The following is a 72,089-nucleotide window of genomic DNA, read 5'->3' as shown; positions in this document are numbered from 1 at the left end:
ATGGACTTTTTAAAGCAAGGATCAGACGTTTCAGAGCACTAGTGTTACTACTATAACCACTATATCAGTTTTCCCAGAGAAGTCGGGTTCAAATAGCCACCAGAATTTATTGCAAATTTTGCAAAGCTTTTGACCTGTATCATCTTATTAAACTTTTATGAAAAATCAATGGAGTTCAATCACGTTATGGGCTGTTCCTCACACATGTGCCAGTGGTAAATGGAGAAGTCTATTTATCTCAAAGTCTGAGCGAAGGAACATTTCCAATTATAAAGGGGCTGCCTGTGAGTATATATTTTGTTATTTTTATGAACTTAAATTTTTAGGGAAATCAAATCAAATAATCAAGAGGAAAGGCTGGGGTAGAGAATAAACCAAACGCTTAGAACAAATCATGTAATAATACAACCCCATTGGCTTTATGGCCAAATACATGGGTATAGGACAGCATTTTAAAATTATTCACTCTGGATTATTTTCTAGCTATTTGGAATACTTACCGAATGCAAGAACTTTATTGTAAAAAGAAGTTCCTGAATGAGTAAGCATATTTCTTGTTCCCTTACAAAACAACCTGGTTGTTGAACTAATGCACATTTAGAAAGCACTCTACATATTGAAATATATAAATGCACAGCATTTCTTAAGAAATAGATTTTAGTCAAACATTTTTTTTAAATGGAAAAATGCATTTATATCAATCACAAGCCATTGAAAATGCAAGAAACATTAATGGATTTTATGGTCAAATTTAAAAAATAAATTCAATTGAAAACATAAGAATTTAAAGCATTACACTATGTTGTATATTATCTTAATGTTATCAATGACTATATTTTTTATCAAACCCCCATCCCACAACCCTTTAAAACCTCTGACCATAATGAATCAACAATCATTAATGATAGTGATAGATGACTTTAAAAGGTCTCCGAGATTGGAACTGAAGCCAGTCTAAAAGTAAAATTTAACACTATGGCTATGATGAAAGAAGTAAGACATTGCGGAGAAGAACCTTGAAATAATACAAGGTTTATTCCTAGTCATATATAGGAACAACAGTAGGTTGCCACAAGGGTTACAGCTTCATCCTGCAAGAGGCAGTGGTGGGATTCAAAAAAATTTACTACCAGTTCTGTGGATGTGGCTTGGTGGGTGTGGCTTGGTGGGCATGGCAGGGGAAGGATACTGCAAAATCTCCATTCCCTCCCAATTCCTGGGGGGAGGTTATTGCAAAATCCCATTCCTTCCCCACCCCACTAACCTGCTTTCCATCTCCTTTCTCCTGTGCAGGGCAATAAAAGAAGACCCAGCCGATCAGCTGGGACTTGGGAGGCAGAGAATAGATGGGGCGGGGCCAGTCAGAGGTGGTTCTCCAAACTACTCAAAATTTCCACTACCGGTTCTCCAGAACTGGTCAGAACCTGTGGAACACCACCTCTGGCAAGAGGGATATTTGGTGGGATACTCTTGAGAAGTACCAGACAGAGAATGGGTTCAGCTTTTATTATTTGGCAGTATTAATGTTTCTTGTTTCTCTCATCTAACCTGGTTCCAAACTACTAGCAGGAAAGGGAAATAAACAGGAAGACTTCGTTTTTCTGGATCACCAAATAAAATATATTCTTATCCCCACTCCATTTGTGACCAGAGATTCGGCAGCACACAACCTGAATTTTCCTGACATTGTCCATCAACTTGCTCATTCAACGATAAAAATGGAAATCAGATTTGTCCCAGCATCCTTTTCTGTTCTACCATTGTTGAAAGAAGAAAGCTTTGAAACTCATAACAAATTGTTCATCTGCCTGCCAAACTTGGTAGATGTGCTTGTTTTCATTCCAGCCACTTTTAAAAAGACCTTACATGTTTTTATTATAAAATAAATAGAAGCATTGTGACAAATGGCCTGAAGATCAAAGGGGTACTTGTGATCAGCACTCATTATTAAGAGAATATCCAGCCCAGCCTTCCCGAACTGAAATTCTCCCAACAAGTTACATATACTCATCCAGAATTCCCACCCAACACATTGGTTGCCCATGCTGGCTGCGAATTTTGGGCCTTGAACTCCCAGTATATCTGCAAGGCATTAGATGTAAGAAATCTACTCTAGACTTTAAAACAATAACCTAAAAAAAAGTTGTTTTTTTAAAACACACTATTTTCAGGAAAAAAATAATAAAGATGCAAGCAGATTTATACGTCATAATAATATAGTCAATGAAGCCCCAATGATGCTTTTTCAAAAAGGCAACTGGACTTTCTTTGTTTTTCCTTGAAGACTTTTCACTTCTCACCAAAGAAGCTTCTTGAATGAAAAGTGAAACATCTTCAAGGAAAAAACAAAGAAAGTTCAGATGCCTTTTGAAAAAGCACCTTTGGGATAATCATGGCCTTGATGACTGAGAATCTCCATAGACAATCTATGGAGCCATTATTTCATTTTTTTTACAAGCTGTCTAGAACATATCATATCCTTGCTAGTGTTGATGGGTTCAATTAATCTGACTTATTTAAAGTAGTGAGAATTAAACATATGAATACCAGAGATGGGATTCAAAAAAAATTACTACTGGTTCTGTGGGTGTGGCTTGGTGGGTGTGGCTTGGTGGGCATGGCAGGGGAAGGATACTGTAAAATCTCCATTCCCACGCCACTCCATACTGCAAAATCCCCATTCCTTCCCCACTCCTGGGATAAGGTTACTGCAAAATCCCATTCCCTCCCCACCCCACTAACCTGCTTTCCAGCTCCATTCCCCTGTGCAGGCCAACAAAAGAAGAGCCAGATGAGACTCGGGAGGCAGAGAATAGATGGGGGCGAGGCCAAATCAGAGGTGGTATTGGCCAGTTCTCCAAACTACTCAAAATTTCTGCTACTGGTTCTCCAGAACTGTTCAGAACCTGCTGAATACCACTTCTGATGAATATTCAATAGAATATATAACACAATGTGCCTGCATTCTGAACAGCCTTGAAAAGTTGAGTCCAGTAGTTGCTGTCTACATTTAGACCATAGCACATCAGAGTTGGAAGGGATCTTGGAGATCTCCTACTCCAACACCCTGCTCAATAAGAGACTCTATAACATTTCAGACAAATGGCTGCCCAGTCTCTTCTTAAAAACTTTTGAAGGCAAGCTGTTCCACTAATTGATCGCTCTCACTGTCAGGAAATTACTCCTTAGTTCTAGATTGCTTCTCTCTTTGATTACTTTTCATTCATTGCTTTGTGTTCTTCCTTCTGGTGCTTTGGAAAACAACTTGACCTTCTCTTCTTTGTGGCAGCCGTCAAATATTGGAACATGGCTGTAATGTCACCCCAAATCCTTCTTTTTATCAGACTAGATATACCCTATTCCTGTAACTGTTCTTCATATGTTTTAGCCTCTAGCCCCTAATCATTTTTTGTTGCTCTTCTCTGCACTCTTTCCAGAGTCTCAACATCTTTTTTATATTGTGGTGACCAAAACTGGATTCCAAGTGTGGTCTTAGCAAGAAGACCTTCACATGTTCTTGATTCTATTGCTCTGTTAATGCAGCCTAGGGTTGCATGGGCTTTTTTGGCAGCTGCAGCATATTGCTGGCTCATATGTAAGTGATTGTCTACTTCGGACTGCAAGGTCCCGCCTGCAGTTACTGCTATTGAGCCAAGTCTCACCTAATCTGTACATTTGGTTTTTCAAATATGACAATTGAAGAAGTTTGCAGAAATACGAATATATAAATGATGTCTCTGTCCATGGCTGATTGGAGCTGTGGTAGAGAAGAAGAAAAAAATCAAATAATAACCTATGGCATCCCCCGTCCTTTCTCCCTGCCACTGGGGCACCCCCTTTCTTTTGACCAAGAATGGTGTGTGCTGACACAGGGTCTTGTTATCATGTTATCTTTCAATACCATGACATATTTTTTGGTGTTTCTAATTCTCATAGTAAATTTGTCATGATTTTTAATGCCAACGGTTACAGTTGCTCCGTTCTGCTTTATCGGGACTGCATTTCAATGACAAGGTTTGGAAGCACCTGGAAACTTTTATTTAATTGAAGTAGAAGATTCTTTCAAACATGACATATTACTCTTTCAAACAGCTAAATATGAAATCTGGGGTCACAATTTATGAAGGAAGGAAGAGGTGTGCGGGGTTTTTTTTCAATCTCTATGTGCCCACCTTACCTTGCCCTTTTTATTACATAGTCTCTGGGCAGATACCAGGTGTCAATTATATTTGTGGAATACTGCTGTTCAACTAATAAAATCCTTCAAACTTTAATCTTCTCTTTTTATAAATCAAAATGCCATCTCAGAGAGATTTCAACCTTAATTGTAGCAGTCCAAGAAAAGTTATAGTTATCTCTTAAAGAAATTAATCCCATATGTCTAGAATCATCTAATTTTCTTTTGGATTAATGAGAAGATGTATCATTACTTGATTTATTAATGAGAACACATCTTTAACCAGGGTGGATGAGAACTAAAGTTATACTGATTTTGTTGCTTAGCTTTTAGATTGTTTGGGAGCTGGAAAGTAAAAGAAAAAAGAAAACATTAAAAATAATCTCATTTTTTTTTCTATTTATGTAGTTCTCAAATTCTCAAAAGGAAACTTTCTTTGTATATTATCTTTTCCTGTAACTGACAAATTTAGAGTACATGATGGTTTTCCTATGTAAGAAAGACGCACCTACCCCTTGATAAGTGAATTTTTAATGCAAAATAAGTCATGATTGTACTAAAATGTATTCTATGTCTGAACAAGAAGATAGTTAACATATATTTTCAAAAGCATTGCTGTATTTTTCTTATAAGTAATCCTTAACTAAGGCTCACAACTGAGCCCAAAATTTCATTTTGCTAAGTGAAACAGTTGTTAGGTGAGTTGACCTGTCTTGACACTGTTGTTAAATGAATCATTGCAGTTGTTAGGTTAGTAACAGTTATTAAGTGAAACTGGCTTCCCCATTGGTTAGGGTTGTCAGAAGTTTGCAAAAAGTTATCACATAACCCCAGACACTACAACCATCATAAATATGAGTCAGTTGCCAAGCATCTGAATTTTGATTACATGACCATGGGAATGCTGCAAAAATCGTAAGCATAAAAAATGGTCATAAATACTCCTTTTTCAGTGCCTTTGTGACTTCAAACAGTCACAAATGAATTGTTGTATGTTGAGGGTTTACCTATACATACACACATACACACAGAGTATATGAAGAAGTCTTAGGCTCAAAGATGCAGCCATGTTACATATTTTCAAAAGAATCTTTATGGTATTCCCTCCATCCCCCAAATTAAAAGGGATGCTGAGATACTTGACAAAGTGCATTCTAGGACTGAGATATGCAACATGATTTTCAGACAATGGGTCACACCTTTGAAGGATGTGTCAGGAATTATGCTCCCAAAAATTGATTGGACCTGGATAAGAATTAAATTTCACCTTGTTTCAGTGAAATTGAAATATTATTTAACTAGGTCTATACCCGTGCTTCGCTAGGAAATTATGTGATTAGTCTTAGTTTTCAGGGAGGAAAATAAGGTGAAAAAAATGTGCCTCTGCATCCATCGGTATCCATCTGTCTAGCATCCTGTCAGTGTGTGAAACAGTTGAGGGCTGTTTGGAAACTGAAACATGGAAACTGAAACAGTATTTGCTGGGTGAGCAAGGAGACAGCAAGGAACCTGGGTGTGTCTTAGCTCAACTGTTCTGTACTAAAGCTGATTGCTGCTGTGAAACTAAAACTGAAACAGAAACTCCTCTCCTCTGCTTGTGTTTTGCATTTGGAAGAGATTTCTTTTCAGGTGGGGAGGGGGAGTAGGACTCCTTAGCATCAAAGTGTGTTAATAATAATATATGAATTACAAATGCTCTGATGATCATTTTGAAAAATCCCTTCTTAGTGAGCACCTAGAAGCCAAGAGGAACATATGTGCCAAATTTCAAGTTTGTAGACTTTATGGTTCTGGAGATTTTGTGATGATGCATGAGTGGTATTTCACTTTATATATATATAGATGTGTGTGTTTGTGTGTGTGCATGCGCGTGCATATGCATATGTATATAATATTAAGTTTAATTAAATACATTTAATATTATTATTCCCTATATATTTAATTTCTTTTGTCATTTTAGAACTGTATATCAATAATAGTTTTTGGAATGATGCTGTACACAACTAAGACTGCCTGTGGTCCTCTGGCCTTAGGTTGTAGGGGCCTCTTAACAAACTTCAACTCCTGGAAGTTATGAGTAAATCAATGAGTTCTTTATAGAGTAGAGTCTACATACCTTAATCAAGACACTATTAAGGAGACAAACAATCAGGCAGATAAACAATAATCAAAGAAAAACCACACCACAACCATTGGCAGGGCAAGGTATTGTATATAAACAGGAAGCAACTACCCTACTCAGACTGATGATGTTAACCTAGTTGGGTATTGAAACGTCTTCAGGCAACAACCAAATGGAGCACCAAGGACTTCACACTTCAACCCTGAGCTTCAGATATTCTCTTCTAGAGTCCACATGGTTTGCCCCTATCATTATCTGGAAGTAGGAATTTCTTTTAGCACTTAGCTGAAAACTTTGATGTCAACATATAGGATGGGATATGCTAACTGGACAATCCACCCAGTTCCAAACCAAGGTAATTAAAATAATCAGTGCCAGCAAAACGTAAGGTTGAAACAGTAAGGATTGCATAATCAATCTTTTAAAGTATCCTGCCATTTATTAAACTATCAATAGTCTTTATTTATATCCAAAGCTTCACTGCACCCAAACTCTACTATCAGGAAGTATCACTTAGAAGTAATAGATTTCAAATTAAAAAATAACATCTTTTTAAACATCTTTTCTGATAATCTAAGTAGTTGACTTATCCTTTTTTTGTAGTGCAATATAGTTTGAATTAATTCAATAATTAATGCGCACAGTAAAACAGGATTCAGCAAACTTCCAGCAACTTACTTAAGTGATAAGAAACCATTAGAAGAAAGGCATCTCCTAGGGAGTATGGAAAAACTGCAGCTGAAGACAAGCAAGTCCGGATATGTAATTCAGCAGCAGCATAAACAGGAAGTAGAGCCGCTTGCATTTGGTTTGACAATTTGGCTCCAAGGGCTCATTGAAAGGCCCAAGCTTTGACCTCTGTCAAGTAAGAATATATGGAGGTTATGCCAGGATCTGATAAGCTGACACCTTGAAGATACAGGCCAAATAGAAAACACACCCCAGGAAGAAAAGTGGACAGCTCTACACCCAACTACTATACTCAGAAGAGCTCAGCTGATGAAGAAAAAACAAAGTCACACCTTCTATCATGCATCAAGACCGTTCTGTTCATTTTAATTTGATCCCAGTTGAAGACTTTCCTACATTCCTATTCTGATTTTTTTTAAAATATATATGTATTTTGTGAAATAAAACCCATCCGTGTCCTCTGGATTTCAACTAAACTGCAAATATTTCTGGGATTAAAGAATAGATTATGTTTATAATAAAAGAAAATTGACAGATGGGTATAAATAGTGAACAGCTGCAACAGCAAACATAAAATCAAGCATCTAGTGAATATTAACTTTTCCTGGACTGGTGCTTTCATGAATTTCTGTGTAAAATTTTCAGAAGACCTAACCAACTGGCAATATTGGGTGAAAGTTCTGGGAGAGGTACCTGGAAGGCAACACAGATCATCCAACCATTAATGACCCCTGGGTATTAGATGGAGTATTTTATCTGGTATGAACCCAGTCCTTCTGCATTCAAACCATATATTCCGCTACTTGAATTGTAGCCTTTTCCTCAGAGAAATCAATTAGATCAGTGTTTTTCAACCTTGGGAACTTTAAGTTATGTGGACTTCAATTCCCAGAATTCCCCAGCCAGCATAATTCTGGGAATTGAAGTCCATATATCTTAAAGGTTGAGACTCTGGATTAGATTACAGATAGGAAGAGAAGCCACAGATAATTATTCATAGCCAAAAAAGTCAGAAAAAGAATAATATCTGCCTATCTATATCTGATAAGGATATAGATAAGGATGAAACCACAACTACATATTGCCTCCTAGTGGCCAATGTAACTGAAAATCCCACTCCCGCCCTTCCCATCCTTTAATTAGGCTGTGTGTAGGATTTTATTTAAGCGTTTATCTTTGTAGTTTTTATTTTTTATGATTGTAAGCTGCCCAGAGTTACCCAGAAGTAAGATGGGCAGCCAATAAATTAAATAAAATAAATAAACACAACACAATACCACACAGGTATTTTTACAGTGCAAAAAACAGAGACATTCCATCTCCTCTAAGAGTATAAATTATGCAAAGCTCCATACAGGGGACATTACATAATATAACATGTATATCTCTCTGGTCTAAGAGCTTAAGAAAAAGTGGACTGCATGCACCATTCTGAAAGAACTTCTCTATATGCCTTCCTGGGACTACTAGGAACTGTGGGTGGTGCTGCAGTTAGAATGCAGCATTGCAGATAAATTCCAGCAAACAGCCTGGAGTTCGATCCTGATGGATCTCAGGGTTGACTCAGCCTTCCATCCTTTCAAAGTTGGTAAAATGAGGACCCTAATTGTTGGGGGCGATATGCTGATATTGTAAACCACCTAGAGAGTGCTGTAAAGCACTATGAAGCCATATATAAGTCTAAGTGCTTTTGCTACAAAGCCCAGGACCTAAATGAGTCTTATATGTAACATCATCAGAAGTGAAAACATATATAAGTTCAATTCCTGGAAGAGGTCTTGAACCCCATAAAAATAACATCTGGTCAGTTATGGTGGTGCAATGGTTAGAATGCAGTAGTGCAGGCTAACTCTGCCGACTGCCAGCAGTTCAATCCTGACCAGTTCAAGAGTGACTCAGTCTTCCATCCTTCCAAGGTCAGTAAAATGAGGACCCAGGTTGTTGGAGGCAATATGCAGACTCTGTAAACCACTTAGAGAGGGCTGTCAAGCACTGTGAAGTGGAATATAAGTCTAAATGCTATTGCTATGTCTAAAGAATCCCAGTAAAGATTAATCATCATGGGATGCTTCTTGATAGTCAATGTAATGTACTTTTCACCATAGACTTTAAGTAACTGTCTTCAGTCCAATTCTCTAGCTCCCAAATCTGGCTTGGATAAGAATATGAATTAAGACTGTGATTGTCTCAGTTTGACTTTATAGTTTCTGCTTGACATGTATTGGCTGACCTGGGAAAGTGAAACCCTAGAAAAGCCGAGCCACACAACACACTCCAGGAAACCTTCTGATCATATCCTTTTGGTGGTTCCCCACAAAAGACAATAATACAATTCCTTGATGACTCATTCACTCCAAACCCAGCTTCAAAATAATAATTGGGGGGGGGGGAGGGGTGGAATGGGAAAGCACTAACAGGAATTTGAAACCATGCCCTTAAAATTAACACATCATAATGTTCTTGAAGCTTCTCAATTTCATTATTAACATTGCTTTGATTTTTCCTTTTGTTTTATCCCAGTCTTTGTCATTGCTTGGCCTTATATCTCAGCTGAGTAATCCTAGCTTATGCTTTACAAGGGGATTTCATGCAGGAGAAGGCTATCAATGACTATGTTATCACCAATGAGACCTCTTAATAATAGTTGCTAGGAATCTCAAGTGCTGATGTGTTCATCTATTCATATCCTGCTTGTAGATTTCCCATTGGCTACCATGGAAATACAATAGAATAGTTTTTGGGTCTGATTTAACCTATATTCCTTATTGCCTTAAGATAAAACCATAAGAGAAGTCTGTTCCATCTTGGTGCTTGCAAGTTTGGAAAGGGATGAAATGGGAGACTTGTTTGCAAAAGTATCAATTCAGTGGAAATGGAAGAAAAAGCTCTCTGAGCATATTCAAAAGTGAGCCATTAGCATACAATGCCCCATTTCCTGATGTTTTTAATGCGGCTGAGCACGTAGAGCTGAAGCTTTTTCATGCCGCTATTTTAACACATAAGCAACAATAGTTTACAAAAGTGATCCACAAGGAAAGGATGGGGCTGAGAGAGGTGACACAATATAAACTTTACCACATGAAATACTGGAAGTTGATGTAAACAGCTTTTAATAGAACTGAACATTTGTTCACTTTGTTTAGCCCATCTGGATGTTCCATTGTGTGCAGTTCAACACCGACTGCTGTGGGATGGCGGTTGATGTAGGTTAAGTACAAGCAAAACACCACAGCCCATTTCAAGGGCCCTGGGGAGAACTGTTTTGTGAAGTATTCTGTCAGGCTGCTCCTGGGTCGCCTGCATCCTTAATGGGCCCCTGCCAAAGTCCTACGGCTTTGTTATTATTTTGAATCAGAGGTGTTATTATTTTGAATCAAAGGCAAAGCACACAATAGCTTTTACTGTTTGTAAGGTTAGGCCAGTGCTGCCAAAATTATTTCAAGCAACTCTGAAACTATCAACCGAAGGAAATAGTTTCCACTAAGGGCTCAACAGGTAATGCAAGAGAGTTAGTTACTCCTTCTGAGAGGCTTCGGCCTTTACAGCATATGTTCAGTTACTGTAATGAGAGAAGATAGGAAAGAGACATGTTAGATCAGTAGTGGCTAACCTTTTGGGGCTCCTGTGCTGATAATTGTGTGCGCACTTCTATGTGTGCGCTTGCGCACCAGCACCCAGAAGGCAATGTGCACCCCTGAGCATGTGTGTGTGAGACCCCCCACATATGCCATGCGTCTTTGCGCATGCATGTGCATCTCCCACACACACCCACTGTTAAGTTCGGGAAATGAGAGGCTGAACCAGGGCATGGATGCAACAAATACTTTATTAGAATGATCAATGACTGACCGTGCTTGCCAAGCCTGGAACTGGCTCGCAGCGATCAGCAACTGGTTGGACCCCGCAGCCTGCTTTTATAGCTGGCTGCTGGGGAGAACCAACCAATGGGAGAGAGGGCAACCGCCCCCGTATCACGAACGGACCTGGGTGGGAACTTCTTTAAGTTCCAGGGACATAACACCCCTTCCCCCCAGATGCGAACACGCATAGTCTTTAAGGTACGCGGGAGGCTTGTGCTGGCGCCCAGAACGGCGCAACTCTGGGGAATTGTCTGGTAGATCGGAGTCTGCAACTGAAGGTTGGACCGGTGTGGTGTCACGAGCGCGTTCCTCGGTCAGTGTCGGATCGGGGCTTGTAGGGCTGATCGTTGAGGAAGTGTTTCCGTTGGCTGGTTCGGACTGGTCAGCCATCAGGTGGTCACGGGTCGTATTCGGGGTCCCCGACTCGGCTGCAGGCATGAGCTGGTCCCTGGAATTGGTGCTGATGTGGGGTTGATGCTGTAGCCCTGCACCGGTCTGCCACCATGAGTCACTGCTAACGTGCGTGTCTTGGCGCTTCCGCAGCTGATCCAGGTGCCTTCTCCAGATCCGGCCATCCTCCAGTCTGACTCTATACGACCTGGGTCCGGTGATGGCCACGACCTCGCCCGGGATCCACAGAGGGTCTCCAGCGAAGTTCCTCGCGAACACGGGTTCCTGTAAGACAAAATGCCTAACCCCCGATGTGGAAGCGAGGGGAGCGTCAGGGCAGTAATGTGGGTGCAGCCTGTCCAATACAGTCCGCAGGCGCCTACCCATCAGGAGTTCAGCCGGGGACTTATTAGTGACTGTGTACGGGGTTGAGTGCTGGCTCAGCAAGAAACGGGAGAGTTTGTGGTGCCAGTCATCCTTGCTGAACCTATCCAGAGCCTCTTTAGTGGTCCTAACGGCTCTTTCTGCCAACCTGTTACTGGCAGGATGAAAGGGGGCCGTGAAGATGTGGCGGATGCCCAGATTGGCAGCGAAGCGACTGAACTCAGCCGATGCGAACTGGGGGCCATTGTCGGAAACAATGGAGTCAGGTAGCCCATGCGTTACGAATAGGCGAGTTAATACCTTGGTGACCGCTTGCGTGGTGGTTGTGGACAGTTGTGCCACGTCAATCCATTTAGAGTAAGAGTCCACGACCACCAGGAACATTTTGCCGTGTGTCGGGCCTGCTAGGTCGATGTGAATCCTGGACCAGGGTGCGCTGGCGCTTTCCCACTTGGTGGGGGTGGCAATTGGAGGGGATGGACGGGATTCCTGGCAGGGATGGCAGGAGCTTACCCATCTGCTGATGTCATCGTCGAGGCCGGGCCACCATACGTAGCTGCATGCTAATGCCTTCATTCTGACGATGCCAGGGTGGCCCTCGTGCAACGCCTCCAAAACTCTGGTACGCAGCGAGGTCAGGATGACCACTCGTGTGCCCCACAGCAAACAGCCCTGCAAACTGGATAACTCCTGTAGGTGGGTCTTAAAAGGCATGAATTTGGTTTCAACATCACTGCCCGGCCACCCCCTCCTCACCCAGTCCAGTACCTGGGCGATCGTCTTGTCTGCCTTGGATTTGGCTGCAATGTCAAGGGCAGTGATGGGGAGGTCCATTTGGGTGACCTCAAAGATAGCGTGGACCGGGGCCGGGTCCTCAGCTGGAGCAGGTAGGGGGCAGCGGCTGAGGGCGTCTGCGTGAGACAATGTTTTACCTGGACGGTGTATGAGTCTATACGAGTATGCTGCTAGGAAAAGAGTCCACCTCGTCATTCTAGGCGACAGGACTTGAGGGGTCTGTTTGTCACCTGCTAGTAGGCCCAGGAGAGGCTTATGACCAGCTCGAAAAAGTGGCCAAAAAGAAACTCATGGAATTTCTTCACAGCTGCGACAGCTGCTAAAGCTTCCTTATCGATTTGACTATAGTTGCGCTCTGTTGCAGAGAGCGTCCTGGAAAAAAAAGCGATGGGGGCCTCGGAGCCATTGGGGAGCCTGTGGCTTAACACTGCCCCAATTCCAAAAGGGGATGCATCCGCTGCTAGCACTAATGGAAGGTTGGGGTCAAACTGAATAAGGACCGCCTCTGACGTGAGTAGTGATTTGACTGCGCAAAAAGCGGAGTCTTCCTTGTGACCCCAATGCCAAGCCGATTTTTATCCAAAAGTCTGTGCAGGGGTTCCGCCACAGATGCTTTATGGGGCAGGAACGATGCGTAAAAATTCAAGAGCCCCAAGAAGGCCTGTAGTTCCACTTTGGAGGTTGGAGTGGGTGCCTCGTGAATTGCCTTAACCTTGGACTCCAGGGGGTGAATGCCTGAGGCGTCAATTTTATAACCCAGAAAGTCCACCTGTCTAGTGGCAATGGCGCATTTTTCTTTTTTTAATTTGAGGCCATGCTGTCTGAACCTCTCTAACACTGCTCGAACTCTCTGGAAGAGTTGGGGTCTGTCCCTGGCCGAGACTAAGATGTCGTCGAAGTAGGGTACTACACCAGGGAGGCCCTGCAAAATCCGCTCCATGAGGGATTGAAAAATGCCCAGGGCAACACTTACGCCAAATTGGAGACGCTTGCACCGGAAAGCACCCCTGTGGGTGACGATGGTCTGGAGTTCCGCTGTTTGGTTGTCAACAGGGAACTGTTGATACGCTTGAGACATGTCCAATTTGGCAAAAATGCTGCCAGGTTCAAAAGTGTGTAATAAGTGCTGAATGACGGGCACTGGGTAAGCGCTAACTTGTAGAAATTTATTAATTGTGGTTTTGTAGTCCGAGCAAATTCTCAGGCTACCATCTTTTTTGAGGGGTGTGACAATGGGCGTCTCCCATTTGGCGAAATCTGTTGGCTCAATGACCCCTTGTTTTAATAATTTATCCAGTTCCGCATCTAATTTAGGCCGAATAGCGAATGGGACTCTACGAGGTTTTAGCCTGATTGGGACTGCTTGGGGGTCGACTGAGAATGAGATAGGGGTACCGTTATAACACCCCATTCATTGCTGAATACGTCTGAGTAGTCAGCGAATAAGGAGTCAGTGTCTGAGGTTGAGACAGCATGGACTCCTGTTAACCCTAGGCCGAGATGGGGGAACCAATCAAGCCCCAAGAGTGTGGGTAGGTTGCCGTTAACTACCACTAGAGGTAGGTGGCCTTTGAAAGTTTTAAAATTGACAAGAAACTTGCCTCTGCCGATTACAGGAATGTCCTTCCCCTGGTAGTCCTTCAGGCTAAACTGGCACTTCTGGAGCCGGGTTCTGGATAGATTGGGCTGTAGTCTCTTGATGGTGCTCCAAGAGATAATTGAGAGCGCTGACCCCGTGTCAACCTCCATGCGACAAGGTCTACCTTCTAACAAAACGGAGAGAGAAATTTTACTAATGGCATGGCAAGCGTGCTTAGCATGGTGGTGAGTGCGACAGTTCAATACTTGCCTTTGGGGTCCCGAATGTGAAAAGGAGGGGTGCCTTTGTGCCGAGTTGTGAGCGGCCTGGCAGATTCTAGCGATGTGCCCCTTTTTGTGGCAAATGTTGCAAGTGGCTCCCTTGAATTTGCAGGTGGTCCTCAGGTGAGATCCACCACATGATAGGCACAGGGTGATGTGCTTGGGTGGACTGACGCTTTCTTGCTTGGCTCCTACCTGCGGGGGTCTGGCGTGGGCTAGGCGGTGGATGTCGGCTGCATCGCTGGGGTCCTCTTCGATGACCACCTCTTCAGAGTGGACTGAAACTGCACTTTGCTTGGAAGCAGGACCTTGGATTTCGGTGGCTGAGTGTGCTGCCAGCTCTGCTGCCAGGGCTTCCTCGACAGCTTGCGCGAGGTTGAGATCCTTCTTAGCGAGTAGGCGCCTTTGGAGGTGAAGGTCCTTGACTCCACAGACTAGCTGGTCGAGGAGCATGTCCTCCAGGTAGGTCCCAAACCCACAATGGAGAGCTGCAGTTCTGAGGGCAGCCATGTACTGGTTGATGGTTTCTTTGTCTGATTGCTTCCTCATTCGGAAAGTGAACCGCCTGGCAATCTGTGAGGGTCTAGGAGAATAGTGGTTAGTAAGAATTTCTAACAGTTCAGTCCAGGGAACGTTTTTTAACTCACGTTGAGCCACGAGCGCTGTGGCAGTATCAAAGACAATGGCTCCACAGTAGATCAGGAAATATGATTTTTTCCGGTGCTCCCCTGCATCAGCCAACCCAATTGCATCGATGTAATGGTTAAAGCGATTCTTGTATGACTCCCACTTCTCCTCATCCGGCTTGAACGCTGGGAAAACCGGGTTGGAGTTCATGATGAAAAAAAATCAGGTTGGAATAATCTGTTGAGAAAATCTCTCTGGGGCAGCAGCAGGAAGGATTTTGTGCCTGTGGCAGGCAAGTGACTTCAGCTCTGGAGAGGCTTTTCACAACTCTCTCTCTCTCTCTGGGTTAACACGAGGTTAGGCTGCAACGGTCATTGGCAGCGTTTTGAAATTCGCGCCTGCGTGGGCGTCAGTGACTTGTAATACAGCACCGCGCTGTACTTCTAGGGCGGAAATTCAAATGACAGCCGTTTGAATTTCGCGCCTAAAGAAACGAGCGGCTGCGGCTCGCAGCGCTTCACTTTCCCTGTAGCTTGGCTAACAAGCGGCTACAGACGCTTCTCACTCTCGCTGCTTGCTGACCGCTTTTTCTGGCTGCGGATCAGCATTTGCTCTCGTTGCCTGCTGACCGCTCTCTCTGGCTGCGGATCAGCGTTTGCTCTTATCGCCTGCTGATCGTTCTCTCTGGCTACGGATCAGCGGCTAGTGATTCAGCGGTTGCATTGTGCCTCTGGTAGCCATCCCATCCTCGTCGCCAGTGTTAAGTTCGGGAAATGAGAGGCTGAACCAGGGCATGGATGCAACAAATACTTTATTAGAATGATCAATGACTGACCGTGCTTGCCAAGCTTGGAACTGGCTCGCAGCGATCAGCAACTGGTTGGACCCCGCAGCCTGCTTTTATAGCTGGCTGCTGCGGAGAACCAACCAATGGGAGAGAGGGCAACCGCCCCCGTATCACGAACGGACCTGGATGGGAACTTCTTTAAGTTCCAGGGACATAACACCCACATCCCGCGCATGCATGCCAGATACCCAACAATCAGCTGTTGAGCAGGCGGCGTGCATGCATGCGCAGTAGACCTGCTTTGGGTGAGGGCTCGCATGCCGACAGTAATGGCTCTGTGTGCCACTTCCAGCACACATACCATAGGTTCGCCATCATGGTGTTAGACTATGCAATCTAGTCCTTCCCAGATCTCTTGAGGCTGCCAGTCACATTATTGCCATGGTTTTGGCAATATAGGTAGTCCTCAACTTATGACCACAATTGAGCCTCAAATGTTTATTGCTAAGTGAGATAGTTGTTAAGTGAATTTTGGCCCATTTTAGGACCTTTCTTGCCATAGTTGGTAGGTGAATCACAGCAGTTGTTGTTATAGGTTAATATCATGGTTGTTAAGTGAATCTGGCTTATCAGAAGGTCGCAAAAGATGTTCACAGGACCCCGGGACACTACAACCATCATAAATATGAGTTAGTTGCAGACATTTTGAATTTTGATAACGTGACCATGGGTATGCTGCAACAATTCTAAGTGTGAAAAATGGGCACAAGTCACTTTCTTCAGTGCCGTTGTAACTTTAAATGGTCACTAAATGAACTGTTTTAAGTCGAGGACTATCTGCATTGGCTGGGAATTCAGCAATTCATAATCCCAAGATAGCTGAATGGGACCAAGTTGGGGAGGCTCTTCCAATAACATAAAACAATAATTTGTACTTCATGACAATGGCCATCTATACTACATGTGTCTGGATTCCCGCAGTTACTCCAATTAAACCATGAGCCTCGAGCCGCACTCCCAAAATTAAAAAAGATTTATCTGAAGTTAACATTCTATGTCTGGCATTAACCTGGGCGTAGCCAACTCTGAGATATGCAATTCACTGTCACCCTTGACCCTGCTTTCCCCCCCACCTCTCTGGGTGTATCATCCAATGAAAAACGTCCATAACTAAGAGTCGTCAATCATGCTCTCCAATTAGATTTTTGTGTTGCAGAAGCTTCAGTCATCAAATCAGTCTTTGAAGAAAATATGAATGGAACGTACTTTCAATTCCACACTGCTGCCTGCTCTTTGAAAGTCCCCCCCCCCGACTCTTCCTGTTGTCAACTATAAAATGTGTACACAAAATGTTTTATGAGTTGACAATATGGAGCACCCAGAATTAATTTATATGGATGGGGCTACTTCAGTCTTTTTTAATCATCATTGTCTTTAATCAAATGGGGGAAAGATAGCTTTGCATTATTTCTTCGAATGGTATGTAGAAAAGTTATTTAGACAAACCTATGTCACGATGAAGTTTTTTCTCTCTCTCTGAACCACTCTATGAGCTACTGTAGGCTAAAGCTTACCTATCACCACCAATGACCATGGTGAAGAGAAGATAACCGTGTGGTCTTCTTGGTCCAAATTCAATATCATATTCACATTAAAACAGATTAATAATACAGTGTTGTTCTACCGGTTCATCCTGGTTCTGCCGAGCCGGTAGCGCCAATGAGCAGCGAAGACTGAACCGGTTCTCTCCACCGCTCTGCTGTTGGGCCCACCTGCCCACCCAGTCTCCCATACTCACCTTTATCCTCTGCTTTTGAAGCGCAGCTGCTTTGCAGTGGCACAGCAGAGTGGCATGTGGCAGCTGCTGAAGTGACCAGGAGACTGCAGGCTTGCAAGAGGTGAGTTGGAACGCCTCTGCACCTGTGCAAATGCCTCTGCGCCTGCGCAAAGTGTGTGTTTAGCGCGCATGCACACAAAGTGTGTGCATGGGCACAAAGCGCTCCCTTCAAGCCACGCCCATCAAACCGGTGGTAAAACTTTTTGAATCCCACCATTGGGTGCTCAGCACAATCCATGTTATAATCATAACCCTATCTTATATTCAGATTTATTTCCCCACACACACACCTCTTTTTTGGTTTAGTTTCTCACAAAGGTTTGCCAAATTAATATATTAGTTAAAACCTTAACAAGTGCATATTGTAAGAAAATGCATGCTGTTCTATGTAAAACTAAAGTATATCACACTGCAGTTGTGAAACTACAATCTTGGCATTTTAACAAAACTCAAATACCATGGCTAATTCAATCACCTTTATTTATTTGTAGTGACTGTATTTAAAAAGGTATCTCCCACACCTCTCTTAGTCATTTTAAGGTGAAATTTCCAACATCAATTCTAAATGTTCCTACTAAGACAAATATACCATAAAGGGATTTCATGCTTCTTTGTTTAGTATCTGGACTGCTCATAGTGTAAATTAGGGCTTTGTTTAAAAAAGCAAACAATTACCAATTATCTATTGAAATCTTGTATAGGATGAAGTAAAGACTATCACAGTGGATTTTAGTTACTGCTGACTAAACTTCACCAATCAAATTAATGAAACCTGAAGCTTTCCATTTATTTACAAGGCAGATATTTTGTAAACAGATGTTTTTAACGTTTCAATTACTCCAAAATTCAATTCAGTGCCTGAAATTCTGCAGCCTCGTTTCACTTTTTATACTTTTTCTTCCATTTCATTTTGTCTGAATGCCAACACCTCTCTCTGTTTATCCTTTCATTACTAATGCCTGAATTCCAAATATTAGATGTTTAATGTCAAAAAGCCATTTTTTAACAAAAAACAAACATAAACACATGCCATCTGAGAGTAATCCTTCACTGAATTTAGGAATAAAATCAGGCTGTATGTAGAAAGAAAACAACTATGGGGGGGGTCATATATATAACCCCACCATAGTTGTTCTCTTAAGTCTTATTGAATAAGACTTAATCGAAACGTCACCTAGATACTTCCAATTTTACGCGGGAGAAAATCCGAATAACCAAAGAGATAGATAGATAGATAGATAGATGTAGATGTAGATGTAGATATAGATATAGATATAGATATAGATATAGATATAGATATATAAAAGCCAACCATCATAATTACAGATGATAAACTAAATGATAGGAATCAAACAGTCAGGCAGACCAATTTTTTTGTGACACAAGTACCAAAACATACAATTAAGCAACCCAGAGAAAGGAAATTGGTAAGATACCTGTCAAAATATTTCTGCTGGCAAAAAAAAATAACTGTACTGTATTTTTGCATAAATTAAAGTATTTGATTAATGGTTTTATTAAAGCTAAGTTTGTCTGCCACCAATCTCTTCCCTTTCTAGCATGCTGTAATAGGTTCATGGTTTTAAAATAAAAAGGACTCCGTCTTGCCCTTTGAAACAAATTACTATTATACAAGAGGAAGTGAATTTGGTGACACTGAATGTCTCCAGCAGCTGATAGATGTCAGGGCTGTAAAAACTGAATGCCACCTACTTGTGGGGACTGGTGGGGGCAGGGAGGGTTGAAGGAAGATGCTAATTCTGCTGATTAAGATATTGTTTTACCCCTCTTGTGCCCTATTCATTATGCAAGGCTGCAGAATATGAAGTGTGGTGTGTGATCCGGGCAATCTAATGATCTCCCACACCTGCTCATCTGGTACAATTTTAATTAACACTCCAAGGAGGTTTGTCAAGAGTAATCAAAAACATTGTCGCTTATAAAGCTGTGGCAGGAAATCAATAGTTTTCATCAGAAAAAGGTAAGGTCTAGCATAACTGAACCATTTAATTGCTTCATTCCAATAAACAAACAAAAAAAAAACCCAGCACATTTTAATGACTTGATTCGGGAGATCAATATCAAACTGCATATTGCATTAAACAGCAACATGTGGTGGGATGTTCACCGTCATTTCCATTCAGAAGGCAGCATTCTTCTTTTTTATTTTCATCCCGAATGGCAATGGTTGCTGAGCCTATGCAGGGCTATGATTTATATCAAACGCCTGACCTCTAGGGCTGTAAGACTCCAACGGGTGACTAGTTCTCAATGGTTAGCTACTGGCACTTGACAAAGTGCCTGGAGCAGAATGAATTTACTTCTCTTTTCCTCAATCATCAACAGGCTCTGCCCTGACCCCCGTCCTGACTTCTATAACAAGATCCCCTGTCTGGGGCTGAGAAATTTACTGCCCGTCTCCTTCTTATGGAGCTCAAGTGAGTACTTCTGTCACCTTCAGTGAACTGAGCCTGTAAAAGATTTAACTAAACACCAGTCGCACTTTAAAAACGAAATGAGTGCATCTCTCATATCACAAAGATAACCTCTGAGCACATCACTTCTCCAAAGGCACTTTGTAGCCACGAGTTGTTTTTAATATCAGATCTCATTTGGACACTACACGGGCATAAATAACCCAGGAGTAATTATTTACTATACCTTTAATTGTTTAGCAGGGAATGGGGGCCAATCCAGAATAAGAGGTTTTATAACAGCCCCTGTATCACTGCATTAAAATGGTACAGGTGCTATACTGTAATAATAATAATAATAAAAAATCAGTTAAGATCTCAATGCTAAGACAAGGATAAGGTTTATTTAAAGTCTTTTATTCACAGAGACTCTGTAGGAGTTCTTACCGTTTTAACCTTCAGAATAGAAATCTAATGCTGAATATTTTACCATCAGTTTTGAAAACGTGCATACAAGTCTAGCAAATTCAAAAACTCATGACTTGTCTCTTAAATAAACTGTAATTACATAACCAATGTAAAAACTTTTCTAACAAATAAGTCAGGCAACCATTTAAATATACATAGAATATATTCTGAACAAACAGTATACCTGAGGATGCTCAAATCTATGCACAGAAAGAGAAAATACCTTTTATGAACTTCAAATTAACGTATGAGGTAACTCCTAAAACGGTTACCTAACATTTCCTGCTACTTCAACAATTAATGGAAAGAATTTAAAATAGATACTGTACAGTGTGTGTGTGTGGTGAGAGAGAGAGATCTGACCTAGCACAAACATAATATGTGCTATTTAATCATTTTAACTGGGCTGTTTAAAGTCATAAAAATTAAAATTTCACATTCCCCCCCACCCCTCATATCAACAATAAGACAATTAAATAAGTGACATTTGATGTTTTATTCCAGCCTCTCCAAAAAGCCTTACACCAAATTTTCACTCCCTCTTTAATTTTCAATTCTTCTGCCCTCACTGCTTCATAGCTCCTAGCTATTGGCTTTTACAATCTGTCCCTAGAGAGCTAGGAGTTATTACCCCTGTCGATGGAAGAGAAAGGGATGTTATTCCCTTGTCACCCTCTCTGGTTCCAGCAGATTCCTAGCTCTGATCTATAGCCTTCATTGAAGAAAAGCGTCTGACACGCTGTTAGTTCTCAGCCCTGTCAGATCCATCTACCTGTGCTGCTGGTATTACTGATTGAAACTGGAATGACACTCGAGACTTCCTGCAGTCAACCAGAGGATTTTCAGGCACAAAACCGCATACAGGCGGCTGGTAGGATGTCACTTCTGCAACAAATCAGCAATGCAAATCACATACATTATAGATAAACAAATCTCATTTTTGGAAATTCAGTTTTGAACAGCTCAGAATCTATCTGAGAAGTTATTTTTTAGAGTCATAAACATTCCAGGGTCCATAGTGTTTCTTCCCCCAGCTCAGGACAGTTCACAAGAGTTTTTAAAAAATCTTACATTTTTTTTTCTTTTAAGAGTACTCTGGATGTGATGAAATAAACATGAAGATTTTGAAGAATGGCAATATTTGCCTATGAATATGGCAATCCCTATTGAATTTCATGAAGCCAAAGAGACAGAGGAAGATTCTCCAAGTTTGTAAACCTATATAGGTTAGGGTTTCAGACACTCGCAAAATTCAAAGGACATGGTCGATATTCCAAACTAAAAGGAGGCACCCAATATGGACTCTGGCTGTAACTTTTATAATACAAAGGTTTATAGAATACTTCATGGGAATATAATTCACCAACCGTAGTGGAGCTTATTACTGAGCAATCATGCATAGGGCTGAATTGTTGTTTTATTTACCTGTTTATTACTGTCTTAGTGTGGCTAATATCCAAAGTAATCTGAATAATATGCAAGTAAATTAAAATCAAGGCATGAAACATAACATTATGCAACAAAAACTAAAGACCACAAAGTGAAACACACTGACAACTCCTCAATAAAGCAAATTGTCTAGAGACTTAAAACGTTTTTACATTTAATTAACATTGTAGATTGTTAAATAATTCCTGACTATTTGCTTAATGCTACTAACTAAAACCCAGTTAGGAAGGCTTGTGACCCTTCTGGAGAACACAGAAGATACTTGCTCTTAGATAGGGTCTCTTGGAAAGATATTTCACTAACAGGAGTAAATACCAAGCAGGTCTTCCAATATTCTACACTTTCATGTGGCAGAATAGTTCTCTTGGCTGAATAGTCCTCTTACTCTTCATATTCTAAACTGCTCACTTCATTTTGCTTGTCAGACACAGGGAGAGAGGGCAATTGGAAGTGTCAAAAGAAGCTTCAAGATATAGAGTGAGGAAGAGCACTTGGATAAGGTTCTGCACTTCAGTTCCAATTGTATCAATTCTACACTTCAGCAATGCCAAATGCATTGCCTCCATGCTACAGAAAGCTGATTGACAGGAAGAAAGACCATCACCAATGCTCCAAAAGCCTATTGTAGAGTTGGCAAAAAAAAAGGATAATTAAGCAACTTAGTTGATTAGAAAAATCCATCTATAAGTAAAGAATATAGCAGGATTGGAAAATCTGCTTTGACTAGCGACACATTTAGGGTTTTGAAAGCCAGTAGTAGATGTGCTCATTGAGTAGTTTCCATGGGGGACTTCATTTTATTCCAGAATTCAATGAATAATCAATGTGAATTATAAGATTATATAAGATATAATGATTATTTACCAAAAGGTGAATTTCACCACCCTATCAAAGCTATATGTGGCCTTTTAATAGTATACTGGTGGAGGGTTCATCCAAACAATTATTTATTTATTTATTTATCAATTATTTAGGGTTGTAGCTACATTTTGAATTATTGTCATCAACCATGAGATGATAAACTATACTATCAATGTTTGGCAATCAAACCACCCAAATTTGGCATTTTTAGATAAGATTCCAAGCTTCAAAAAGTAGAGAATTCTATTCTATTCTAGAGTTGGGAATTGCAGAGATTGCCAACCCCTGGCACACAACTTATTATTAATTTCATAAATTGCTTCTTTTTCATTTTGGAATTTTTATCTCTTAGTTTTTTATTTGTCTAATTATAAAGACCATTTACCGTGCAAATATTATGGCTGCTATAATCCCTTTTGTTCTTTTTTTCATACACATGGAATAATATTTTTAAGAATGAATAACAAATGTTATCATTTTTAGATGTTTCCAGATCGTTCTCAAGTCTGGATAGTGAGGGATGCTTATTCCTATATTATGACACACAGCGGAGCTCAGAACGTAGTAGGAAGGTCTAAGTATAAAATGCACATATTAAAATTGTAAGAAGGACAATATGAGAAGGGCATATATTAAAGTTGTAGGAAGGGCATACATTGAAGTTGTAGGAAGGACAATGTGAGAAGGGCATACATTAAAAAGCAGTCTAACACAAAAGTCAAAACAGAAATTCTATTTCCAAATTAATCTACACTGACTAATTACAGCTAGCTGAAAATCAGTTGAAGGTAATACTTAAATACACCAACCATGTCTTGGGAACCCCCAGCAATAACCCACTAATCCCCAGCTGTGGAACGTTGTGCCCAACCAAAGCAATGTTTTTACTTTAGTACAGTCCTGTTTCTAATGATCAGTTACTTACAGGCAATCCAGCACCTCTGATAGAAAGTTGACAAAGAGATGAAGTCAGATGCTGGAATTAGTTTGTTGTTTTATGATTCCAGAAGGAATCAGGCTTTAAAAGTCAATACATATTATTAAAAATAAACAGCTTTCAGTTATAACAAAAAATCTATTTCTGGAAATGGTTTGCAGAAATAAAATATTCATTCCCTGGGGTAGTATTAAAAACTGTAATGATAAGTGGCAATTGTTCCTAAAGAGATAAATCATGAAATGCATCAGAAAAGACATGCAGAGCAGACTTCATTATTGGGTAAGGAACTACAACAGCTTTCTCCCATCTGCTACCCGTTAGATGAGCTGAAAGTAAAGCCATCAGAATTCTCTATTTGATGGGCTCCCTGGCAACTTTGGATCTGCATTCCTGACTTCACCAAAGGGCACCAGGTTAGTAAAGACTAGACTAGGATATTATGCCTTCCACAGACATTTCCCTATTTTAATTACCAAAAATGAATAAGCCTTCCAGTTTTCTCTAAAATAAATATCAGACAGTAACAGAAGTAGAAACACAGGTGACTGACTCTCTTTCCCAGCTTAGACTGATTTTTCATGCAGCACAGGATTACCATGACTTCAAGAGAGTATTAAACCCATATTTTAAAAGAGCCTAACACCTGTGAAGCATTGTAGAAGTGCTATAGAAAGCATCAATCATGTATTACCTGTGCAGACAAATCATTCTCTCACAGGAAGAGCTTGGGAGTGTAAAACTTGGGAGGACTTGGAAGTCAGTTTGGTGTAGATTTTTATGACATTGCAATTAGCTCCAAATTCCTTTGATTCATCCTATTTTTTATCAAAGTCATCCAAAGGAAACTCTCCCTTTCCTTGTCCCTGTACCAGAACTACCATATTTGTTATGATGCTGGCCAGCAATTGTCTCATGATCAAAATGGGAGATATAAAGAACACAGAAATAACTCTTTGCAAGTGCAAACATTTAGTACCTTCCACGTCATGAGCTTTTGATTTTCATACTTTATTTCAAGTCCTACTCCTTACTATTATTTCCACATAAAAATTGGAGGTGGGGTGGACTGTGAGAGGTGTTTGTCAGCCTTACTGTCAAGAAAGTCAAAGGGAGATATGTAGAAGAAAGATTATCATGTTAGACACAAGAAAAGAAAAATTAACTTATGAGAACTACGAAAGCAGAAAAATCAGTCAACCATAAGAGTCTGGGTCAGAGGTGGTATTCAGTTCTGGAGAACCAGTAGTGGAAATTTTGAGTAGTTCAGAGAACCAGCAAATCCCACCTCTGACTGGAGATTTTACAGTATCCTTCCCCTGCCATGCCCACTGAACCACACCCACAGAACCAGTAGTAAAAAAATTTGAATCCCACCATTGGTCTGGGTGGCTCTGGGAAATTGGTTATGAGTTAGGAAAGCTTTTTGACTCTGCATCATTGGTTCTTAGCCATCATAGTTTAGCTGTGAATGAACACTATTAGCATTTGATGGACTCCAGATGCCCTCTTTAAAAATGGTGATTTCAATCCAGGTTACTGCAGAACTTTGTTAGAAGCAGAATTCAGTTAATGTAAAATAGTACACAGAATCAGCTAGACCATTTTTGATATCCCATTTTTTCCCTGCCACATGTGTTAATCATTCATTTATCATGGAGATACGTAATGCTTATGTGTGGTTTTAAACTTTATTTTAATGTACATGGTTAGGGGTAGAGATTATAAGGAGGCATTTGATCCTACAGAATCCTAAAGAATACAAAGTCAAAATATATGCCTAAAGACCAAAACAGTCAAACTTTAAATATATATCACTATCTCTATTTACATCATCTCTATCATCTCTATCTCTATTATCTCTATCATCTCTATCTCTATCAACTCTATCTCTGTCACTATCTATCTATCTATCTATCTATCTATCTATCTATCTATCTATCTATCTATCCATCCATCCATATACTGTCTCTATCTATATCTATCATCTCTTCAAGGAACTTCTTTGTTAAAGACTTATGCACACACACAACTAAATGCCTCTTTATGTTTTCCAGTATTAAAACCATAAAGCTCTTTCTACAGAGTCACCAAAACACCAACACAATATCTAGCATCATTAATTAATATAAAAAATGACTATGGAGACTTTTATAACTTTGAACGGGCTGAAGGATTATCTCTTTTATTGACAACTAAAAGGAAAGCTGGGGAAATGAAGATTTTGTATATGATTTAAATCTGACTCCTACTAAACTCAAATATATCATAATTTCTGACAACGTCAGTGGCAATGTGAACGGTGCCCTCATTTCCAATATTATTTAAAGTATGCATTGTTAACCATTCAAAAGAATCACTTCATTAAATTTATCAATATACCTATTAATCTGCATGAAATATCAAGGGCAGTATATATGTTCCATTTACAAAGTAAAGACTCCCTTGAGTCTTGGTCAGTTCCTTGTGACTTTATAAGCTGGTCTGTGAATTCTTCCTGACAAAATGAAAATGATTTGCCTTCTTCTGGAAGAGATGTATGTTTTGACTTCTCAGTGCAGACACCACTATCCGTCATCCAAATACTGTTCCAAAGAGGGAGGGAGGGAGGGAGGGAGGGAGGGAGGGAGGGAGGGAAGGAAGGAAGGAAGGAAGGAAGGAAGGAAGGAAGGAAGGGAGGGAGGGTTGCAAAAGACTATGAATGGCATTAATGGCTAGAAGGTATTTGTGAATTTTGAGGATGTCTCAAGTTATGCTTAGATTCCTTCTCTAGCACAAAATAATACCCGCCTTATATATGACTCCTGCAATAAAATTCAATGAATTGCGGCTTTTCATATTATTCACTATGCATTATCTACACTTTACATTTATAAAAATCAGAGATGGATTACAGTTGCTGTTACATTTCATTTAGTCCTCATTCATCCTTCTGGTGTTCTTTGCACATACAGAAGTGAACCTAATTCTGGACAAGTATCAATAATGTTTTATCCATAACAGTGAAATTATAGCATTCAGTGGAATTACAGTGATAGGAATGGTTCTTGGTTCAAACTGAAGAGCTACTGCCATACAGCATTGATTGCATGGATCATACAGTGCATTATCATCTTCTGCCAAAGCAAGCAAAGCAATTGCGGGGGAGGAACCGCTATACAGTAGTTGCAGTGTTCCAGTTTGGATTACAAAGGAATATCAGTCACTGACAATGTACTGTAATTCTTTTAGGAGTGCCACGTTTATTTAAAATGTGAGTGATGCCACATCTGTCATATGCCTCTTTATAAGTAGCATTATTTGTCTTTCTATCCTCTAATCTAGCCAACTCAGCTCAGTCATTTACCATGAAAGTTATTCCTTCCAAAGATAATCCACTCACAAACATTTCATTTGAAAAAAAATAAATAAAGCAGCCATTATAATTAATTCTATGATGTGCCCTTCCTTCCTTTCTTCCTTCCTTGAATTTTCTATTCAAAGGTCCAGGGAGAAATACAGAGAATATTTTTGCTTTTCTGGGACCCTTCATAAAACACCCAAAGCTGTTCGTTGTTGTTGTTTTTGCTTTTGTTGTTGTATCAACAAAAGAGATCTTCCCACATGGTAAATCATAAATTATTTGTGCACTTTTACACATTCTTCTGCATTTATACACCCCTTATACATGATATTCCTTTGGCTTCCACAATGTAAAAATATGTTGAGACTCCAGAAAGAGTGCAGAGAAGAACAAAGATGTTTAGGAAACTGGAGGCTAAAACATATAAAGAGCATATAAAGAAGCAACCTGGAACTAAGGAGATATTTCCTGACAGAACAATTAATAAGTGGAACAATTTGCCTCAAGAAGTCATAAAACACTGGAAGTTTTTTTTTTTAACAAATTGTATTAATTTTACAATTAAAAACAAATCAACAACACATACACAAATAGAAAAGTGAAAAAAGAGAAAAGGAAAAGAAAAAAGAAAGGAGAAAAAAAAGAAAAAGAAAGGAAAAATGAACACTTAAAAACATTCTCATTTTCGACAGTTTGTAAGATCTTTTCTCTTCTTGATTTATGCCTTATACGCACATCTCATCCATATATATGTTTATATATCACTCATATAAATTTGTCCTATTCTTTATTACCTTATGATATAAAGTCTATCTTTGATCTAACCATTTATACCAGCAATTCCAATTGTTAAAATATATTGAAGAATCTTTATTTTTTAAGGCTAGAGTTAGTTTGTCCATTTCTGCACAATCTGAGATTTTTTGGATGATCATCTGTTCTGTAGGTATGTGAGGTAGTTTCCAACATTGAGCAAACGCTAGTCTGGCTGCTGTTACTATGTGTATTGTTATGTACTTCACTTTTTTAGGTAGTTGTTTATCGAAAATCCCTAACAGGAAGGACTCTGGTTTATACTCCATCTGTTCTTTTGTTGTATCTTCTAGCCACTTTCTAATTCTCTGCCAGTATTTTTGGGTTTCTTTACAAGACCACCACATATGAAAAAAGGTTCCATCTATTCTTTTACATTTCCAACATTTCGGGCTCGTGTTGGGGCGCATCTTCGCTAATCTCGAGGGAGGAAGGTGCCATCTGTAAAACATTTTATAAGCATTTTCTTTATATGCTGCTGATTTGGTGATCTTATTGTTTCTACTCCAGATCTTTTCCCATTCTATTAATGTGATACTCCGTCCTACATTCCTACTCCAGGCTATCATATTCCCTGTAACTATCTCTTCTAACTCTACTTCTAATAGATAGTTGTAGAATTTAGTTATATTTTTCTTGTCTGATCCTAGTAAAATTTTGTCTAATTGCTGGAGTTTATTGTTAATTCCGAATTCTTTTCTATCCTGTTTGTATCTACTATGAATTTGGAGGTATACCTACTGATCTATTTTAAATCCCCGCTCTTGCAGCTCTTGTCGTGTTTTCAAATTTCCTTGTGCATCCAATAAATCTTTATACCTGATCATTTTGGTAATGTCCAGATTGTTTGGATGAATCATCGCCCCCATTGTCGATAACCAAATCGGTAGTTTTAGATAGTGTTTTTTCCGTATTTTTTTCCAATTGGTTAATAGTGAATCTTTAATTAAATGTCTGTGGAAATATGTCTGATTGACTTTCCCTACCTCCCATAAAAAGGCGTGCCACCCTCTCTGCAAATTGAGGCCTTCGAACAATAATGTTCTTTTATTGATTAAATTCACCCAATCTTTTAACCATACTAGAGAGGCTGCGGTATAATATAATTCCCAATTTGGAAGTGCCAATCCTCCCCTGCTCTTCAAATCCTGCAATGCCTTTAAATTTATTCTAGATTTTTTTTCCTTGCCAAATAAATTTAACAGTTATTTTGTTAAGTTCTTCAAAAAAAATTATGTGTAATTTGATTGGAATCATCTGAAAAAAGTATTAAAAAATTGGTAGAATATTCATTTTGATAGAAGCAATCCTACCCAATAGTGAAAGTTGCAGCCTACCCCATGATTCTAGATCTTTCTTTACTTGTTGCAACAATTTATCATAATTATTCTCTTTAAGTGTCTTACAATGTGGTGTTAGCCATATTCCTAAATATTTAACTTTCTTTGTTACCTGTATTCCCATAACTTCTTCTAAATCTTTTTTCTGTTCTTCTGTTAAATTTTTAGTCATTAGTTTTGTTTTCTTTCTATTAATTTTAAGTCCTGCTACCACACTGAATTGTTCTAGTTCGTTTATCAATTTTGGTCCTCTTTCTATTGGTTCCTCCATAAAAAAGACCATATCATCAGCAAATGCTTGCAGTTTGTATTCTTCTTTCTTAATCTTCAATCCTTTAATCTCTGGATTTTGCCTAATTCGTGTTAATAATGTTTCTAGAGCGAATATGAAGAGCAGGGGTGAGAGTGGGCAACCTTGTCTAACTCCTTTTTCTATTTTTATTGGGCGAGTATATTCCCATTTATGATATTAGCCTGCTGTATATCGTAAATTGTTGTTATGATGTTTTCAAATTTAGTGCCTACGTTCATATTATAAATTTTTTGAATTAGACATTGCCAATTTAAGTTATCGAATGCCTTTTCTGCATCTAAAACATAAGTGCAGTTTGTTTTTCAGGGTGGGCTTCATAAAATTCTAAAACATCTACTACTGTTCTTAAATTATTCCTTATCTGTCTAGTCGGGAGAAATCCATTTTGGTCTTCATGTATATACAAATTTAAAATTCGTTTTAATCTGTTAGCTATGATAGAGGTAAATATTTTGTAGTCGGTGTTTAGGAGTGAAATTGGTCTGTAGTTGTTAATATATCTAAGGTCAGATTCCTCCTTCAGGATCAGCAAAATCAATGCTCCCCTCCATGAGCCCGGCATCCATCGTTAAACACTTCCATCATGAGAGGTCCAATTTGTTCCGCAATTGCCTTATATAATTCTCCCGGGATCCCATCTGGCCCTGGGGCTTTATTATTCCCCTGATTCTTTATTGCTGATTTCAATTCGGACCAAGTAATATCTTTATTTAATAATTCTATCAATTCATCTCCGATTATTTTATCTTTTATTTCATCTAAGTAATCTCTTATTCTATCCTCATTGACTTCTTCTTTTTTGTATAACTCTTCAAAGTATTTGTGTGCAATGTCTTTTTTCTTTTCTATCTCTTGTTGTATGCCGCCCTTCTCAACTATTAATTGGTATATCAATCTCTTTTCTTTCTTTTTTTTAATTTATAAGATAACCATCTCCCTGGTTTATTAGCATGCTCAAAATAAATTTGTTTAGTCATTTTCAAATTTATTATCATTTTCTCTTGTTCAATTAAATTCAAATTATGTTTGACTGTTATTATCTGATTTTGCACTCTTTGATCTTTAGGGGTCTTTTGGAATTGGGTTTCTAATTCCTTAATTTGTTGTTGTAATTTATTTTGTTGAGCATATTTTTCTTTATTTCTCATAGCATTATAAGAGATCGTTATACCTCTTATTACTGCCTTCAATGTATCCCAAATATTTTGTTTCGAGGTTACATCATTATCATTTTCCTTTAAAAAAATAGATTAATTCCTCCTTAAGTTTATTAGTATACTCTTTTTCTCTTATTAATTGGGCATTTAATGTCCATCTTTTCTTTGGTTTTTCCCTACCTTTCCAAGTTATTTGAATTGGGTTGTGATCTGCCCATTCATTTGGTAAAATTTCAATTCCTTTTATTTCGTTTGCTATTTTCCCATTCATCCACGCCATATCAATTCTTGTCCATATTTGATGCGGGTTAGAGTAAAATGTGAATTGGTTTTCTTCGGGGTTTAGTCTTCACCATAAGTCCACCAAATTTAACTCTTTCATCATTTCCTTACATGTCTTAGGAAACTCTCTTTTTCCCTTTTTGTTCTTCCTCGCATTACTATGGTCCTTTTGGTAATCAGCAATAGAGTTAAAATCTCCTATAATACAGATATTCGTTTTTTCAAATCCTATTATTTTTTGATGTAAATATTTAAAAAACTCTTTCTGATCTTCATTTGGGGCATAAATTACTACTAATAGAATTGAAATGGTATTAATCGAGATCTGTAAAACCAAAGTACTTCCTTCCGGGTCTGACCAAATTAAATCTGCTTTCAGATCATCTTTCACGTATATTGCAATCCCTTTCTTTTTTTTTTTAATCTGCTGGTGCAGTAAATAGCTTCCCTAGTTTTGGGCAGTCTAAGTATCTTTCATCTACTTTCCTTATGTGAGTTTCTTGTAAACATATTATGTCGCCGTTTTGTTTAATTAATTTGGCTATTATCCTTTTCCTTTTTGTCATCGAATTTAAACCGTTTATGTTAATGGATAGAAGTTACTTTTCTTCATCCATTTAATTAGATCTGTTTCACTCTTTGTCTCGTGATAATTCTGATCTCTCCTTGTGCTTGCTGGGGACTAGTTTCTTCTCTCTCCTGCGGTGGGTAAACGTTCTCTTGGTTTCTTGAGGGTCCTTCTTTGGTGACTTTGGTCTTCCTGTTAATTTCTTTCTAATTCCTCCTTACTACTTTGATCTTCCATAACTACTAGTTGTTCATAAAAGTCTTGAGCCCTATTTCCTGACAGAACAATTAATAATGGAACAATTTGCCTCAAGAAGTTGTAAAACCTTCAACACTGGAAGTTTTAAAGAAGAGATTGGACAACCATTAGTCTGAAATGATATAGTATTTCCTGCCTGAGCAGGGGGTTGGACTAGAAGACCTCTAAGCCCCCTTCCCACTCTGTTATTCTGTTCTGTTATTTGCATTTTATTTTCCTTATTAAGCATTTGCTTCTAGAAAGCTATTCTTTCCTAGGTAAAAAAATTATTTTTTTTTCCTGTATTTGGAAAATTAATACAGACACAAAAAAGATAACAGCATTTTTTTAAAAAAAGATAAAATAATGGCATAAAATGCTGTCCTTATTTTTTTCCTCAAATGAAATTTTTTCTCAATCCCAAAATACAGCTGAATAAAACAGCTTGTTTTAAAGTGGGCAAAACAGTAGAAAAATGTCTGCCAGTTTGGCATGGCCTCAGATTCCTCTGATCTTCACCTAATCTTTGCCATTGACTCCTGCATTGATGCACAAATCTCCTCTTTGAGACTGATATTAAATTGCAGATTTCATGGCTAAAATTCCTGGCCTAATTTTGGAGAAATTTTCTTATTTGCCATCCTATTTACCTGTGTTCTGGAATTATGTTGTTGCAGAGTATTAATGTCATTTTCATTGGATTTCATAAAGGAGATATTCTACTACCCTAAAATCCTATAAAGGATTCTAAATTAAAGCTATATGTTGTAACAGGGCATTCAATTGTATAAATCTGGATAAAACTGCACAGCCACAAGAATCTTTTTGGACCAGTTAGGTATTCTTATTCTAATATGCCTCACTCCATGTGATCTAATAGGGACAATTATTTGATCACTGCCCTTCATTTCTATGGAAATTCTCAGTTTTCCAAGACAAAATGTATCCCAAATGTGCCTTTTCAAAAGGCAACCAGAGTTTGTTTTTTGCTCTTTCCTTGAAAATTTTTTGCTTCTCGTCCAAGAAGCTTCTTCAGTTCTTCATCTTCAGTTCAGAAAAATAGAAAGTCAAGTTGCCTTTTGAAAAAGCACTTTTGGGACTGCCTTAAATTCCTTCAAAGAAGGATGAGACAACATTGGGGGGGGGGACCCCAGATGTACTAGATGTGTCCCAAAGTTGTAAATATATTTTCAAATATTTTGTGGGATATAATTATTTTAGATATTCTTGCACAGATGGAGAGAATTGGGATATCTCAGTTTCTAATTCCTTCTGACAATACTGAGAGTGTTTTGTCTTTGCTTTTTAATGCAAAAGGCAAAATTCTTTTGCAATGGAATCATTCCATTTATCATGTAGACCTGGCCTAGAATTAAAATAATAATAATATTTTGTTATAATTTATTTGCCTGTTTAACAATCTAGGTGACCAAAATTTAAAGACTTCCAAAGGATTAGTGTGCAATCCTATAGGCACTTAGGTCCTACCAATCACAATACACTTTATCTCTACATTTGTAATGAATTCCCAGATTAGAGGTGGGGGGAAAAACTCCTAAACTTTAACATGATGCTACTACAGATAATAAATAGCAAGGAACAAACATTGCCACACTCAACTATCTCTTGTATTTAAACTCTGGAGAGACTTATCGTATTCTCTGTTTGTTACACTGAGATTCCAAACAGCCATGTGACTGCTGAGGTAAAACAAGATAATGAAAGTGAACTGTTGTTTGTGCAATGTGTCTTATCTTAATGGCAAACAACAAATATACTCTTAAGAAGATGGATTTGGCACAATGGTAGGAACCTACACAAATGAGTTCGCTGACCAGACTTTTGCATATCAAACAACTATGTAATTATGAACATAGAATCATGTCAGAAGTATTTTGAAGATGGTTAAACATTTATCACTAAGAGGTTTCTCTGCTTATTTGTTCCTTGTGGTTTAAAGTATATAGGATGACTGTTGATTCATCATGATTTTGCCTTGTTCTAAGTTGCATTACTTAAATAAACCTGATGTGTTGATCTCTGGAGTTTTCTGATACATAAACTTCCAAAAAAGTAATGATGGGCAACTTCATTTTTGTCACATCTGAGTTTTGAAGGCATCTGCATGGTTATTAGGACCATACTTGCACATGTAACTGATGGCACCTATTTTCAGTCTACAGGCACTCTGGAAATGTTTGTGAAGTATGAGCTGTGTTGCCACACATGTGTTGGCCATCACTTAAAATACATATTTTAAAAAAATTAGAAAAGAGCATGATCAACATGATGACAATAAGAAACATGCTGTGAATGTTAAGATTCACAGAGCAACAGAGCAGCCTGCAGGATCTAAATTATTGCTGATTTTTCATTAGCACTATTCTTTCTTTGTGAAATGATTAGGTATAGCTGACAATTTGTTTCATTTTTTAAATAATCAGATGAAAAGATTGACATGACAATGTATGAAAAGGTGAAACTGCCAGATTTACCTATGTATAAGAAAGCCACAGGCACTTCCAATTCTGGCTTTCAAAACTGAAATTTAGGTATGGAAAGTTATCCTAGGTAGAAGCTTATATGACCCCAAGAGAAAATAAAATTCAGATCAGTAAATGTGGAAATACTTTGCATCACACAAGTTTATTGGCAGTGAAGGAGAGATTTCAGACAAATTTGCAAAGACAGAAGAATCTGCTGGTTGAAATGCTGATAATTCATCCATGAACTTCTCACTGTTTCAACCTGTGGAAAAGAAAACATGCTTACCATGAATGGTACCAGAGAGGGTAGCTGGGTAAAGGTGTGGAAAAATGAATGTAGCGTGAGAAATGTACAGGTTAGAGTGAGAGTGGGAATTGTGGGGGAAGGCCAAAAATAAGAAGAAGGTAGAAGGACTTCGCCTGGAGACTTATTGTTAGTGGAAAAGTTGCTGAGTTGCCTACAGTTTTGCCAGAACTCTTTGTTGACCTAATGGAGGTGCCAAGGTCACTGGAGCTGTTGGGATGCTATTGGAGCCACATGAGAAGTTACCAACTTGTGTGTGATTCATAGCTGGAAGGAGTGGTATGGAGTTGCCAGTCTCAAGCGGCAATAAAGCAGCAGTAAAGGTTGCAAATTGCTGTAGGGTGATGACAAGAGTGGAGGCTAAACTATTCCAGGAGAGAAGAGTTCTATGTGTTAACTAGTTTTGGTTAATGGGAGCAGATTACACCAACGCTGTGCCTCTGCACTATAACCAATAGACCTCTGGTGCAATTTATAAGGAATAGTACTAACCTCTACAGATTCACATAACTTCCTTAGAATTGGCCTAGCCAGTTTGATCTATCTTGGAGAAGCTGCTAGAGGTTCCTCACTTTAGGATGGTGAGAGGACTGAAACTCCACGGTGCTGCTTTTCAGTGATGATATCGGACATTTGGAACAGCCTCCCTGTGGACATTCAGTTGGCTCCCATTTTGATTACCTCCCAGAAGCAGCTCAGAATGGAGTTATTCCAGTGGATACTTGGGCCTTGATACTACCTTGTTTGGGTGATAATTTTGTTTATATAATTTGTATATTATGCTTAGTTGGCAAGTGGATATTTTAACTGTACTTTTATTGTGCGCTTTATGTTTGTGAATTGATATCATATGGAATGTTCTATAAATGTGATAAACAAATAAATGTAACTGTATTTAAGAAGTAAAAAATGGTAGTGGTGATGGTGATGGTGATGATGATGATGATGATGATGATGATGATGATGATGATGATAATGATATCCTTTCAGTTGAGTCTGACTCTTAGTGCCAGGTCTCTCCACATCTTCCTATCTTGCACTATTTCTTTGAGTTTTTCCATGCTCTGGCTGGTGTCAGCTTTGATGGTTCTCTGATGGCCTGGTTTCCTTTTACATTAACTCTTCTAATTTAATTGCTTTCTCCAGTGAATTCCCCTGTATGACATAGCAAAGGTAATTGGGACATAATTTCATGATTTTGCCTTCCACTGACATGTCTGGTGTTACGCATTCCAATAGAAGGTAGTCCTCAACTTATAATCACAATTGGGCTCAAAATTATTGTTGCTAAGTGAGACAGTTGTTAAGTGATTTTTGCTCCATTTCCTGCCACAGTTGTTAAGTGAATCACTGAAGTTGTTAAGTTAGTAACATGGCTGTTTAGTGAATCTAGCTTCCCCACTGACTTTGATCCATTGACTGGAGTTCGTAAAAGGTGATTCCATGACCCCAGGACGTTGCAACTGTCATAAATAAGAGTCAGTTTCCAAGGCTCAGAATGTTGATCACATGACTATGAGAATACTTCAATGGTTGTAAATATTAAAAAAGATTATAAGTCACCTTTTTCAGTGCCGTTGTAACTTTGAATGGTCAGTAAATGAACTCTTTTTGCCTTCCAGTGTTATAAGTCGAGGATTACCTGTACTGGCTTGTTAATTACCTTTGCTGTCCAAGGAATACACAGGAGCCTTCTAAGCATCCCAGCTCCAATGAGTCAATTTTCTTCCCATCTTGCTTTTTTAAGGTCCAACTTTCAGAACCATAGATAATTACGGAGAACACAATAGAGTGGACTAATATTGGTTGCCAGACTGATGTCCTTGCTTTTCCATATTCAGCTCATGTTCATCATGGCTGTGCAACTCTATAACCCAACATTTTATTTCTGTGCTGCATTCACCGCTCTGGGCTATCTGAGATCTTAGGAAAGTGATTTTTTTCCACGCATTCTATCTCTTCACCGTCAGTTTCTATTTTGATGCTTCCCTTTCTTGCAATGGTCTTTTTAATGTTCAGAGAGAAACCAAAATTATCACTTTCCTCTTTGATTTTCTTGATCCGATGTTCCAGGCTTTCTCTGGTTCCTGAGAGGAAAGTTGTGTCGTCAGCATATGGAAGACTGTTGATATTTCTTTCACCAATCTTTACCCCAATTTTGGTTCTTCAAGATCTAGCTTCTTTGTGATCATTTAGGCGTATTTGAATAAGAAAGGGAAGAGAATGCAATGTTGCTGCACTCCTTTCTCTATCTTAAACCAATCATGCGTCATTCACATAGTGGCTTCCTCCTTTGTGTACAGTGACGGCATCAACTTGACCAGATTTTCTTGTAGAGCTCTCCATAGCTTCTCATGATCAATACAATCGAAGGCTTTCTCATTGTCAATGAAGCACATGTAGTTCTTGTGTAATGTAGTTCTACAAAACTACATACATGTACATAACATACATGTAGTTATGTAGTTCTTGTAGTGCCATAAGAACTACATAAATGCTTTTTGTATCTAACCTAACTTATATAAAGAAGATTGATGGGAGTGAATAATAAGGGCTCACTGAGGCGCTAGAAACAAGATGAGGGACAAGGGACTTGGTTTCCCATCATGCATTTGCTTCATTATATTTTCTCTCCCTAAATGATACAATAATAGAATAGACTTTAGTGATACCATTATTCTCTCTCAGGCTTATGTTAAAAAGTGTGCTTTTATGTTATCCATGCTATCATTTTTCTTTCTCTCTCAGTAAGAGAGAGAGAGAGAGAGAAGGAGGGAGGGAGAGGGAGAGAGGGGGAAATGTGGATGGTCACAGGGAACAAGGATATGACGTGAAGTAAAACTCTACCTTAAAAAAAAGTTAGCTTGGATTTTCTGAGCCCATCTTACATTCTCCACAGCTCCTTTGTTCCAGTGGCTACAATTTTTTCCCTTACCTTTTTTCATTAGATTACATTTCAGGAACTGGTTTGCTGTAATTCCAACAAAGTGAACCTAATGGAGCATGCTCAGTCACCTGGAACCATTTCTTCAGATTTGATGCCCCTTGGGAATCCTATGACTTAAACTCAACCTGTTTATCTGGTACCAAATGATAAAATCTAGAGACCAGGCCCCCAATTACAGTTCCTTGCAAAGTCCATTAAATTCTTGTAAAGGCAGCAGGCATGTTGCCAGAACCATGATTTAGAGAGCTGAGTGATGAACCAGAAAGCTTCTTGCTAAACTAGGACTCCTGCAGGGACCTTAGATGAGTAGCCATGCCTCAGTCTTCCATTGTCACAAGAAAGATACCGATTACAACACAAAGGGTGGCACCTCCTTTCCAAAAAGGAGAAGTGAATTGGAACTCTTGACTGCTACATGCTTGCTAATGATTACCTTCAGTGTTAGAGCATTGCTTATATACAGTATTCCTTAATGCCACTTTAGAAGCCCATTGAAAACTGACAAAAGTGTGATGCTGTAACTGTTGTGTTAACCTCTCTGAAATATGAACAAAAAAGGAAATTAAATTGATTTCTAATCTGATAATTGAAATATTTTTGAAAACATTTCTGAACAGCTTCTCATTAAAATAATCAATAAATATGTAGGGAGTATATGTTTTAAAACCCGTGATAAATCCATTCTAAATAAAACACCCCTTCCCTTTCTCTATTCCCATGGCTTCCTACTATACAGGTAGTTTTTGACATATGACCACAATTGGGATCAAAATGTCCATTGTTAAGCAAGCAGACGCCAAGCGAGTTGCACCCAATTTTACAAGCCTTTTTTGCTACAGTTGTTAAGCATATCACACAGTTGTTAAGTGAATCATGAGGTGGCGAAACAAATCCAACTTCTCCCATTGACTTTACTTCTCAGAAGCCCCCCGGGAAAGTTACAAATAGGGATCAAGTGACCAAGGATCCTGCATCACAAAAACCTGCCAGTTGCGTAGCTCCCAAATTTTGATCACGGGATGCTGCGATAGTTGTAAGTGCGAGGACCAGTCGAAAGTAACTTTACTCAGTGCCATTGTATTTTCAAACGGTCACAATATGAATGGTTATAAGTCGAGGATTATCTGCAGGGGTGGGATTCAAATTTTTTAACAACCATTTCTGTGGTCGTGGCTTAGTTGGTGGGCATGGCTTGGTAGTCATGTGACTGGGTGGACATGGCTTGGTGGTCATGTTACTGGCTGGGCATGGCCAACTCAACATCACTCACATCGAGGCACGCATCTCCTCACCTGGCCTCTCATGACTGTGGGGATGCTGCAACAGTCGTAAGTGTGGAAAAGGGTCATAAGTCACTTTTTTCAATGGTCACTCCACACAAGCAAAGTACCAGCAAAGGAGGGGAAAAAAAACTCCAGAGAAGTTTCAGAGACAGGAAGTCTAGTCCTGCCAAGAATGTAGTAAGGGTTAACAGAGAGGCAGTTTCTGTAAGCAACCCCAGAATGTTTCCTTCCTGCCTTCCTTACAGGATTAGACCAGTAATTTCTTCTAACAATCAGTTCTCCGAACTGCTTAGAATGTTAACCATCAGTTATAGCGAATAGGTGTGAACTGGTAGAATCCCACCCTTGTCTCAGGACTAATTTGACAAGTTCCTTCTTTTAAGTTTCAAAAAGCAGACAGAAGCAGGCATAAATATTCATCTTTGGTCCTAAGAGGGAAGAACCTCCTCTGCTACTAACATCTTCATTCCCCATAAACATCTCTAAATTCTGAAATGGCAGTCACTATGTTTTCGTTGTTTTCAGTAAGGAACGCCATCACTCACAGGCAGGATTTGCTCTATCATAGTGATGGACATACATGTAATGGATTCATTAGGACTAATATATTGAAAGCAAACGAGACAGAAAGGACAATCTGCTACTCCAGGGCCAAAACAAAATATGCTTAAGCATACATTGGCCTTTTCATTTATGACAAACGTGTTCGGCCTTCAGAAGTTCATCTCTAGTTACAGCTGCCCTATAATTCTACAGACTGTTTTACATTTTTACCCTTGTACTTTACTAGTATTTTTTTTATTCTTCTTCAACTTCTGTTCATGGTGGCACAGTGGTTATAATGCAGTATTGCAGGCTAATTCTGCCAACTGCCAGAGGTTCGATTCTCACCAGGCTTAAGGTTGACTCAGCCTTCCATCCTTCCAAGGTCAGTAAAATGAGGACGCAGATTGTTGGGGCCAATATGCTGACTCTGTAAACTGCTTAGAAAGGGCTGTAAAGCACTGTGAAGTATACAAGTCTAAGTGCTATTGCTATTCTATTCACTTCAATTTGCTCACCTCATTTATTGGCTGGCTGTACACTAGTATGTTTTCTGATATTATTGAGAAATGCAAAAACAGGTAGTCCTTGACATGGGACAATGGGATTGTCGTAAGTATGAACCAATTGTCATGCACCTGAATGTTGAACATGTGACCTTGGGGATGCTGCAATTACCATATGAAAAATAGTCACAAGTCATTTTTTTCAGTGCCATTGTAATTTTGAACAATCACTAAATGAACTGTTGTAAATCAAGGACTATCTGCAATCCTAATAGTGCATTCTGTGATTGATGAAGCCAATGTGGTCCCTCATGCTAATTCCTATGACATACATCTGTATCCATGCAGATAATGACTATATGTTCAAAGGGTAAGCGGGAATGGGAATTGACCTATCCTATTTAACACCCTGTTTTCAGGACCGGATTTCCAGCCTGGCAAATTTTCAGACTGACTTTTTTTTTTGTTACAAATCTATCTGGTGGAGGATTTTCTACATTTATCTAGAAAAACGTGCAAAGTTCTTTGCACCTTTAGTTGTTGTTGTTTTAAATAGAGGCTTGTTTCTTGATGCTTCCTGGAATGGCAGATGGTTACTAAACATTTTTTCAACAGAATGGAATGGAATGGAATGGAATGGAATGGAATGGAATGGAATGGAATAGAATAGAATAGAATAGAATAGAATAGCTTTATTGATCAAATGTGACTGGATGTACAAGGAATTTGTCTCTGGTGCATAAGCTCACAGTGTACACATAAACAGCAAGTCATAAGTCATAATCATAGTTACAATCATAAGTTTGTACGTTACAAACAACAAGAGGTGGGAACTCTCCTTTTTTGTCCATTGCTGAGAGGGCCTAGGATCTAAGGGCTGCACATGCAAAAAGCATTGAGCAAAAATAAATAAATCAGAGGGTTCCTCTTCTGTAGACACTTTTTTCTGCTCACACTGGCATTACTGTAAATATAATTCCATAGTATATGGAATGGTCCAAATTCATATCTGGGCATATTTGAGCTTTTTCATACATTACTATATATATTTAGAATATATATATATTACTGAAATACCTGAAAAACTTATTTAGGGACAGATCGTCATGAAGAAAAGCTATTCATGAGGTCATTAGGAATCAACATCAACTTGATGACACATAATCAACTAATTAATTATAATATATTTCTGAAATTGAAATTGATTTTTTTTAGTATACCAACATATCTTGGAGATTACTATAGTTGAGTCAATCTGATACTAAAGAAACAATATTTTCCACCCCTCCTCCACCTCCTCCTCCTCTTCTTCTCCTCCTCCTCCTTCAGAAAAATTTAGATCTTTTGATTTTCCCCACTTGTGCTATCTTCCATTCTGGAATACTGTCATCATCATCATTTTGCCATTTCTCTAACAGCTCAGCACATCATACCATGCACTGACTATTTTTAACAAGTTCTCTTCAACAGGAATTAACTCAATCTTCCAAAATAACATACTCATTAATTCACAGGCCTTCCATTACTGTTTTCTCTTACTTTTAAGAAATGTAGCTAGAACTCTGGAAAAATATCTAGTGCTAATAAGATATATGTCTTTATGTTATCACCTCTTGATAATGTTAAATGTATTTAAAAGAAGAAAAGTGAGAGAAAGAAAACAGAACTATAAAAGAATAATTTCCAGACATGTTCTTTAGAATTCCAGGTTTAAGTTAATTCTACTTGATGTTTCTACTATGTTGCACTGCCATTTAAGAAACTAATATCAATCCATCCATCGTGAGGCCTTTGTTCCCAGGTCATGTGAGGTTGAAGCTAGAAAGAAATCAAGCTTTTTAGGGAAAGTGAGGTAGCAATACAATTTGATTTCATGTTCCTTTCTGTTTCTTTTGTAAAATATGCAAGAAACTTCATTCTTTCCTTTACTGGAGTGTGGAAACCCTGTCTTCATTTGCATTTCATTAGAGAATGTCAAGGAAATCAGAAATATTTGATAAATGTGCTTGTAATGCTTGGTCCCCACTATGTATCTGGCAGCAGCATTGTAGCTACGAAGGCCTTCCATGATCACACTCCCTGGCCTGAGTGTATTTTAAAAGCATTATATTAATTTTAAAAAGCAACGAGTATCATATTGGAAAGCATATCGTCAGCTATTTTTATTTTCTGGACACTGATTAAATCACTTTTTTTTTTTTTTTAGAAAAAAGAAACCTTGTACGGAAGCTTGATTGGTTACCTACGAAATGGATGAAGGAAAGGGGAGAGATTAGATAGCATCATCTAATCATAGGGATGAGAGCAATCCAATAATCCAACAGCCTAACAAATAGCTGCTTTGTATCTCATAATATCATTATAAGAACTGTTTTGTGAACAAGCAAGACCTCACCCCTCCACCCATGGCTATAAGTGTGCCTATACAGATAGTTCTCAACTTAAAACCATTCACTTAGCAACCATTAGAAGTTACAACAGTAATGGGGAAAAAATGACCATTGTAGCATCCCCACGGTTATGTGATCAAAATTTGGGTGTTTGGCAAATGGCATATATTTATGATGATTGCAGGGGTCTTGGAGCTTACTTTATTGGCATTTGTCACTTCTCAGGGGGTTTTCAACAGGCAAGTCATTGGGAGAATCTGGATTCACTTAATGACCACATGATTCTTAGCAACTAATAATTGGGCACAACTCACTTAATAACCACCTTGCTTAACAATGGAAATTCTGCTCCCAATTGTGGTCGTAAATCAAGGATTATCTGTAATTGAATCTTACACTTCCAAATGTATCAATCAGCTGAAAAAGATTGGGTGGTCTTAGGGATTCTGTTGTTTTTTTTTTAACTCAAAGAGTCATGATGGCAAAGCAAACTGGCTCAATTAAGCCTCTTGTGTATTGCAAAAAAGCATATTAGTCACTAATTCCAAAGAATATCTTTCATTATATCTTTCAGTGAATGAAAAAAAATAGTGGCATTGTTATTACTTGTTCTAATCATCATTTTCTAATTGAAAATGGGGTTAACCATTGAAATTCACAACCCACATAAAGCTTTATCTTATGGCTGGCCAAGGAACCTTGTTTTCCCTGCAGCTTTCTTTAAAAGTCAGTGGAGACAGTGCTGCCATCTCTTGGTCATTTGCATTAAGAGGGCGACAGAGAAAGAGAGCTCCAAGTTACACTTCTTATTACTAAATGAAGGTGAAATTAATTAACTAATCAAGTCAGACAAATCAGGCAGTTTCCACATCAGAGGTTAAGAAGAGGCAACCTTGCTATTGGTGGTAAAACAGAGAGATACTGGATAAGGAGATTCACTTAAAATGATTTTACATCTGGCTAAAAATATAAGGAAGTATTCTTTCAACCAGATTAATTCAAAGATGCCTCTCCGTTGTTTAATCCATTGTTTAATGTCACATGATTACAAAAATCTAAAGTATGAGTATTATCTCCCCTGCAAATGATTAAATTAGAAACAGGTACCATAAGATATCTATGATCATTACTTTGAGAGATATGAGATGTCATTCACTGATTTATTCATTCAAGTGGTGCAATAATTCAATGTGTTTGTTTGTTAAAAAGCATATTATAGTTTAGTTCTTCATGAAAATAAAATGGGATGGATTTGGGAAATGAAAATGAATCAATATTGTGCATCAAGCAGTTGTGATTTTTTTTTTAAAGAAATCGATCTATTGAGTTATTTACAGGATTGGACTATATTAGAAAGAGCATGTGTTTTGTGTCAAGATGTATCCTTCCTTCTCAATTTCTCTTTAAGTTTTGCCTACTGTATCTTAAACTATGTTCTGACAAACAAATCAGGAGAGACACAATTTTGACTTTCTGAATCAAAATGGATATACATATTGTTATTATCAATAAGTTAATTTAGGTCAAAAGAAGGATGGATCAAATAGTGCAACAGTGCTATTGTCATTGTTGTCACCATCATTATCATCATCATCATCCATGAATATGTGTCATCATCATACATCAACATGTAATAAACATGTAAGTATATTCTAACATTATTTTATGTAACATTTTATTATATGGCATGAAAAACAGAGGTTTTTCAGCAGGTTCTGACCAGTTTTTCAGCAGGTTCTGACCAGTTCTGGAGAACTGGTAGCAAAAATTTTGAGTAGTTTAGAGATCCGGCAAATACCACCTCTGACTGGCCCCACCCACATCTATTCTCTGCCTCCCGAGTCCCAGTTGATTGGCTGGGTCTTCTTTTGTTGGCCTGCACATGAGAACAGAGCTGGAAAGCAGGTTAGTGGGGTAGGGAGGGAATGGGATTTTGCAGTAACCTTCATCCAGGAGTGGGGTGGGAATGGAGATTTTGCAGTATTCTTCCCTTGCCATGCCCATCAAGCCATGCCACACCCACCACACCATGCCCACAGAACCGGTAGTAAGAAAAATTGAATCCCACCACTGATGAAAAATATAACTTTTCTGATCATTGCTTGATGGTAGGCATTAGTTTGATCAGGAACTTTGTGAATGAAACATATCAAAGTGAGATATCCTTGTACTGGTCTCCTTGCCTGCCATCTAAAATGAAAACAGATGACAGCATAATTTATCAAAGCAGCACAGATTATGAAGCAGTGAATTAATATTGAGGATTAAAATGCTTCATTGTTACATATATACTGTCCAATAAAGTATATTAAATAACATTATTGAAGCTACCCTGCCTCTGTTAATTCTTTTATTTCTTCTTCTAGTTTAAAACTCTACTTTAGCAGAAGTAGAGTTCATCACTCTGCAAGTAGCATATTATATTTGTGATGGATAGAACTGTTTCACAAAACATCTGGGAAATACACTGGGAGGAGTATCTATCATCTATCATCTATAATCACTTAAGCCTTTAACATAATGCGTAGAGTAGCAACATACATGATACAGAAATAAGGAACCATTCTTTTTACCACAGGCTCTACCTATGCACCAAAATTGAAAATGAAAGATTTCTCACTGCCCGTGTACACTTCACTTTCACTCAAAAAACAGGATACAACAGGGGCGAACATCTTTCTCAGAGCCTACAGATGGAAAATCCTACTGTCCTCCCTGTTCCTTTGATTGACACCACCCATTACTACTTATTTATGCCCAGACATTTCAGGATAATTTTTCTTTCCATCATAGCTGCCTGTTTCTAACTCAAAATGCATGTATCAGGGTATCACAACACAAGTTCCACCAGTTTATTATTTGTACTTGTATGTTGTCGATAAGGAGTGGAATTTGCATTACGGTGTATTATGCATTTTTGGTAAGTCTCACCTACCCTCCAGACAATTATGCTTCTTGGTTAGAAAGAAACTCATTGCTACTAATCTCTTTGGGGAAATTCAAACTTTGTTTTTTTTAATATTGTAAGAAATCCATTTGGATTTGGCAGCATAGACACTGAATAAATAAAATCCAGGAATTCTGGAATTGGTACTCCAACACATCTCAATGATGCCAGAATCAGGGAGGCTGGTATAAATATTTCTTTATATTCAAGGGAAACTGGGCTTGCAAATTTTAATTACGATAAATGACATCCAAATCCCATGGATGAAACCATTTTAAAAAGAGTCAATTTTGTTAATGTCCTTAATCTGACTGTTCAACCTAAGGAAATCCCTCAAGTGCTGTGGGGCAACAGCATTTAAAACATCATGCTTTCAGACAAGCAGTGGGGATCTAAATAATGTTTATGTAAATACATGCATTTGCAAGTGTTTCTAACATTGAAATTCACTTCAGTTTCTCCCTAAGAACATAATCCAGTCAAGCCCTTTTATCCCATTGTTTCAGATCTAAGATCTTCCTCAGAGTAAGCAGAAAATATGCAAAAAAAAATCTTCCTTGCTTGGTATACTTTACCTGTTCTTGCATTTTAAAAATATGTAGCTTATTAGGAATTGATTTTACAACATTCTCAATAAGGTTATTACTATCACCATCATCATGGTACAAGCATTGGTTTGAACACCACATACTTTCATTCGGACTGTGTATGGCTCCTTTGTGTTGTTTAATATAAAAGAAGATAGACCAGTATTTATATCCCTCACAATAAGAGAATGGATTGTTTTAAGGTTATACAGTCCATCTGTGATAAAGAAAGGAACCTTACAAAATGATAAATATTTTCATTAAAAAACTTTAAAACTAAAAGTTCAAAGATATGTTCACTTCTCTTATATCTTGTCAAAACATGACTTAGGGCCCAAAACTAATCTACTTTCAATTTTATTCCATATTTCAGTGCTGTCATAGTACTCAGCAGAGAGTATTGGAATACGATCATTTTTTATTTTGTTGATGTTACCGACAGCTTTATTTCACAAAGCAATCTTATACTATGTCTACCAGTGGCAGGTCACAGAGGTCAAATAGTCTATCCTTACAGGTAGAGAGCTTATTAAATGGCACGTCTATTAAAGGCAATGGACAACATAAAGAAACATTCCAGGAAAATATTTTTAACATAGTTCAATGAAAATATGAGCAGAAGGAATAGTAAATAATTTTAAATGATGCCACCATAGAAGTCAGATCCCTGCCTTTTTAGAAAAGAAAAAAAAATCCTGCAACAAATATTTAGAATTAAATGAATAATAAAGACAAGTTTGAAATCTTTCAGGAAAAAAAATCAGTGTAGCTATCTGATGCTGGTAATGGCTACGGTAACTCATACATTATTTTATTTGCGGGGGGGTGGTTGCACTTCTTTCAAGGTAAGCTAATACTTGATTTTGAACACCATATTTCAGTATTAAAACACCACCACATTTGGTTGTAGGAGCCCTTTTTCTGATTAAACTGTCTTGTTCCATCTCTAATGGTTTCTTGTTTGTTTCCAAATGATAGTTCAAAATGCTGGTTCTTCTTAACCATAATAAAGTTTGGGAATAGGACTGTTTGAAGGAATGCCCTCCACTATGTCTCTTCCCATTTTTTTCCCAAGGAAATTGACTGAGTGGTAAAAGACAGCCTTTTTTTTCTATTGCCAAGGTTGAGATACATTGCCTTAGAGAAATTCAGTAGGTTTTAAGGAAACACTAAGTGCTTTTTATTTTTCAAAGCTTTGACATTGGTATATTCTGCCCTTGGGTGTTTTTCATTGCTTTGTTTCATTTAATTATTTTGTTTTATCTACTCTTTGCTTTAACAGGCACATTTTGTTTGATCGGTTAGAATGATGATTTGCCACTTGAATTGTTGGATTATTTCTGCTTTGCCATTCCCTTACACTTTAAAAATATTTTCATAATAAATAAGTTTTAACAATTCTGTTGTAAATATATTGTAAACATATTACACTTGATTTGAGCAGCTGAATTGGTGCCAGTTTGCCAATAAAATAATGATAATACATCACAAGGGTACTTATATAGCCAAATAAACCCTACATGCTATATATCTGGATAATTGACTGTATTAGCTTCTTCTTACAAATAGTATGAATAGTACAATTGCATACATAGTATGTATGTTAAGTTTTGTATGTTACATACAAGTTTTGTCTGTTTATTGTAGATCACATGATGATGCATTTTTTTCAAATTTTCTTGCTAGCAACTTAAAATAATAACAGTCATGTTCAGAATAATAGAGACATTATTTTCCAGAGGTGAACTAAACACTAGAATCTTGTATTCTTTGCCCATTGTATTCTAATTGTTTTCCAGAACTGGATCATCCCAAGAATGGTTACATTACTTCAAAATGGCCAGATTGGTATAGCCTGGCAGGGGGGAATGGGATATACCATCTCTGGAATTCAATTTTTGGGTACAATTCCATTCCTGTTCAACTGCATCTTGAACCAAAAGGTGTAAGTTTGCTGCCAGATGAAAGTTTATTTATTTGAATCTATATCCATGTATATCACTTGCAAGGCTTGTTCTTCAGATTTTAGGGCATTGTCATTCTTTATGGCAAGGTAAGGATGTTATGGAATGGAGCTGTAATGCAAAGTGGACAACAAATTTCATAAATGCATTCTGTCCTGGATCCCAAATGTGCCTTATGGTCATCCATGCATTCTCTACGATGGTAATTTTATAAAAATTGAAGATATTCTCAGATATGCTCGCTGCCCCCAAGATATTTGGAGATCTGTGTTCAAGGATGTAGCAACAATCACTTTTTTTTCCCAATGTGACGTGTCTCTTGTGTCTCCTCTTATTCTCCCATCACTATATCCAAGATTTTTAAAATAATGTTCTCAAGAGATGAAGGCAGTAATTCTTCATTAAGGCATAGACATTTCATGTTGACACCAGCAAAAATGCAACATTCCTTGCAAATAGCTAGTAAACTTCCAGGGCTGTGGTGGGATTCAAAATTTTTTACTACCTGTTCTGTGGGCGTGGCTTGGTGGGTGTGGCATGGCTTGGTGACCATGGCAAGGGAAGGATACCACCCCACTCCAGGGGAAGGATACTGTAAAATATCCATTTCCACCCCACTCCAGGGAAAGATTACAACTTGCCTTGGCCAACTCATCAGAGGACAATTCATTGTGGCCAACTCACTATTGGACAACTCGCTGTGGGACAATTTAACAAGTCAATTCAATTGTTTAAAATAATTTTAAAATTATTTCAATTTTTGTCATGCACATTTCATTTTGTCCCTCCTTTTGCATCCTTTTTTTTAATGATTCTATCCCACCATTTCTTTGATATTAATGTAGCTCTTGTCCCATGGTGAGTTAGTCTATGGCAAGTTGGCCATGGTGAGTTGGCCGTGGCGAGTTGGCCATGGCAAGTTGTCATAGATCCTCGGACAGGGGGCTGTCTGTGAAGCAACACTGAAAAGCTAATAAGAAATGGCCTGTTTCAGTCTCTATTGACTTCTCCAGTCCACTATTCTTAATACAGGCTGGGAGCAATTCACCACATATTCAGGCAGGGTTTTTTTCCAGTCCTACTGAAGATGCCAAGACAGGAATCGCAGCCCTCTACATTCAGTGTGTGTGTGTGTGCTCTCCCCCCAGCTATTTTTAATTAGCTGCAATAAATATTTTTCATCTGTAACAGAAGTTTCTTGTTATCATCATTGCTGTTTCTGGCATTGTTCTCTGGGAATATACATTCAGTGTTCCATTATCGGATGTTTGTAAAAGCATTTCGAGAAGGCGGACTTAAAAGTGAGTCAGAGCTGGGAATTCATAGTTTTTCAAAGAGCAACTCACACTACATTATCTTGAGACTTAACCCTTTCTGTTAAGTTTGAGCAATGAGAGGCTGAACCAGAGCATGAGTGCAACAGTACTTTTATTTACAAATAAAGGGCTGACCGTGCTGCCAAGCCTGGAACTGGCTCGCAGCAATCAGCAGCCAGTTGGACCCCGCAGCCTGCTTTTATAGCTGGCTGCTGGGGAGAACTGACCAATGGGAATGGGGGAATAACGCCCACACAAGTGAGTGGACCTGAGTGAGAACTCCATGAGTCCTCAGGACATAACACCCCTTCCCCCAGATGCGAACACGCATAGTCCTTGAGGTAGATGGGGTTTGTGTTGGCGCCCGGAGCGGCGCAACTCGGGAACATTGTCTGACTGTTCGGTATCAGTCTGTGACGGTTGAGCTGGCATAGTGTCGCCAACACTCTCTCTGGACTGGGCATCCTCGAAACCACCGGGTTGGTTTCTGGAGTCAAACTCTCGTGGGTTGGATCCGGTTGATCAACTCTCTGGGCGCTGTTGTCCGGGTTTGGGCTGACCGAACGCACGCTGGCGCAGGCTGGTCACTGGGTGCGCGGTGGCTGGGTGGCGGATGGGACGGTTCCCCTTCGACTGGAGACTCTGGATTCTTGTTTGCGAGGTTGCTGAGGCGCCTTCTGAGTTGGTCTATGTGTCTCCTCCAGACGCGACCATCCTCCAGCCTGACTCTATATGATCTCGGCCCGGTGACGGCGATGACTCGCCCAGAATCCAAAGTGGGTCCCCAGCGAAATTCCTTGCGAATATCGGCTCCTGTAACATAAAATGTCTAACTCCGAAGTGGAAGCGAGGGGAGAGTCAGGGCAGTATTGTGGGTGCAGTCTATCTAATACAGTCCTCAGGCGCCGGCCCATCAGAAGTTCCACTGGGGACTTATTGGTGACTGCACAGGGGGTTGAGTGCTGGCTCATCAGGAACCGTGAGAGTTTGTGGTGCCAGTCATCTCTGCCAAACCTAGCTAGGGCCTCTTTGGTGGTCCTGACGGCCCTTTCAGCCAACCCATTACTTGCAGGGTGAAATGGGGCTGTTAAAATGTGGCGAATGCCTAGGTTGGCTGCAAAACGGCTGAATTCTACTGATGCGAACTGTGGGCCATTATCGGAGACCAAGGAGTCGGGTAGTCCATGGGTAACGAACAGGCGCGTTAACACGTTGGTGATTGCTAGTGTGGTGGTCGTGGATAGCTGCGCCACGCCTATCCACTTGGAATAAGCGTCCACGACCACTAGGAACATCTTTCCATGCACGGGCCGGCCAGATCGATATGGATTCTAGACCAAGGGGCGCTGGCGCTCCCATCTGGTAGGGGTGGCGATGGGGGAAGCAGGACGGGATTCCTGGCAAATGCTGCAGGAACTTACCCAATTGACAATGTCCTCGTCTAGACCCGCCACCACACGTAGCTGCGTGCCAACGCCTTCATTCTCACAATGCCGGGTGTCCCTCGTGCAACGCTCCAGGACTCGGCACGCAGCGAGGTCGGAATGATCACCGAGTGCCCCACAGTAGACAACCCTGCAAACTGGACAGCTCCTGCATGCGAGTCTTAAAGGGTGCAAATTTGTTATCAACATTGCCTCCCGGCCACCCCCTCCTCACCCAGTCGAGCACCTGGGCGCGTTTGGTCTGCCTTGGTTTTGGCGGCGATGTCAAGGGCGGTGATGGGCAGGTCCAACTGGGTGATTTCAAAAATGGCATTGACAGGAGCTGGGTCTTCAGCCGGAGCGGTAAGGGGCAGCGACTGAGTGCGCCAGCGTGGGATAGAGTTTTGCCCGGGCGGTGGATAAGTTTGTATGAGTAGGCCGCTAGGAAAGCGTCCACCTTATCATCCGAGGGGAGAGGACTTGAGGTGTCTGTTTGTCGCCGGCCAGTAGGCCCAGGAGGGGCTTATGGTCGGTGACCAGTTCAAGAAGTGGCCAAAAAGGAATTCGTGAAACTTTTTCACGGCTGCAACAGCTGCTAGGGCTTCCTTGTCTATTTGGCTGTACTTTCGCTCCGTGGCCGAGAGCGTCTGGAGAAAAAGGCGATGGGGGCCTCGGCGCCATTGGCGAGTCGGTGACTAAGGACCGCCCCAATTCCAAAAGGGGATGCGTCTGCTGCCAGTACTAAAGGAAGGTTGGGGTCGAATTGGATGAGCACTGCCTATGACGTAGTAGTGATTTGACGGCGTTAAACGCCTGGTCTTCTTTGTGCCCCCAGTGCCACGGTGACTTTTGTCTAGTAATCTGTGTAGGGGTTCGGCTACTGAGGCTTTATGGGGCAAAAAGGATGCATAAAAGTTTAGGAGTCCCAAGAAAGCTTGTAGCTCCGCTTTTGGAGGTCGGTGTGGGAGCTTCGTGATCGCCCTGACCTTGGACTCCAGGGGTGAATGCCAGAGGCGTCAATTTTATAACCCAGAAAGTCCACCTGTCTAGTGGCAATGGCGCATTTTTCTTTTTTTAACTTGAGGCCATGCTGTCTGAACCTCTCTAACACTGCTCGCACTCTCTGGAAGAGTTGGGGTCTGTCCCTGGCCGAGACCAAGATGTCGTCAAGTAGGGTACTACACCAGGGAGGCCCTGTAAAATCCGGCTCCATGAGGGATTGAAAAATACCCGGGCAACACTTACGCAAATTGGAGACGCTTGCATCGGAAGGCACCCTGTGAGTGACGATGGTCTGAAGTTCCGCTGTTTGGTTATCAACAGGGAACTGTTGATATGCTTGAGACATGTCCAATTTAGCAAAAATACTGCCCGGTTCGAATGTGTGCAATAAGTGCTGAATGACGGCACGGATAGGCGCTAACTTGTAAATATTTATTGATTGTTGTCTTGTAGTCCGAGCAAATTCTCAGGCTACCATCTTTTTGAGGGTGTGACAATGGGCGTCTCCCACTTGGCGAAATCTGTTGGCTCAATGACCCCTTGTTTTAGTAGTTTATCCAATTCAGCGTCTAGTTTTGGCTCTAATAGCAAATGTGGTTTTAATCTGATTGGGACTGCCTGGGGGTCAACGGTGAACGAGATGGGGTTCCATTATAACACCCCAGCTCCTCGCTGAACACATCTGCGTAGTCAGCGAATAAGGAGTCAGTGTCTGTGGTTGAGACAGCATGGACTCCTGTTAACCCTAGGCCGAGGTGGGGAAACCAATCGAGCCCCAATAAGGTGGGTAGATTGCCGTTAACTACCACTAGAGGTAGGTGGCCTTTAAAAGCTCTAAAACTGACAAAGAACTTGCCTCTGCCGATCACGGAATGGCCTTCCCTGGTAGTCCTTCAGACCGAACTGGCATCTCTGAAGCCGGGTAGTAGATAGGCTGGGGTGGAGTCTCTTGAGGGTGTTCCACGAGATTATTGAGAGCGCTGACCCTGTGTCAACCTCCATGTGGCACGGTTTACCTTCTAGGGAAACGGAGAGAGAAATTTTACTAACAGAGTGGCAAGTACGCCTGGCAAGGCGGTGCGTGCGACAGTTTAATACTTGCCTCTGTGGTCCCGAGTGCAGGACGGGGTCTTTGTGCAGCGCTTTGGGGCTTGGCAGACTCTCGCAATGTGCCCCCTCTTATGGCAGTTGTTGCAAACGGCTCCTTTAAACTTGCAGGTGGCCCTTTGATGTGATCCCCACAGGTTAGGCACAGGGTGATGTGCTTGGGTGGACCGGTGTATTCTTGTTTGGCCCCTACCTGCGACCGCCTGTCATTGGTGAGGCGATGGACATCGTTCTCATCGTTGTGGCCTTCCTCTGCTTCCACCTCTTCGAATGGACTGGGAACGCTGCTAGCTTGGCGCTTGGGCCCTGAATTTCGGTGGCTGAGTTCGTAGCTAGCTCGGCTGCTAGGGCTCCTCTACCGCTTGCTGCGAGGTTGAGGTCTTTTTAGCTAGCAGTCGCCTCTGTAGGTTGAGATCCTTGACCCCACAAACCAATTGATCGAGGAGCATGTCCTCCAGGTATGTTCCAAACCCGCAGTGCAGGGCTGCTGTTCTGAGGGCGGCCATATATTGGTTGATGGTCTCCTTACTTGATTGCTTCCTCATTCGGAACGTGAACCTCCTGGCGATTTGTGAAGGCCTGGGAGCGTAGTGGTTTGTGAGGATCTCAAGCAACTCGACCACGGAACGTTTTTAATTCTCTCGGCGCCACGAGTGCTGCAGCGGTATCGTAAACGGTGGCTCCGCAGTAGATTAGGAAATAGGATTTTTTCCGATGCTCTCCCGCATCCGACAGGCCGACCGCATCGATGTAATGATTGAAACGGTTCTTATACGATTCCCACTTCTCTTCGCTGGTTTAAACGCCGGGAATACTGGATTGGAACTCATGGTGCTGGAACGGCTGGGCTACCTGCGGGAGAAATCTCTCTGGGACTACGAACGCCGTGAGTTACTAGTGATATCAGCTCTGGAGAGGTTTTTTGCTACCCTCTCTTTCTCTCTCTCTGGGTTACCACGTTGGCTGCTAGCCGTTGGAGGTGTCTAGATTCGCGCCAAAAAGTGGGCGTTAGTGACTCTCACAGCGCTGTGCTGTGATTCCTACTGGCTTGAAATTCAAATGACACCCGCTTGAATTTCGCGCCAAATGCAGAGCGGCTGCGGCTCGCAGCGCTTCACTTTCCCCGTGGCGGCTAACAAGCGGCTACAGACGCTTCTAACTATTTGACTCAGACCGCTTTCTCTGGCTGCGGATCTGCGTTTGCTCTTTTTGATCGCTCGCTAGCTGACCGCTCTCTCTGGCTGCGGATCAGCGTTTCCCTTGTTGCCAGCCGATCGCTCTCTCTGGGCTGTAGATCGGTGGCTAGTGACTCAGCGGTTGCAAGGTGCTTCTGGTAGCCATCCCATCCTCGTCGCCAGTGTTAAGTTTGAGCAATGAGAGGCTGAACCAGAGCATGAGTGCAACAGTACTTTATTTACAAATAAAGGGCTGACCGTGCTTGCCAAGCCTGGAACTGGCTCGCAGCAATCAGCAGCCAGTTGGACCCGCAGCCTGCTTTTATAGCTGGCTGCTGGGGAGAACTGACCAATGGGAATGGGGGAATAACGCCCACACAAGTGAGTGGACCTGAGTGAGAACTCCATGAGTCCTCAGGACATAACACTTTCTTTTCAGTTTTCTGCCATTCTAACTGACCAACAGCCATAGGCTTCAACAGGATTGCCACAGTGGGAAAAAGCACTTAATGCTTACACCGTTTTTTGTTCACCGATCACCCAAACTGAAATCTCTCCATTGGTGGCTACCGACATCGCATCCTATCTACTTCTTATCGGTGGATTCATCTGGTCAAATAATTAATGAAATATACAGACAACATAAAACATGAGTTGTTAAAGTTCACAATTACCTTCCTGTCGAGAGCTTCGCTCTGGATGTACTGTCCTTGCTTTAACATGTGGTAAATCATCTACCTAAATGTATTTGCACCCAATCATTTTTTAAAGTCACAATCTTTGTAGTGTCAACTTATCAAGGGTCAAAGGGAAGAACAGGCAAGATTCCCAAATCAATCTGCTTGTAGAAACTGTCTCATTTCATTTCAAATTACCTGCTTGGGCTGAAGCAGCGGGCTACGGACAAACTGCCTTCCTCCATAAACCATGACAGCACAGGTCGAACTTATGTGATCATTCATAAGGGACAAGTCAAGCTGGAACTGTCATTAACTACTTTTAAACTGCTGTGCAGGGTTAAGTGAACTTGCAAGGCAGCCCTAGATATAAATACTATTTGGACAGTTTAATGTCAAGAGACAATTCCTCTGGGATTAAAACTGTGTAACCCAATAGTGTACTTGTTGGAGGAAGGGTTAAGGTAGTTGGGGTGCTTTCTCGGAATTTCAACTCTGCTTTAATTTGCACTGTGTTCTGATGACAAAGGTAGCACATTATAAACCCTAATCCTTTTGCCAGCTTGGTGCTCTTTAACCACTTCTCTTATTTAGAAGGAAACATCTTCAGGCCTAGTTAACAACTTTAAATGGGAGAAATTAAACATAGTTATATGATGATTTGACTCCAGAGACTCCAGAGGGCTGTATTAACAGGCTATCCTCCAGTCTGTGATTTGGTAGAAATGTATGCCAGCATAAACTATACTGCATAAACTAAATTACGTTAGAAAAGGTTCTGATTTTACTATTTTAATGAAGGAAAAGTTAAGGAAAGCAATGAGGAGATAACTCTGGCTGCATTTTCTCTTTCACCAAATATCAACTGCCAGTGAGAGAGGGAAAAAACACCAATCACTCTCCTAAATATAGGTGAGGTGAGGTGGAGGCAGTGTAAAATGTTGGATAATCCACCCATCAAATTGTTTCACAAATAGAATGTGGTCACCAATGTGCTCTATCTCTGTCAGTCAGACTATTTCAATCTACATATCCTGGGTGCTAAACCTGTGTCCAAAAACAGCCTGGCTGACAGGTCACAGGTGCAGAGAAGCAGTAAAAAATGAAGCAGAGAGAAAATAATCCATAACAAGCAAACTCTTTCCTTGACAACTGCTACAAAAGTAGTGCTGGCAGCAAGTGGATATGGTTAATCTGTAAGAATGCCATGGAGTAGGCAAAATGGCCACACAACAGCAAAAAGTATGATCGTGTAAAGTTCCCAGTCAATAGAAGCTACAATAAATCTCTTAATTCATTAATTGATAGAATGAACAGGATATAACTGGCACTTTCCAGGTTTAAGTCAACTTTATGTGCATTACAAGATTTTTTAATACAAGTCTAGCATTATTTTAGAAGTGTGCCAAACCCATAATTTCAAAAAAAATTAGCATTCTTTTAGACATGCACTAAACCTGTTTATATAAGAAGCTGGTGGTATTATTGAACATCCCATCTACTGGCTCCGTTGCTAGTATCATGCCATGCTGCTAGCCACAGAGCTGAGCAGTAGGCTAGTTATCATGGCTCAGCTTTTCTCTCAAACAGCTTGCAAAATTTCTGAATAATTAATAATCTGTTTTCATGATCTGGTGCAAGCTGGTTACACCACACCATTTAAGAAACTCATCTTGGAAATCACAAGTCACACTTTAGATGGACATATGCTGTGGAAACCAGGTGTTTAGTTTCTCCCAGCCCAAACCAAAATGTCTGTAGATGCAACCAGAAGGCAAAAAGTAGTTCTACTGTAGCTTAAACTGGCTCAAAGCCATTGGAGCGATCCTGAGTGTACTGGTATGCATATCATTAAGAAACTATTTCAGAACATTTCCACAGCAAGAAATTATTTCAGAAGAAGGGAAACACTACTTTGAAAGTGGAACAGCTGAAGACAAGTTTGACCTATTTTAATTTGGGGGCTGGAGAAAAAAACAAAGGTAAAATCATGAAGATATTACAGAAACAAACAATCAGAGAGGCATATTTGTACCATGATTAGAGAGTTGGGGGAATAGCTCTATAGTATCTTATTTGTACATTTTGAATATTTGGCTTGAAACGATTTGGCAAGAGGACAAATGTCAATTTCACAATGTCAGATTATAAAATATTACACAATGGAATGTCCCTGCAGTAGTTCTAAAACGTATTTGTAAAAACGTTTTAGTGGCCCAACAGAAAATTATTCTCATGATGATATGCAGTAAAGTTATTTTTAAACATGCAATCAATGTTTTAAAAGTCAACTCCAAAAATATAAAGGAACAAAACAATCACTTAAAACAGAGACTAAACTAAAACAAGCAGCCAGCACATGCAATTTCAGTTTATAACAAACTTAGTACTGTACAGCATAGCAGGAATATTATAGCAAGAATCTTAATGCCTCTAATAGAGTTATAACTACAGTGTACTATTCACGTAGGGACAACATCAAGCAGCTCCTAATGTGAAAGTAAGTCTATAAAAGTCACTTTAAGATTTGAGCATCTGATATTTTAAAAACAGATACTGTCCTTCAGACTGCAGGCAGGACACTAGGGAATTACTTCAAGAAATCATAACTCACAGAAATGTAATACATTAGGGAAAGTAAACAAAACCTCTCTTCCTGATATTCTAGCTTTCCAATCACCTGAGAGTTTATTATGGTGATAATGGTTTTTCTTTTTCCTTTTCCTTTTTAGTTGGGAACACTCAGTTGGAGTTTTCTAATCTGTAGCTATATGATTTCCTTACCTTCTGTTGCTGCTACCTACAAACCAGATCACAGTGTTATACAGAAGAGAAATCTGTGTCTCTGAACAGACAATGAAATGCAACATGGATTATACCAGACATGTCCAACCCGAGGCCCACGAGCCACAGGAAACCTTGGACAGCTAGTAATGCAGCCCACAAGATTTAAAAAAAAAATTGTGATTCATATACATTAACTATATTATGTATTTTATATGCGGCACAAGTCAGTTCTTCATTCTATGCACCCAAGGCAAGTCTTGGATAATGCTATAATGGATCGTATCATTCACATTCAACAGCAGTAGTTTCAAATATATGTACATAGACTGTAAATCAAAGCACACCACTTTTTCAGGGAGTTGATTATATGCTCAAATTTAGACATAAAGAGAAATTCTGTGCACTATGTTTGCATATACATTTCCTATTAATCTAAGAGGCTGCAGTAATATTTAAAAATCTAATTATGCATGCTAAAATACATTAAGTTAAACACAGTGTTTGATCTCAGTGGAATGTCCTTCTGAGAATTAATTTTCCCATTTTTAAAAATGTTCCCCTGACTACTGTTTAAAAATCGACGTGCACTGTAAAACTCTGTAGCCCATAGTAATGTAGGTAGCCTAGTAGTTAAAAGAAAAAAAATGTTTTGCACGTAGAGAATATTAAGTTCAATGCACATTTTCTCCAGCTACAAGAAACTGAAACATGAACTCAGGAAATCTCAGTCTCATACAGTATTTGCAAAACTGCTGGCCACTTAGAATATTAGCTTGCTGGACGAAATGGCCTCATTCAAAAATATCCAAATGGTGTGCTTTTTGTGTTCCAAATCTTGTCAAAATATACCTGCGACTGATTTGGGCTATTTTGATTATATATGGATTTAATTATATAACAAGCTACTATGGGCACATGCAGCTGATTTTTGCTCATTCTGGTGAGTAAATATGAATCCAGAACACTGATCACCAGACCTGTGTCTAAATATGCATTTATTTCCTCATCTACCCAAAAAAATGCTGTAAAAGCAAAACCTATGGTCCTCTGTATCTTATATGCCATCTATTTCCACCCATGTGTCTGTGAATATTTTTATATTTTATTATGACAAAATCCCAGAGGTTACTTGCAGAGCAGCTGGGGGGGGGGAGGCTGATATACCCAGCTGAGATGCAGCCCCTCAAAATCTTCCCACTTACAACTTTCTAAGCCTTTGCAATTTGGAACCCTGGCATACCTGTCCAAGGTAGCAAGTTACCAGGACAAAAGCAAAGGAAGTGGGGCAAGATGAGGCAAGGAGAACTGAGTCACTAACTGATGCCTATCATCTGATCCCTAACATAGATTGCCATTTGTGAAAGGCATTCCCTGCCTTGAAATAGTATTTATCTCGGCAACAGAAACAGCGCTGACAGTAGTTACAAGTTGTAACTGCAACTCCACAGCGATCAGCAGAAGACCAAGCTATCCCTCTGTCAGGATCGGACCATCTCCTAGAAAGCCTTCCAGTGTTATTGTACTCGTTGTTTTGTTGAACATCAGGGGGTTAGGATTAACAATTTATTGCCCTGGGGCTGAAAAGGATCTTTCTGCTCCCAGACATACTACTCCATTCATTTCACAAAACATTGATGGGCAGTACACACTTCTAAAGAAGCTCAGTTCTTCATACACCTGCCATCTTAGACCATCCTAAAATGCAATGCCTAAGTTCACCAGAAGCACTGCATCTGAAGTCCTCAAAAATGGTAAATGGATGATTTTTTTAAAAGTACAGCTTCCATTCAGAATTTCTGCCATCCCCTATGGCTGTCAGCTACTCACCTCACCAGATCAACCTTGAATATATTTTGGGGATGGGTTGTGATGCTGTTGAATGGGACTCACTCCCATTCAAGAGTGCCATTGGTACCCACACAGGAAAAGACCATTTTAATTGGTGAATGGTGTGGCAAAGGGCAAGAACAGAAGAGAACAGCAGAGGTTCTGGTGAGATAGATGGCAGGTCAATAGGAATCCAGAGTTTAGCAGCAGGAGGTCATCATCAATACAATGACTCAAGAGTCTGATAGCAATCACCTCTCTCATCAGAAACTATTGCCACAAACTGACTACTGTGAGACCGAAGGCCATTATCGCCTCACTACTTGACTGGTTCCCCTTTGCGTGGTGAAAAAAATCCCATCATCTTCTAGTGTACATCACCTAGCATTGTGCTGGAATCCAATCGTCATCCCTGAAGAAACAGAGATAGTATGTGGGAAGCCTTATTATGGGCCCAAAGTCCAATGTAGCACACAAAGAATATATGCTGGGCTAATTATAATAAACACTAAACCAACCATCTCTCAGTGCAAGGATGGCAAACCTGGGGCCCTCAGGCATCACACCGTGTTCAGGCAAAATCCAACATGAGCAAAGCCAATTTAAAAATCTCTGAAATATCCTCCCAAATAGACTAATTTTCCTGGAGAGTTGTTAAATCTCCCATTTCAATCCTTAAAATCTTTTAGAGAGTCCAAGGTGGGGAAAAGGCAGGGGTGGGGGAAATTGAACATTTCAGATTTAACATTAAAATGCCCTTAGTTACATCTCTGCAACTGCTAGACCTAGAGAATAAAAGGCTAAAATTTTCCCTACTACTGCCTTAGTGGGAAAGGGGTGTTTTGTGTGTACTGTATAGTGTGCAGCCTAAAGCTTCTTTCTATGTAACATTAGAAGGGAGTAAATGCATCCTTTGTGTGTGAAGAATTACAATGGCAGTTCAACTTAAATACATGGTCAAAGGCTAAAGATAGAGATCTGACCAACACTGAGCAGGTGACATGGGCTATTAAGTATCTACTATGTGAATCATCTGCATTCACTCCGGAGCTGTAAAGTAATAGTAGTTTTCCAGTAATTAGAAAGAGATGTCATCAGTAACTTTTCATACATGTTTAAGAGGCCAAACATGCCAGTGTCACATAGCAACTTCCTGAAATTAATGCCTTTGCTATCGAAGGATGAACAGATTAGCTCAGATCTGCATGGTATCAATGATTCATTCCCAGATGGAATATGGGGCAACAAGTTGCCGTGATAAAGTACATCTAAGTACTTTATCTGCAGGGAAAGCAGACAGATACAAAACTCCTGCATTATATTTCAATGAACCCATACTGCTTTGGTTTCAAAGGCAGCTGCTATTGTTTTATATTCAAAGCTTGATGGATTGTCTCTCTGGAAAGAACATTTCAGCAAGATATGGATTTGTACCGGCTATCTTGAGTGAACCTGCAGAAGTTGAAGTCGGATTCAGTACTAATAATAATCAGGTATGTGGCCTCCAAATGATGTCCTCCGAGAATGTCAGAGAAGTTGAAAACTTTTATTTGCATTCTTCTAAATATTTTGTGAGTCAATTTGCAAAGAGAAAAGAACGTCTTAGAACATAAAGCATTCCTAAAGCCCTGAGAAGAAAATATGGACCTCTGTTTCAGATGAACAGATGAAAGTTGTTGTTTTATCATCAAGACAGTGGTGGGATTCAAATATTGTTGCCACTGGTTTGGTGGGCATGGCTTGGTGGGTGTGCTTTGCACACATTCACACACTTTGTGTGCACACGCATGCCAAATGTGCACTTTGTGCAGGCACAGAGGTGTTTGCGCAGTCTCAGAGGCATTCTAACTCGCCTCCTGCAAGCCTGCACGATTCCGGTTGCTTCAGCAACTGCCACGCAGCACTATTCTGTGGCGCGCAAAGCAGCTGCGCTTCAAATTCAGCAGATAAAAGTGAGTATGGGAGCCCGGGTAGGCGGGTGGGCCCAACAGCAGTGCAGCGGAGAATCGGTTTAGTCTCCGCTGCTCATCACTCCTACTGGCTCGCCAGAACCGGGCCAAACTGGTCAAATACCACCACTGCATCAAAGAGTACCACAAGAGTACTTTGTGGTTGGAATTTTTTGTTTCTTTTCATTGTGGATTATAAGTATCTAGCTCATTGAAGAGAACTGATGGCAAAATATCATTACAACACATCATGAAAAAGTGAGGAAAAAACCCAGCATTCGGATAAATAAATGCCTCCAATTCCTATTATACTGATTTAATTATAAATGTGGTGTTTACTATGACTAGATAGAGCATTTTGTGCATACAGAACAATTACATATATACACAGAGTATGTGTGTGTGAGTGTGTGTGTGTGTGTAATTGTTCATTGTTTAAATTCATATACTGAAAATATGAATTTGAAAGCCAGAGATATACATGTAGTCCTTGAGTTACAACAGTTTGCTTAGTGATATTTAAAGTTACAACAGCACTGAAAACAGCATTGAAAACTGACTGGTTTTCACAATTACAACTGTTGCAGAATCCCCAGGGTCAAGCGATCAAAATTCAGATGCTTGGCAACTGGTTCCTATTTATGACGGTTGCAATGTCCCAGGGTTATGTGATCACCTTTTGTGATCTTCTGACAAGCAGAGTCAATGGGGAAGCCAGATTCACTTAATAACTGTATTACTAACTTAACAACTGCAGTGATTCACTTAACAACCGTGGCAAGAAAGGTCATAAAATGGAAGAAACTCTGTTTACAACTGTCTCGCTTGGCAGCAGAAATCTTGCGCTCCATTGTGATTGTAAGTCTAGGACGACCTGTACAATATATACTTAAGTCATAAGGATAAAACCTGAAGGGTCTGAATTTCAGAAATACCCTTTCTCACTTCGCCCATTCATGGTCTCTTTTCATACGCTGTTCTATCAAATGAACTATTGCTAGACAAAGGTTTAGCTCTCTCTCAAATTGAGTGCTGGATTCATGTTCGGAAATAACCCAAACAAGTTGCAGGCACAAAACACTTCTGCACCTGCAATCTTTCACTTGGGCAGTGTGAAAAATGGTTAAAATCTCTGTCCCAACTATTTCCAACATTTGCCCAACCCTGCCTGGCCACATGTCCCACTAGTGGGTGATGCTAGTTGGGAATGGAGGCCAAGCCAGGGGAATCCTTTATGCTTTCCTTAACTTCTCTGACATTAAGCAAAAAGGACAGCACTGCTCAGTGGTCTTGTTCCTGACGTAGCACAATTCATGCCACGTACTGTCCTGTCAATTCAAGGGCTGGAGGAAAGCATATTAATGTGACCATGAGGGAGAACCCAGAATGCATTTTAGTGAGGTCTGTTTTTGTCCCCCATGTTAGATTTCTGAAGAAGCATCAAAACCATCTCTGAAGAAAGTTTGCATTAATTTTGGTGGAGTTAACACCATCTCAAGTTAATATGTGTAAGGCTGCAGCTGGATTTTAATTTACATTTTACAATTCAGTTGCAATTCATCGTTCCTGCAAGGTATGCTATTTGCCTGAGGAGGAAAGGTTTTGAAAGAGGGCTTATGCTACAAAGCAACTAAGGAATAAGTAACAGACACAGCATTACATAAGATGCATTTTACACAGAGTGGATACTCAGAGCTTGATAGGCAGGATTCAGTGACAGAAGAAACTAATGAGAATAGCTGCTCAGGATGGGTGGGAGTTCCTGAAGGAGATGTGAAAAGCACAATTCCAAACAATTACAACAGGAGGGGGAAAGAAGAACACACAAAACATTTAGTAAAGATCTTTTTAAAAAAACAAGGAGACATACAGAAAAAAGAAAGAAAGAAAGAAAGAAAGAAAGAAAGAAAGAAAGAAAGAAAGAAAGAAAGAAAGAAAGAAAGAAAGAAAGAAAGAAAGAAAGAAATCAGTCCTCAAGAAGAACTACAGAAAGGGTAGCTGGTGTTTGAAAAGCAAAAGTTCAAAATGAGGTAAGATGACTGAAGTCTGATAAAAAATAACCATAAATTATTTAGATATGTTCAAAATAAAATAATGATGTAACAGATTTTAAAAGGAAAAGGCAATGCCACACCTCTCCAATTTTATTTCCGACTGTCGAACAAAACTCCTGTGCATTTTATCAGCAAATTGTATAATTGAAGTTTAAGCTTGTTAAAATGTTCTTTTTCCTCTGAATGGGTTTCCAGGACCAGATAGTGCATCCTCCAATAGGGAAGGAACCAGCTACGTGTCTGCCTTACTTACTGTCTTTGAGACAACCTGAAGAATTGATGAATCATCAGATGACTGGAAATGTTGTCCTTACCTCAAAATTGGGAAGGAAGGAAGATCCAAGGGACTACAGATCAGCTTGACATCGATACCTGGGAAAATTCTACCGCAAATTATAAAGAGATTAATTTAAAGATAAAAGAATAAAGAGATTAGCTTCTTCAGCAGCCTGTTGGAATACCGATGTAACTTGACTGTATCATTTGTTGAAAGGATACTTATATAGTTCCCAAGCAGATGCCCAGCAGGTGAGGTTGTCCCCAACCCGGCATCCTGTTTGTCTTCCGGTGAATCAGAAACTGACATAAAAGCAGTTAAAAACCTGAGAAATTCCAGTGCATATATGGAAGCTTTAATTAATGCATCTCAAATTGCAATTAAAGCACAGGAAGAAGCTAGTTAACAAACCCGATATTGTAAGTGAATATAACCTTAATGTTCTCTTCATTATTATTTTTTTTTGGGTGGGGGAGGAACATTGGAATGATGAATACTTACAACACACATACAGAGATTTAGTGAATGTCAGTCCTTCCATTGCTTCAAGTGTGTTGCAGCTTCTCCTATATTCTTAACACCAGGTCTAGAAAGGGCCAGAGTGAAAATGCAGGGAAAGCTTCCTTTTTTAATTGTCAGAAATTCATCAGAGGCCAGGCTACTACTTATTTTTTTAAGCAAATAAAAGGACTGATATCTTTTTTTGTCTAGACTATTCCCAAGTATTCACTATTAAATATCCACGTCTAGTGGCCACTGTAACTTAGCCTAGCCATTTATGGCGTGGCTGTTTGAATTTGTTCTACTTTTAAGAGACTGTGACTAAACTGGTTCTCAAAGAGAAAAAAAAAACAGAGTTTTAACTTTGGATCTAATGATTAGGTCACTCCTCTGTGCCATTCTGCCTTTACGCTAGAATTCACTAAAGCAATCAGGAGATAAGAACAGAGACTGCCTGAACTGATAAACTAGTCTGATAGCATTAACAAAGGTCTCACCTATAAAATATATTAAGTCAGAGGAAGAGAATAAGAAAAGAATTCTAACCAGAGGCAATTGTATTAATTCACACATAGTTATCTCCAGGAATCCAGCATACATTCTCTATCGTTTTATTAAGTTTTAGAACTATCAGTCCTGTTAACATTTTTAAACCATTTTTATAACACACTAAACATTGCTGTCAGTATGTAAATATGACAGATTTAAACAACCTTGTGTAAAGCTATCCAAACAAAGCTAAAATTGTAAATGAGAACCAGTAATTAATGGCACAGAGTGACAGAAAAATCTAAAAAGAAAATAATCAGATAACACATTAGTGTGTCATTATATTATTATTATTTGCTCTGGTTTTAACTATATATTTGCAATCCGTGTCATAGTTGCAAGTTGAGTATCTTTATAAATCAAGTAAATAAAATAATGAAAACTCAATATACTCAGATTTCCCATTTAACCTGCTGAATGATTGTTTTTGCTAAAACTTTAGAATATGTTCATCCCAAATATAAAACGTTCCAAAACATAAAATAGCATTATGATAGTACTTCTCATATCTACCTACAGACAACATCTTTCAGACTTCTCTATCAAGAAAAGAAAGAAATGTGAAAGTAAAAATATTTTTTTCCAGGCACAGCATTGTTATTCTAAGACACAGCATTGTACTTAAACTATCTTTAATGACCTATTTTGTCCCACAGATATGCAGACTGAAGGGAAAACAATGCACTTTGTAGACTTTCTATTCTCATGTAGCAAGATCTCAACAAAAGCAAAAGACTCTTCTTTAGCCATGTTTTTTTTCCCTGAATTTGAAAGTACACATAATCCTCTAGCAATGCAAATGATGCAACGCCAGCATGATGACCTAAAAGGCACTAGGCCGCATCTAGAGTCCTTTTGGTTTTTTTGTTTTTCCATTTCACTAATCTGTACATATCTGGTTATTGCAAAATCATTGCAAAAGCTTGACTCATCAGAAATGCTGCCTACAGCCCATCTTATTTAACTTTTCTGAGTGGGAGGGAGCAAAACTTTATATTTCAGGACAATTCTTTGCTAAGGGTTTTCAGGCCTCCAATCTCTACAGGACAGCAACTGAACATGGCGTTGAGCAACCCCAATGTTGCTTTTCAAAGGGTTTACAGTCAGGGAGGTGAAATATATTCTTTCCCTCACCAAAAACGAAGATCAGCTGCTCTGCAGGGAAGAGAAGCAGCTAACAGCAAGAAAAGGCCACCTCTGCTTGTTACTACCAAATGGTTTGAGCTGTTCCTCACAAAGGCCACTGGATCAACTCTCATGGGAAGAAGAGTGGCAGAACTACAGACTCTGGGGGTAGGTCCGAGCAGCCCATTTCCATGCAGGATTACAGAAACAATAAACTAAGAACTGGCGCTTTGTGTTTATTTTTCTTTTCTTCATCCCTCTCCATCCTCTCTTCCTTTTACATTGCCTTCTAATGATATGAACTTGAGAAGTGGGGGTGGGGATCCTTAGCAGTGGTGGGATTCAAAAAGTTTTACCACCGGTCCAGTGGATGTGGCTTGGTGGGTGTGCTTTGCGCGTGTACACACTTTGCATGTGCGCACGTACCAAACGTGCAACACTCTTCTGTGCCGCGCAAAGCAGCTGTGCTTCAAAAACAGAGGGCAAAGGTGAGTATGGCAGCCCAGGCGGGTGGGTGGGCCCAACAGCAGAGTGTGGAGAGAACCGGTTTGGTGTCCGCTGCTCATTGCAGCTACCAGCTTAGCAGAACCAGGCCAAACTGGTAGAATACCACCACTGACCCTTAGTGCTTCCTGAGCTTGTTTGTATTCTTGCAGATTTTCATTACCCAAACCAAGTAACATCATCAATGTTACCATAGTTCTGGCTGATGATGTTACCTAATTTGGATAATGAAATGTCTACAAGAAAACAACCAAGATTGGACTGGGAATTTGAGACACATTAGAGAAATCATAGGCATGTTTTCTTGGATATAGTATAAAGGTAGCCCTCAACTTACAACAGTTCACTTAGTGACCGTTCAAATTTTAAAAAGTGCCTTATGACCATTTTTCACCTTATGACCTTTGTAGCATCCCCATGATCATGTACTTTCGGATGCTTGACAATTGGTTCATATTTATGACAGTTACAGTGTTATGAGGTCATGTGATCCCCTTTTGTGAATAATATTTTGCAATGATTTCTCCTGAAACAAAAATTACAAAAGAGATTTTTTTTCCAATTCTACCAAAGTGAAACAAAATTATGCAATTTATTTTCCTAACTCATTAAACTTGAAATACAATGATAAAATAAGTATTATTCTTTCTCAAACAAATTTGACCAAAATGTTTCTACATCCACATTTTTGCTTTGAAATAAGGGATATTTTATAGTACTGTATATTTATTAGTTAACCAAAAGGAGCAGATTTACAACTTCCTCAAATAGTAAAACAATAATCTCACAGTTACCACCATCTTATACTTTAAAGCCATCTTCTGGTTTTGCAATTGAATTAAATTTTATGTGGGGGGCTGTAACAGAAGACATGGTTTTGTATCCCTGTCTATATTTCTGAATACTTTGAAACTTTTGCATTTAGCAGATATGTTTCATGAAATGTTTTCCGGCTAAATGAGAAAAAATATTACACAACTGTAAATGGCACTAAAAATTTCCAAGTAAGACCTTTGCGGATTTTTTCCCCCTCTGTCCGCTAAGGCAATCTAAGATACACACAGTTTCCCAGAGGAATATTCATGGATTTTATCTTTTGCAGAGTCAGTTTTCTTCTAAGATAAAATAACTATAGATTAGTGACTTTTCTGTAACTTCTATTCATGGATATGCAGCACTTAAACAGAGGAGCAGGCAAACAGTTTAACACACAACACTAATATTTAAAACAGTGCTAGACTCAAGTCTTCCAAAGCAAACAGGACATGCTTTCGCACAACTACAAAACTTCAAACCTATCTCCTCTGCTAGAGGTAAATATTTTAAATTTTCACTTTCAACTCCAATAAATCAACAAAAGAAAAAGCCTCTACTCTTAACCGATTAAGGTGTCCAGTTGAACCCAGGTGTAACCCACTGAATATACATCTAGTAATTAATGTCTATTAAGAATGAGCTGTTTCTACCAGTCTTTTATTTTTTTTATTGGATAGTCAGCTTGCTTGACAACCATTTTAAGATTTTTTTTAACAGAGCAGAAATCTTTGGCAGTATGGGCATGTGTCATTGCTAATTTTTGTACAGTACCTATCCATTATAGGTAGATGTTATAACTGAAAAGTAAATTTTAATTTCAAATAAGTAAATTTCTGCAAGTTTGATACTTTGATACATGTGTAAATTACCATATTCCATATCTTAGTATTTTTATATCCACAAGCAAGAAATTGTAAAGGTTCTTTTCCCTTTCTCTCATAGAGTGAAGGAACATCTTATGCTGAACTCAACAATACAAAATGGTTATTCTTTTCTTGCCTTTATTTGTTTGATTATTTCTTTGTTTAATTTATATGCCATCCCCTCGCTGCCTAAAGTAATTCTGGTGGCTTACCATGTAATTAAAATAGAAATATAAAAACAACTAGCTCTATACCTGTGCTTTGCTACAAAACTATGTCATTGGGCTTAGTTTTTGTGGAGGAAAATAAGGGGGAAAAATTGTGCCTCTGTCTACCAGCATCCATCAGTATTCATCTGGCTAGTGTCCTGTCAGTGTGTGAGAGAGTTGAGGGCTGTTTGGAAATTGAAACATGGAAACTGAAACAGTATTTGCTGTGTGAGCCTGGGCATGGTTTAGCTCAACTGTTCTGTACTAAAGCTGGTTGCTGCTGTGAAACTGAAACTGAAACTCCTCTCCTCTGCTTGTGTTTTGCACTTGGAAGAGATTTCTTTTCAGGTGGGGAGGGGGAATAGAACTCCTTAGCATCAGAGGGTGTTAATAATAATAATACACGAAATACTAATGCTCTGATGGTCATTTTGAAAAACTTATTCTTAGTGAGCACCTAAAAGCCAAGAGGAACATACGTGCCAAATTTCAAGTTTGTAGGCTTTACAAGGTTCTAGAGATTTTGTGAAGATGCATGCGTGATATTTTGCTTTTATATATAGAGATTATACATATAAAAAGAGTCGAATTGCAGAGGTTTACATACAAACCAAAAAGGCTCAAGCGGACCAGAGGTGATGTCTTCTCTGTCACTGCGCCAACCACCTCCAGCCGACAGGGTTTCCATTAAATCATAGATTCATAGAAATTTTTGTCTGTTAAGTATCCTTAAAAAAATGCATATATTCATTTTGTAAAGTCCTCACATTTACATATTTTATTTATATTTTGTCACACTTTTTCTAGTTAAGTTAACCTATATTGCTAAAAAAATGGGTCAAGGAAAGCTCAGTATTAGATCTCAATAGCAAATCGTCTCATACTCCTAAAACAGCCACTTAAGCAAGAATGCAGAAATGATTTATTTGAAGCTAAGTCCTTGCCTCAACTGTGTCAGAACTGCACAATCATTCATTAAAAGAGTTACACTTTTGATTCAAAGACAAAAAATACAGGTGAACAAATCCAGTGTGTGTATTTTTAAAGAAAGTTTACACCGAGGAAAGTTAAATTTAAAATTAGGGGGGAAGAAACATCCAGAAACACCCTATTGAAGGTGATGTAGAGATGCTGATTATCTTCCACCAAATCTTTCTTCAGAACAAAATATAGTCTAGTTAAAAATTATCAGTGGAACCCATTTTATTCAGTTTTACTTGCCATTTTACCCTTTCTTTTCTTAAAAAAGAAAAGAAAAAACACACTTCTATAAAAGTAAATTAAACCTTGGAAAGAGCTCTTGCCTTCAAGAATCAAACTTGACAATCTTTTGAATATTTTGCTCTTTAACACCATATTGAGTTTAGCATGTCCTGTTAAAAAATTGATTTGAATTAGGAGCCCAGATGGAAATGAAACAGAAATATATTGCACAGTACTCAGACTTCCCCCGGTCTCTGCAAAAGACAGATTTCAACTCATCCCCTCAGAAATTGATTGTAATGTCATAAAAATGAGAGGTTCTAACCTTTCAGGGGATGAGTAACAGAGTTAAAATCCCCCTAGACTAATATCAAGTAGAATATATATTAAAGTCAATTTTTTTTTTAAGAACACTCCAGTGAAGCATTTTATACATTCCATAGAAAGCAGATAGGAAGAGAAAAATGACAAAGAAAAACTCACGTTATCTCTTACTTAGAACTGCCATCTTAACCTCTTGGTAGTTACTAGTTCAAACTGTTAACACATATTCACAGTCTGTCTTCGGTGTACTTCTCATCCTACTGAATATTCCTGTTTACTTTATGCTCTTTAAAACAGGCAAATAAGAAACCATTTGCAACTTACTGGAGAAAATAATACCCAAGGGTATATATGTACCCACATTTGAAATATTGCACAATCATGTTTAATATGTTAATTTGGTAACATTGTATTTATTTATTTCTTCACATTTTTATCCTGCCTCAGCAGCGTATCTGCCTTGTAATGAAACCTGATAACTAAAAAAGGTAGGACATAATTGACAGGCTCTCTAACAGACCTGCCCAAAAAGGTCCTATGTCATTTATAACTACAGTAGTGGAATTAAGATCAGAAATTCATTTTTGACACTTAAGTGTTGCTGCTGTTATGCTTGTCTATCACTGTAATAAAGATGGATTTGATCTGAAATTGCCACTGCCACTGTTTCCCAACACACATGCACATCCCGTGAAAGTTTAAAGTGGTTTTCACTGTCACCATCCTCATATCACCCAGCTGACCAGAGTGCAAAACAAGGCACTCCATCAGTGTCTTAACCCAGTTTTCAATAAAATGACTGGTTTGTCACTTTTTATAAACCACAGTGCTCTCACAGTGAGGAAAATGTGACAAGACCTTTTGAGCCATTATAATTGGCTAAACAGTAGTAGTTGGTTACAGAGTGGCAAGACAATGGAATGAAATGAGTTTCTACCTAAGAAAGTTTCGCACCATAGGTCAGTTACTCAAAACAGAGTTACTCATCTGGGTAGAAATGCAGGAATGCAACACTGATCCAAATTAACTCTAAATCCTCATAAAGAATCTTATTTAAAAAAAAGACTGGAGGAAAATAGAAAAGCTAGTACATAGGCGTCTTCTACCTCAATTTTAGGCAGTTAGGTTCCAATGTTGTGTCCAAGCTAGTGTTCTCCAGAAGTGCTGCTCCACAATTCCCATTATACCTAACCAGTCAAGGATTATAGGAATTGTAATCCAAAGCAATACACATCATCAACCTGGGAATGACTACAATATCTACACTTACTCAGAACTAATATAGAGTTTTACTGTATGAGATGAGTCTTCCCTCCCTGGCCAAAGGAGATGCAAAATCAAAATGAACATTGGTCTTGTCCAAGACAGACGTTCTCATAATCTGCTTTCTCAAGTAAAACGGGGGAGGGGACAGTCTAAAGTATTTCATTCTGTCCAAAATGAAAAACTTTTCCCAATTCATTGGGAATATGCAAAGAATATGCATGGTGCAAGCTTCCAGGAAATTCAGGTGCCTTTTAAAAAGTAATGTTATTGATTTTCCTAAATACTGTAGAAATAAAAACAGATTGATTCTCCTAAAGACAGAAATAGAAAAGCAAAACTTGCACAATTGATTCAAACAATGTGAATTAAAGTATGTGTTTTTTTAAAATTAAATGATTAAAAAGTAACAACCCAGGTAGAAAAAAGAAATGTAATAAAATAAAAAATATAATACAATAATAAAATATATTTATTTTTTCACAATACAAGAACCTTGTTTGTATCTTTATACAAAACTAGATGCACCATGAAATATTAGATCATCAGTTAGAGATATTTACTCACCTATCATTTGGGCACTTCTGCACAATCTCCCCAACTTACATCATATGCCTGACCCACGCAGATCTCTCACAAACTTCCATACATTCTCCACAACCAACAATGTGCTTCTTTCATATCCACATGTATCTTCATAGTTCATACACTCCCTAAACCTCACAACTCCTTCGCATCCTTTCACAACCCTAGCACTTGTACACAACTTCCCTGAACTACACATTGCCTCTTCTGCACCCCTTTGCACTGTCACACATCCTTCCTGACCCACAGGATGCCTATTGCACACGCTCACTTCTAGCATGTCCTCCCTGATTTAGCAGAGCTTCTGGGGCATCTTCCCTAACCTATGTAGGGTCTCCTCTGCACCTCCATACACCGCCTCACTCATTCCCACCTGGCAACAGTCACTTACCTGCCTGCCAGCCTGGGATTTCCAACTTCCTGCCAACCTCCCCATTAACCTTCTTTCTGGAAAGCTGGCAAGGGAGCACTGGAAATGACAATCATATGACTGCAGTTGGCCATGGCAGTGCTGAAGCAGCCAGTGATTTTTCCAAATTTCAATCCCCCGAGAATAATGGGCCCCAGATTTTGGATACATTCTCTAAGTTAGAGAACCTTGATTCAAAAAATGTTGTTCTATGATGCCCTATTTTGTACAACTGGAGTTACAGACACAAGAGTTATAATAGTATTTTAAATGAATTGCACTTAAACCACAAGGAATCATATTGTCCAATCTTTGTTTCCATCTACATAGCCAGTTCAAACGCTGAAAATTGATGTTTCATTAAGGTCAACTTCAGAATCCAATACACAAGAGGTACATAATCATCTTTTCTGCAAGAGGTTAAGTGAAACATACCCAAAGAGCACTTGCTTTCAATTGCCTTGAAAGACCCATA

The 72,089-nt window shown here is 39.3% G+C and overlaps 1 long non-coding RNA gene across 1 annotated transcript; it reads right to left on the bottom strand.

The window, feature by feature from the left end:
• Positions 1-34,338: 34,338 nt before the first annotated feature.
• Positions 34,339-54,424, bottom strand: LOC148126195 (uncharacterized). The gene is made up of 4 exons (XR_015742581.1): positions 54,367-54,424; positions 44,239-44,360; positions 37,882-37,986; positions 34,339-34,459 (listed from the first exon to the last, which is right to left on the bottom strand). It is a non-coding gene; the product is annotated as an uncharacterized LOC148126195 (long non-coding RNA).
• Positions 54,425-72,089: the final 17,665 nt, after the last annotated feature.

This window comes from Pseudonaja textilis, chromosome 3 (genome assembly GCF_049901715.1).
Source record: "Pseudonaja textilis isolate UNSWEBS1 chromosome 3, rPseTex1.2, whole genome shotgun sequence".
In the NCBI taxonomy this organism is placed as follows: domain Eukaryota; kingdom Metazoa; phylum Chordata; class Lepidosauria; order Squamata; family Elapidae; genus Pseudonaja; species Pseudonaja textilis.
Note: the sequence above shows the minus strand (reverse complement) of the source record. Positions and strands in the feature narration are given on the sequence as shown.